Below are 65,000 nucleotides of genomic sequence, written 5' to 3'. Positions count from 1 at the left end.
CTTCCCTTATTTCTGCCAATGTCGTTTCTTCTGTCTCCTCCCCCCCCCCCCTCCTCGCCACCACTAGAGTGGTGCTCTTCTTGAATAATGGTCAACTGCATCGCCTCTAACTCCTTCAAGTCTGACGTCAGCCTCATCGACAACAAGCCCAATGGACCTCCCGATTGGAATTATCTCCTCATCACCCTCAGGGGCAGGATTATCAACGGGCTCGTCTTCGGTTGAGGGTTCGAAACCTTCGAAGTCGCATTCTGCCACAACAGCTGGCCACAGTTTCTTCCATTAGGAGTTCAAGGTGCGCCGTGAAACTTCATTCCAAGCTTTATCGATCATCTTCAGGCATTGAATGATGTCAAAATGCCCCTTCCAAAATTCACGGAGGATGAGTTGAGTGCTTTCGGTCACTTCGAAGCATCTTCTGAACAGATGCTTCGTGTAAAGCTTCTTGAAGTTGGCAATTACTTGCTGGTCCATAGGCTGGAGGAGAGGGGTGGTATTCGGTGGCAGATAGACAACCTTGATGAAGGAGAACTCAGGATGTATGTTGGCCTTGAGGCCAGGAAGGTGAGCAGGGGCATTGTCCATTACCAGGAGACATTTTAGAGGAAGATTGTTCTCTTCTAAAAAATTTCTTGACAGCAGGACCGAAGCGGATGTTTACCCACTGTACCAACCGTGTGTCACACGATCGTACATAATAACGACATTTCATTTTGTGTATATATTACGCTTGTATCTTCGCTCTCCCCTCGCACTGATAAGAACCTGAAATAACATGTCTGTTTTTCTCACCGTTAACTGTTAACCGGTGCGGTGTCGGTTGAACATGAAATTGCCTGTTATGTCTTTTGTGCCCTTTTTGCCTGGAGTTTATGTATATAAAAACGGATGTTCTGTAATAAAGTTACTCAGTTGCTTTCATCCTGCCTTTGAGTCATAACCTTCTCTCGGCTCGTCACACTGGTGACCCCGGAAGTCGACTCGCTCCTCCCGCCTTCCACACCCCCCCCCCCCCCCCCCCCCGCCCCTCCGTCATTGGTACTATGGCGGACTCCACGGAAGTTGGCGCTGCCCAATTGAAACTTTCGTCGTTCGCCAGCGGAGGAGCGCTTGCTTGGTTTAAGCGTGCAGAAGTCCAGTTCCGCATCAAGGGCGTGACTCGCTCAACCACCAAAGCAGATTATGTTCTTGCGGCGATACCCGAGGACACCTTCCCATAAATATCCGACTAGCTTTGTGAACAAGGAGACACCCCAATAGCGTATGACGCCCTCAAAACATACCTTCTGCAGCAGTACTCGCCGTCGCCAGCCGCCCGTATAGCAAAGCTTTTTTAGCCCTCTCAAAAACCATTGGGGGACCAAAGGGGTTCACTCGCCCTCAGGGCAATGACCAGTATCGCTCGCCTGCAACCTGCCGCAGACGGCTTTCCTCGTGAGGTGAACCTACTTCGAGCCCTTTGGATACGCCATTTACCCGAACCTGTACGCACTGCCATACCCAATGTCGATAGTTTACCAATAAAAGACTTGATGACCAAAGCCGACGCCCTTATGGACAGCCACTTCACGACCTTCAAGACCTCCATCAGCGCCTCCAGTCCTGACAAAGAGGACGCCTATTCAACGTCAACCGAAGCTGACGTGAATGCCGTAGGACCTACATGCCTACCCCGTGTCGAGCTGGAGCGGCGACAAAGCCACCCATCACCCACTACTCGCTCGCGCCCCAACCAACGACTTATACAGCCACTTACTACCGCAATTTTGCTACTACCACTACAGAATTGGGGCAGCTGCGAAGAAATGTGCCAAGGATTGACAGTGGCCAAAAAACGTGTAAGTAGGCCATCGCTCGTGGCGGTTGCCTCCCGTGTTTCTAATCTTTTCTTTTTACATGATGCAGGTAGGGGCATGCGATTTTTGGTAAACACGGGTGCTTGTCGTTCTCTTTTGCCAAGGGAACTCTTCAGAACACGACGTAGTCTGTCTACGTCTGCCGATGTCCACCTGGTAGCTACCAACGGATCTGCGATACCCACCTACGATTACGAGAACCTCACATTATCGTTTGGAAATGGTAAATTTAATTAGAAGTTTCTCGTTGCTGACGTCACATTGCCAATCCTCGGTATGGATTTCCTCTCTCATTTCCACATTCAGGTTGATGTCATCCACTGACGATTGGTCAACGCAGACTTGTACTTGTCGACACCTCTTGAACCCGACCCCTCCAACCTCGTTCTCCACATCAGCCCACCCACGGATGCCTACGCCCACCTCCTCACATCGTACCCGGAAGTTTTCCATCCAGAACTTCGCCAAACGCCCACGGCTCCAGCCAAGCACAGTATTTATCACCATATCAAGACGACGGGACCCCCAGTCTTCGCAAAATTCAGACGTCTGTCACCAGAACGATTGGCAGCCGCCAAACAGACGTTCACCAAAATGGAGGAAATGGGCCTTTGCCAAAAGGCCTCCAACCCATGGTCGTCATCCTTACACATCATTCTGGAGAAAGACGGCTTCCTCCGTCCGTGTGGGGATTATAGGCGCCTGAACATGCAAACAGAACCGGATCACTACCACTTCCCAAACATCGCCGATGTGACCTCCTACCTGCACAAAGCGAAGGCTTTTTCCACGCTCGACCTCCTGAAGGGATATTATCAGGTGCCTATGAACCCAGAAGACATCCCCAAGACCGCCATCACCACTCCGTTTGTTACATACACCTTCAATTACTCCGGTTTTGGCCTTCGTAATGCTGCGGCCACTTTTCAACATCTCATGGATGGCATCTTAGGGGACCTCCCCTTCTCTTTATGTTATGTGGACGACATTACTTGTGTTCTCTTCATCAAAAGAGGAACACGTCCGTCACCTGCCCATCGTGCTCGACAGCCTGCAACAAAACGACCTTATAGTCAGGTACGCCAAGTGTACTTATGGTGCCAATTAAGTGTCTTTCTTAGGGCACCGCATCACTCCTGAGAGTCCATCCCCTCCCTGAGAAGGTAGCAGCCATTTAGAACTTCCCCACGCCCTCGACCATCAAAGCTCTGCAGGAATTCTTGGGTATGATCAACTATTATCACCGTTTTCTGCCAGCCATTGCCACCACTCTTGCTCCCCTCTATGCCTCCCTCAAGGGCAAGCCAAAAGACCTGAAGTGAGGTCCCCTTCAAGAAGTGGACTTCTGCAATGCAAAGAAGGCCCTATCAACTGCTGGAGCTCTCACTTTTCCTATCCCACATGCCCCTCTACTTCTCTACACCGATGCCAGCGACGTCGCTATTGGTGCAGTACTCGAACAGGTGGTCAACGGCTCGCCCTGCTCATTGGCCTTCTTCAGCAGAAAACTGTCCAAGGCAGAATCGGGTTATTCTACCTTCGATCGCGAATTGCTGGCAGTGCACTTGGCTGTCTGTCACTTTTGCCATTTCTTAAAAGGTACGCCCTTCGTCATTTGCACAGACCACATGCCTCTGGTGCACGCCTTTACTCGACAGTCTGACGTGTGGTCCGCCCGTCAACGCCGACATCTCTCTGCCATGGCTGAATACAATTGCACCCTTCAACACGTCCCTGGGAAAATGAATCCCGTTGCCGATGCCCTGTCAAGAAACACGTTGGCTGCTGTTCAACTCGGTTTTTATTACAACGCCTTGGCTGAAGCCCAACGACAGGATACAGAGTATCAAGCATGTAGGACATCCTGCACATCCCTCCGTTGGGAAGACTTCCCCCTCTGCGACTCCAACACCACCCTCCTCTGTGACGTCAGCACTTGTAGACCGCGACCTTGGATTCCTGCTTCCATGCGCCGACAGGTGTTTGATTTCATTCACGGCCTTTCACATCCCTCGTGCCGTCTACTGTACAGCTGCTGAAGACGAAGTTCATTTGACACGGTATTTCTAAGGATGCTAAGGATTGGATCCGCGCCTGTACTTCTTGCCAAACATCCAAAGTACATCGACACACGGATTCAGGAGTGGGCACATTTCCTCAACCTCAGCGTCGTTTCGTCCACATTCACATCAACTTTGTAGGCCCCCTACTCACATCACAAGGACATCGTTACATGTTTACCGTCATCAACCGCTCCACTCATTGGCCTGAAGCCATTCCCATGGAAACTGCAACGTCCGCCTCATGTACATCTGCCTTACTCTCAGGATGGATTACAAGATTTGGTATCCCTGAGCATATTACTTCTGACTGGGGTACCACCTTCACCTCTCAATTGTGGACATCATTAGCGAATCTCCTGGGCATCACCCTGCATCAGACAACTGCCCACAACCCCGCTGCCAAAGGAATGGTTGAACGTTTTCATCACACCCTCAAAGCAGCTTTAATGTCCCGCTTCAAGGATTCCAACTGGTTTACTCAGCTTCCCTGGGTCCTCCTTGGACTAAGGACCACTCCTAAAGATGCCCTCGATGTCTCGGCAGCTGAAATGGTGTATGGCGACCTGTTGGTTGTCCCTGCCGAATTTTTTTCTTCTGCAACCTCCTCCGACGATCTCCAGCGCATACGTCATGTCGTGAGAAAATTTACTCTAAGCCGCAAGACTTACAAGCCCCCAGCGAAGCATCACATACCGACAGACTTGCACTCTGCAATGCACGTCTTCCTACGCAACGACACTAGCAAGCCACCGCTAACGCCCCCTTACACGGGCCCTTTCCTTGTGATCCAACACAATCTGAAAGCATTCCTACTAAACATTCGTGTCAAAGAAGACTGGGTCTCCAAGGATCGTCTAGAACCTGCTTATCTCCTGCTAGATGACCCGCCTACAGTTCGCCTCTCTAGATCAGGGCGCCCTATTCAACATGTACAGTATGTAATTTTTAGGGGGGGGGGGAGCCATGTACTAACCGTGTGTCACATGATCGTACATAGTAACGATGTTTCATTTTGTGTATATATTATGCTTGTATCTTCGCTCTTCCCTCGCACTGATAAGAACCTAAAATAACATGACTGATTTTCCCACCGTTAGCTGTTAACCGGTGCGGTGTCAGTTGAACATGAAATTGCCTGTTATGTCTTTTCTGCCCTTTTTGCCTGGAGTTTATGTATATAAAAACGGATGTTTTGTAATAAAGTTACTCAGTTGCTTCCATCATGCCTTTGAGGCACAACCTTCTCTCGGCTCGTCACACCACTCAATAAATATGGTTCTCGTAACCCAGGCCTTGGCATTAGACCTCCAAAATACCGAGAGCCTATCCTTCGTGATATTTTATGCCTTGAAGGCATGAGGATTCTCTGAGTGGTACACCAGTAGGGGCTTAATTTTTAAGTTCCCACTGGCATTTGCACAAAATGGAAGGGTAAGTCTGTCCTTTATCGGTTTATGGTCAGGTAGTTTCTTTTCTTTTGCTGTGATATATGTACAACGGGGCATTTTCTTCCAGACAGGCCAGTTTCATCACAGTTAAACACTTGCTGAGGAATGTAGCCTTCTCTGGAAATTTATTTCTCAAACTTCTTGAGGAATTCTTCTGCTGGTTTCTTGTCAGAACTGGCCGCCTCTCCATGCCTGATGATTGAGTGAATACCAGTCCTCTTCCTAAAGCGATCAAACCACCCATGAGAATCCTTGAACTCTTAGGGGGCTTGCTGCGACGTTCCTTCGTCTCCGCCGTCTCTCTGGGCTTCCACGAGATTGGCGAAGATGGCGCTCGTCTTGTGCGAAATTACCGATTGCGTGAGTGTATCACCAGTGATTTCCTTCTCTTTAATCCATAGTAGAAGGAGTCTCTCCATCTCGTCGTTGATTGAAGTCCTTCCACTGGCAAGGACAGTCATGCCTTTAGAAGACTTACTTGCTTTAATGGCTCCCATGTTCTTGATGATAGTACCAATCGTTGACTGGTTACGGCCATATGTACTAGCGAGGGTAACGATGCGCATACCTTCTTCGTATTTCTTTATTATCTCCAGCTTCGTTTCCATAGTAATCATCTTCTTACTTCTCCCCTTAACATCACTAGCAATCTTGGGACCCATGGCTAACGAATCAAAGTTGGAATTAAGCACTAAAATGCACAAAAAATACGATATCGCAAGCACTCACACGAGATCAAGTCTTTACGAAACACACATGAGATTCTGAACTGAGCGCGCGATTAACAAAGAGAGAGAGAGAGAGGCTGCATCTCTCTTAGGCATTGTGGGAGGGATTTCGGCCAATAGCGTATTGGCATCTTAGTGACTCCGTGACGCCGACCAATAGCAGACCAGCTTCTTAGTGACGCATGCAGTGACGTATGAGCGTGGTGTGAGCCTAGTGACTGCACAGTCGTACACGTACCAACCGCCAAGTTGGAATTTTGGAATTCAATACCATAAGGTGGGGAAAATGCCGTAACAAGGGGACGAAAAAACATCGTATTCTACACCGTAACGTGAAAAAACGTAAGCTGGGGTCATCGTACCCCAGGGGTCCACTGTATATATATAGCCCAGTGAAGAAAGGAAACAAGGAAAAATAGAATATTTTAATAACAATAACATTTAAATAAATATTTCCTATATAAACTATCCAACCTTTAACAAAACAAGATCAGGAGAAATAAGATAGAATAGCGTGCCCGAGTGTACCCTCATACAAGAGAACTTTAATCCAATGCAGTGAAAGACCATGGTACAGAGGCTATGGCACTACCCAAGACTAGATAGCTATTGTTTGATTTTAGAGTGTCCTAATCCTAGAAGAGCTGCTTACCATAACTAAAGACTCTCTTCTACCATTACCAAGAGGAAAGTAACCACTGAATATTTACAGAGCAATAGTTAACACCTCGAAAGATGAAAATTTGTTTGGTAATCTCAGTGTTGTTGGGTGTTTGAGGACAGAGGAGTAAGCTATATATAAGGGAAAGGCCAGATTATTCGGTGTATATGTAGACAAAGGGAAAGTGAACTGTAACCAGAGAGGAGGATTCAATTTAGTACTGTCTGGCCATTCAAAAGACCCCAAACCCTCTAGCGGTAGTATGTCAACTGGTGGCTGGTTCCCTGGCAAACCTACTACCTATAAATATATAAATACATACACACAAACACACACACATGTAATATATATATATATATATATATATATATATATATATATATATATATATATATATATTCAAATATAACCAATATTTGAATAGAGAAAGAAGGGTAGGACAGAAAATGAATATGAGTAAAACCAGAATAATATTAAGTGTAAATGCAGAGACAACAAATATTTTTTCTGGATCTTTGTTATGCAGTGAACTAATAACGGCTGACGAGGATGGTGAATATATATATATATATATATATATATATATATATATATATACACATATATATATATATATATATATATATTCACATATGAGTATTTTTTTAGATATGTAAATATAAACATATAATAGAATTTGTGGTAAATAATTTTTATTAGATTACACTGTCAATGCAACATTCCTGATCTTTGTGTGTCTCTTTTCATATTCATTCTAGAAATCACGATCTCTCTCTCTCTCTCTCTCTCTCTCTCTCTCTCTCTCTCTCTCTCTCTCTCTCTCTCTCTCTCTCTCTGTCAGCAATGGTATGTTTTACTCAGCTGAATTTTCTAATAGTTTTAACCAACATTTCTTCGCCCCTTTTGCCTCATCTCTAACTTATATTATATCCCTTTCACAATTCATATAAACAGTTTAAGTGTGTTTCCTTCAATGGCAAAGGAATATGCATAATAACAATAGAATCTAACAAGGTATCGAAACTGTAAACACTTAGCTCGAGTGATAAGTTATTGTAGTGATTCTCATTTCAGGAAAATCATATCCATAACTTATACGTTATGTGCCTCGTAATATCGTAAATAGACGGGATAATCTTTAATGCATCGGTTCATGTATTTCTGTAGATGATAATCAATGATAAATGTAATAGGTGAATTAATGTTATTTTTTTTTTTTTTTTTTTTTTTTCCCTTTTCGAATAACCTTGCTGAACCATTGCCAGTTTAAAGAGCATAACCAAAACCTAATGATAATTAGTGATGCTTTTCCATTCCTAAGAAATACTTCCAATTATAATTCATTTCCTATGGTTCTTATAACAGCATGTGAACTGCAATTTCACAAGAATATTCCTGAAAATGTCTTCCTAGAAGAGAAATTCTCTCCCTTTCCCGGCAGGACATAAAGCCCCGCAGATCTAAGAAATGACGTAGGGGGACATTGCCTGAATTTTCTATAAAATAACAGTGGCAAATATATTTCCATATATATGGAATGGCCTGACACGACTCGGGGCTTCAAATCGCTTCTTTTGATGCAGTCATAAATGAATAAACATGGCGAACATAACCCTTATAAATTGGAGAATCTGTAGACACAATTATACTTCCAGGATTTCATTTGCAATCAAATGCGTTGCAAAATATTAAAGGCTTTGAGGTCTTTCGTCCTCAGAAGTTGTTTACTAAACTCCAGTTTGAGGAAACTAATTTATATATCGAAACGTATCTGGAATCATTGGGAATAAAAGACTGTATGTTTTGAGTTTTCAGATGAAAGGACATCATACTGTAATGAGAATTTACAGCTGTAAATATGAATTTTATTGTGATATTTCAATGAACGTTGGCATATTTTTTTCTTTATTGGTGTTGCACATGAGACTTTTCATCTTCTTTAGTATACTTAGTTAATGCTGCTTTCCTGGTTTTCCTTATTCACAACTTTGCTTTCCCGATTTTCCTTTTATCACAACTTTTCTCATACACACTTTATCCTATGACACAAAACACTGTGACTTCATTTGAGGAAATATCTATACTTGATTATGTGAGTGAGAAGGGGCGTTATTGTAAATCCAAAGACAAATTTATGAACTCTTGGCCATATTGGAGGGTGGAATAGCTATAAAACTAAATAAAAGTAAATAGCAAAGGTTCGAGGAGAGTTAACAACCACAAAATATCAGGAATGAATAGACAAAGAATATTGATTATAAAATAAGGTAAATTTTAAGGAAAAATTAAAATTATTTATTGGTAAGATATAAGTAATGTTTTGTGTTTAGGATCCTGATTGTGCCCAAGTGTCTCTGTGCTAATATGTTCCATAAAAAAGGAATATTGTAGTTATTCCTTTACCATGTATTTATACAAACTCACACAACATTAATGAAGATGGATTCGTTGATAAAAAATGGATATAGGCGTTTACACATAGTCTGACTTAGTAGTTATATTAGTCTCTCTCTCTCTCTCTCTCTCTCTCTCTCTCTCTCTCTCTCTCTCTCTCTCTCTCTCAGAAAGCAACTGCTTTATTTGGACGCAAGCAATATAACTGTAAATTGTTAGAATGGTGTGACAGAAATGGTGTTGTTTTAATTGAGACACAAAGGTTTTTTAAGCTTGGAACAGGCGATATTGATACAAATTGCTATGAAAACTAGGATGATAAAAACTATGATTTGCTAAATAGAGTTGGTGCGGTTAGGTTGCTAGATGCAATTTCATCTATATGCACAAACGACTTTCTCTGTTATAATTGGAAAGAAATCAAGTCAAATATATGTAATCTGAAAAATAATAGCTATAGGATTAATCATGTAAAGAGTAAAAGTAGCAACCTTATGATAAATCAGGAGGTAGAAGGAAGGAATAAAAATAGGTTACATTGAAATAGCTATCAACACTCAAGGAATAATACTCATCATCGAGGTAGACTTGGTTATGGTAGAGACCAAGCGCACTTTAGTTGTACAAATGGTAGACAAGGATATGATAGAACTAACAGAGAAGTTAACGACTACTATTATTCATATACCGAAAGAAATGGGTATGGGTGTTACAAATGTGGTGAATTTAATCACCACCAATCCGACTGTAGGTTCGACCATAAGGTTAGGTGTTACTCATGCCATGAATATGGACACAAAAGCAAACAATATCAGAAAAATATCCATTACTAGGACATAGGCCAAGATTTTCTAAAAATTGTACATATAAATGCCCAATCAGTACTTGGTTATATACTTGAAATACAGTTAATGCTAGAAGAACAAAAAATCGATATTTTATGTATTAGTGAGACATGGCTGTATCCTTATATAAGTGATACTTTTATTCATATACCTGAGTATAATATATATCGGGAGGATCATGGTTGAGTTGGAAGTGTATGTTTGTTTATAAGGAATTATTTGAAAGTCACCGAGCTGAAATTTGGGGTCGAAAAATAGGAGGGAGTGGAAGATAAGTGGGTCTCCGTCCAACATCGAAAATTTCCCTCTATTATTGTCGGGTGCGTGTACCGCCATCCTAAAGCTGCTGTTACCTCTTTAACTATATTTCAGATGTCTTTAAGGAAGTAATTTTACGCAATAAGCTTATTTTCATTTACTGGGATTTTAATGTTGATCTGTTAAAAAAGGAGAACAAACTGGGTAAGCTAATTAAAAACTTAAGATTTGACCAGATTGTAGATAAACTCACACGAATCACTTCTACCTCAGCATCCCTTATCGATCTAGTCATTACAAATGCTAAATATATGATAAGAAAATCAGAGGTAACCCCTAGCTCAATGGCTACTTATGTAGAATACCCATATTTTAACTTTGCTGAACGTTCGTAAACCGAAAAGGCAAACTATTTTTTAAACTTTTAGGTGCTTGAAAAATTACTCTCAAGAAACTCTTTGCTCTCTACTTATGAATAATGTTCACATATTGAATCAAATTTTAAGTACCGATAACGTAAGTAAGCAAGTAGAAATTTTAACCAATGTTTTCACATCCTGTGTAGATATGTGCGCACCTGTGGTTACTAGAGAAGTAACTCGTCCCCCTGCCCCTTGGATTTCTGATACTATAAAAGAGACGATAATGGTAAGAGATAACGTAAAAAAAAAACAACTAAAAAATCAAAGAGAAAATATTCAGCTTAGCGAAACTCATAAGGAACTGAAGAAAAAGGTAAACTCGATGTTAACTGATAGTAGAAAGCAGTACTACAAACAAGAATTTAAAAATGCTAAAGGTGACATGGCTGCTACGTGGAAGATTACTAATAATATGCTTTTCAATGGAATAAACAGCGATGCGAATAAGCTGAATTGTGATACCAAAGATGATTTGCAACGTAAAGCTGAAGAGTTTAACGAATTCTTTGCAGAAGTGGGGAGAAAGACCTTTGAAAAAACACAGGAAGAACTGCATAACCGCATGCCTTTGGAAACAGACCCTATTATCCCTCACAGTAGAGTCGATAGTTTTAAAACAGGGCCAGTGGACTGTAACACAGTAATTTTAGTCATTAAAGATTTGAAAGAAACTAACGCCTTTGGATCTGATGGTATTTATTCACGTTTCATTAGAGATGGTTTATGTTATTGCTTTTTACATTACGATAATTATCAATACATCAATTGTTACTTATTCATATCCAGACATATGGAAAATTCCCCATGTCATTCCGCTCTTCAAAAGCGGGGATGCCGACGATATCTCTAATTACTGTCTCATTTCCTTGCTACCTATTCTATCGAAAGTACTTGAAAAAATTATTGCAAATCAGTTAACCGAATTTTTAGAGGAAAATAAACTACTATGCATTTCAGACCCCGTGTTATACTGTTTTTCGTAAATATCTTCTATACAAACAACGGGATCAATGTGACATTTTGGCACAGCTTCTTTAACACAGTCCGCTAATTTATGACACTACACTGCGATGCCAAGTGTGTTTCATTAATGAGCTTACTCTTGGCTTTCAAGCATAAGTTGGCGAGAGCCGAGTAGGCATTAGGACAATGGATCCCCATGAAGTAGGTGTGACGCGTATAACAAGCACTCTCTCTCTCTCTCTCTCTCTCTCTCTCTCTCTCTCTCTCTCTCTCTCTCTCTCTCTCTCTAACATAGAAACCTACCACTGGTGCATGCTCCATTCATAAAGTGTATATATATATATATATATATATATATATATATATATATATATATATATATATATATATATATATATATATATGCGTTATGTGGTACTGTATATGTCATTTTATATTTAAGTGACACAACGTGAAGATAAAGGCGAGGGAGGGTAATGTGGAGGGTGATAACGAGCTAACGAGCGTGAATGATGGCAAACGTAGGTATATAGTTTGGTGGTGGTGAGGGGTTCGAGGATCCTGTCATAATAAACCTCAGCAGTGATGATGAGGATGACTTATTTTTGAAAAGTGACGAAGAGTGAAATAAAATGTATGCTATTTACTTATGTTTGCATCATTTGTCAAATCATAGATACCCGCTACCTGTCAAGGTCTACATTAAACTATTAAGTAAGCATCCACTTCCCTTACTTACAGCATCCACTTCCCTTACTTATAAAGCATTTATAAGTAAATGGTAATAATAATAATAATAATAATAATAATAATGATGATAATAATAATTGTAATAATAATAATTAATGATAAATCTTGAAATGATCACACTATTCCTCTAGCACCCACTTCCAACCCTACTCTTGGTCAAGATTCCTATATGTTATGAGTATTTAACAGAAAAAAAACTTATTACACGCGCCTTATTTTTATATGGATTAAGATAGGAATTATATCCATGAGAGAGAGAGAGAGAGAGAGAGAGAGAGAGAGAGAGAGAGAGAGAGAGAGAGAGAGAGAGAGAGAGAGAGAGAGAGAGAGAGTGCTTGTTATACGCGTCACACCTACGTCACGGAGATCAATTGTCCGAATGCCTACTCGGCTCTCGCCAACTTATGCTTGAAAGCCAAGAGTAAGCTCATTAATGAAACACACTTGGCATCGCAGTGTAGTGTCATAAATTAGCGGACTGTGTCAAAGAAGCTGTGCCAAAATGTCACATTGATCCCGTTGTTTGTATAGAAGATATTTGCGAAAAACAGTATAACACGGGGTCTGAAATCCATAGTAACCTCTTTAAGCCAACATGGATTCCGACCAAAATTGTCTACTGAAACAGCCCTGTTAAAATTATCTGACAAGATTTATGAAAATATAGACAACAAAAAAGTTTCCTTACTTTTATTACTAGATTTATCTAAGGCTTTTGATAGCGTGAATCATGACATATTATTGGAGAAATGTACGTTGATGAATATTGATCAGAGCTGGTTTAAGAGCTACCTTGAGAATAGGTTTCAGTCCGTCCGACTAAATGGTACTGTATCATCGAAGAAAAATATTCAATTCGGAGTATCTCAGGGATCAATTCTCGGCCCTATACTTTTCATGGTACATGTTAATGATCTCGTGAGATCAATACCTGGCTGTTTTATAGTTCAATATGCTGATGACACGCAAATTCTAATAGAAGGTGACATTAAGGATATAGCCGACATGATTTGTAAGGCAGAAGACACTCTAAACAGAGCTAAGATTACTTTTTGAGAAATGGCTTACTTTTAAATGAGAAAAAGATACAGTTTATCATTATTGGATCCAGGCAATATGTGTCAGATATTGGAGATGAGGTACAGATACATTTTAATGGAAATATAATTAAGCCAATGACGAATGTGAAAAATTTAGGTGTTCATTTCGATCGGTACATGAACTTTGACTGTAACATAGACGAAATGTATAAAAAGGTAATGGGTACTCTTATATACTTAAATAGAGTAAAAGATCATTTTGAGTCAAGTACTCGCAAGATAGTCGTCCAGTCACTAGCTTTAAGTTTTATAAAATATTGCTTAAAAGTTTGGGGATGTACTAACAAATCACAGCTACAAAGAGTACAAAAGCTGCAGAACTTTGCAGCAAGATTGGCTGTTGGCAACGTTAGAAAGTTTGAACATGTAACTCCACGTTTAAAGGAATTGGAATGTTGAAAATAAGAGACCAGTATACTCTTGACACGTCCACTATGGTATATAAAGCTTTAAATAATAAAATTCCAGATTGGTTATACAGTTTCCCACCAGTGTTTTTATTCAGTAATGTCACTACACGCCAAATGGATGATTTGTATGTTGCAAGACATAAAACTAGTATTGGCTCACGGTAAATCAGAGTCCGAGGTCCAGTGTTGTATAATGAACAGGCACGTGAAATAAAAGAAGCTGGCTATTTGTCTATTTTCAAGTCAAAACTAAGGAATTTACTTTTAACAGAGTCTTAATTGTTCTTTTAATTATTAGTACTTTGTTTTTAGATTTTAATCTGGCTTATTTTTATATCTTTTACTAACTGATACTTCATTGTAGTTTTTAAATCCAAGTATCCTAATTCAAAATGGGTTCTGAGTCTGTACATATTTGTTGTGACTTATTTATTGAAAATTTTATGACTATCTGATTTTTACTACATATCCTATCTTTTTAGAACTGTCTTCGTTTTTTTTATTGCCTGTACGTATTTTTATATACTTATTTATTGATAAATTATGACTATTGGATTTCTGATTGAAGCTCATTTTACCTATGACTGTCTACTTTTATATATAGTTTCAAATAGTTTCCTATGGTATTTATATTGTTGCCATTTTTACTGATTTTGATATTCTTAACCTATACCAAGTTTTATGTAAGAGTTAAATTCAAAATGTTTTATACTGATATGGCTACTTATGTAGAATACCCAATGTACAATTGGAAATAAAGGATTATTATTATTATTATTATTATTATTATTATTATTATTATTATTATTATTATTATTATTATTATTATTATTATTATTATTACTCTCTCTCTCTCTCTCTCTCTCTCTCTCTCTCTCTCTCTCTCTCTCTCTCTCTCTCTCTCTCTCTGAAGACACAAATTGCTACTATCCTTTACCTAGACAGACTCTTGAAATAGCCATATGAGGTATCTATAAATAAACCGGATAGCAGTAGTATGTTTCCGATCAGACTCGACTACAGTAATTGTATGTCTGGCAACTTTGAAGTATGAACAAATATTATCTTAAGACTATCCATAATATTTATGAAGTTTTGAATGGAATATAATGATTTCTCTCTCTCTCTCTCTCTCTCTCTCTCTTCTCTCTCTCTCTCTCTCTCTCTCTCTCTCTCTCTCACTCTCTCTCTCTCTCTCTCTCTCTCTCTAATGCATTAAAAATTCACCATTCACTAACGACAATGTCTACAGTGGCAAATAAAGTGATTATTAGAATTACTAGCAGCTTATTATTCTTAGATAATGCCTTCCATAAACTGTCAAGTAAAATTAATTAGTTTTAAATCGGTTTAGATTAATGGCCTGAATCGATTGTGTTCAATTGATTATTTCATATCAATTAGTAAATCAGATCTTTCAGGCAAGTTGACAAACTTCCAATTCCTATCCTCTATCTAAGATGGATGGCGTGATAGATGTGCTAAATTCTTGAGCCTGAATGAATAAAATATACCCAATCTAAGCATACTACTAAAGTCATTTTTCTTTGGAATTTAAGCCTATGGTTATTGGTATGATGGCATATGTAATTCATGAAGGGCTTTTCTATAGTAGAAGTTTACCAATTTTATTTCAAGAAAGTTAAACAATGTTTCATGTTAAAAAATGTCAAACTATGTTTCATGTTGAAAATGTCAAACTATGTTTCATGTTAAAAAGGTCAAACTATGTTTCATGCCAAAAAGTCACACTTTTTCATGTTAAAAACTGTCAAACTTTGTTTCATGTTAAAAAAATATCAAAGTAGGTTTCATGGTACAAAATGTCAAACTATGTTTCATGTTATAAATATCAAAGTATGTTTCATGTTAAAAAAAATTCCAATTATGTTTCATGTTGAAAATGCCAAACTATGTTTCATGTTAAAAATATCTAACTGTTTCATGCTAAAAATGTCAAACTATATTACTTGTTAAAAAATGTCAAACTATATTTCATGTTAGAAAGGTTTCGAAGTATATTTCATGTTAAAAATGTCAGATTATGTTTCATGTTAAAAATGTCAAACTAGGCTTCATATTAAAAATGTCAAACTATGTTTCATGTTAAAAAAGTGTCAAAGTCTGTTTCATGATAAAATCAATGTCAAACCATGAATCTTGTTAAAAACGCCAAACTATGTTTCAAGTTAGAAAATGTCAAGCTATGTTTCATGGTCAAAAAATTTCAAAGTATGTTTCATGATAGAAAATGTCAAACTATAATTCATGTTAAAATTGTCAAACCATGTTTTATATTAAAAATGCCAAACTATGTTTCATATTAAAAATGCCAAACTATTTTTCATGTTAAAAAAATGTCAAAGTATGTTTCATGTTAAAAATGTCAAGTTATGTTTCATGTTAAAAATTTCAAACTATGTTTTATGTTAAAAAATGTCAAACTATGTTTTATGTTAAAAAAATGTCAAACTATGTTTTATGTTGAAAAATGTCAAACTATGTTTTATGTTAAAAAATGTCAAACTATGTTTCATGTTAAAAAAGTCAAACTGTTTCATGTTAAAAAATGTCAAACTGTTTCATGTTAAAAATTTCAAAGTATATATGTTTTATGTTGAAAATGTCGAATTATGTTTCTTGTTGAAAAATGTCAAATTGTGTTTTTGCTAAAGGGTCAAACTATGTTTCATGTTAAAAAATGTCAAACTATGTTTCATGTTAACCCATTACTGCCCGATTTTTTTTTCTTAATTTGTTTTATTATTTAAGTTTAATATGTGTATTTATATGGTATTATCATATATTTGATGCTTTTTTCATGATATTTGTCCATATATAGGACCTACTATATATGGTAGGTTAGGCAGATAAGGGGTACACATTTTTATTGCGGAGACTATTTTCTATAATAAAATTTTATTGGTATTTTTTCATTACAAGGAGGATGTATTAGAAACAAGACACTCAATAATAATGCGTTTATTACGTAATACAAAGAAATATTGCAGTTTACTGCTAAAATTTGTTGCATTTGTAAGCCCTATTACTTTTGCACTTGCTGACAGTATTTGAATATGTGAAATGGATAATAATTCTTACTTCTACAAGTGAAATGTTTAACAGAAAATTGTGATACTGTAGAATAAAATAGAAATAAAACTGGTTCATACTATAGAGAAACTTCATTCTTACTTAAATTTTGAGATAAATTCAGTGATATCACGCAATAAACCAGATACTATAATTAGCAGTGTTCTAAAGAGCACGACGATGATACTTAAAGTATTTCACACACAATGGAACTCCACACTTCATACACTCTTGCGAAGGACGAGATTTGCAAAAGATAAGAGCACATTTCCATGCCTATTTTCTAAGGGGTTCGACGAGGTGACTAATATTGTCATAACGTACATCTGGAATAACCCGAGATGACTGTCTTGGCCGGCCTATTCCCACACGTGAATCTGCCTGCTGAAGGTATGTCCTTGCAATGTAGCGGTTGAATGACAACAGTGGAAAGCTGCTTTCATCAACACGATGCAGAAGCCAGCAGTTTCATTCTAATGGATATACGGTAACAATTGATAGTTTTGGTCCATCCTATCAGTGCCACCCATGTGCCAGTTGTAATTTACCGATGAGATAAGGTCGACTTACACTAATTTTCTTTTTGTCCTTTGCTGACCATCGAGATACACTTTCCAGAGGATAAACAGGAGAAATATTTGATACCACTGAAACTACTGCATTATCCTTCCAGTGTACCAACAAGATCTTGTGAATACCATCCACAACAACATCCGTATCTCCTCGAGGAACCTTCTTCATTTCGTTTGTGGAGTTTATAGGACAAGTCTTCGGAATTCTGTTGTCCTTTATTGTTCCAGTTGCTCCATAGTTTATCTCTCGTAGGTGATTTACTAAAGGTAAACTTGTGAAGTAGTTGTCGAAGTAAAACCTATCTTTGATATGACTTGGTAGTTTTTCGAATAAAATCATCAAAGTGCCCCCACCTTTTCCAAACCTTTCTTCATAGTGACGATTCAACCCGAAGTCTGTCCCTTGGTATACATCAAACGTAGCTAAATATCCAAGTGGAGAATTTAGGCACCAAGCTTTAAATCCAAATCGCACAGGTTTATTCCGAATGCACTGTTTGCATCCATGCCTACCAAAATATTCTATCATTGCTTCATCATGTGATGTATGTTGATCCATAGGGTAAGTTATGGACAATTTAGTGTTCAAATGGTTCATTAGAGGTCGGATTTTTGCCAGTTTGTCATCCTTGTTTAGTGCCTGATTATCAGTGAATTGCAGAAACCGTAATGTTTCTTAAAAATCTATCACGTGACATTGCCTTAGCAACGAGTTCGACTCCAACATCAGCATCCAAAGACCAGTATAAGCGGCGACTTAGTAATGTGTGGTATCCTGAGAGTATGAGAATGCCAAAGGCCACTCGCAGTTCCGAAACAGAGATGGTAAACTGTGCATTTTTCTCGCAAGCATACCTGCAAGATTTCTTGGCAATCATGTTCATTATATCTTCATCAAAGAAATATTCAAATTTCTCCACAGGTGACTTTCCCTTCAAATCTATGGCAGGTGGCGGTGTTTCATACTGTGTTTGATTGACTGAAAATCGAATATTAATTTTTTTTTTTCAGTTATATTCTAGAGACGTCTTTTGACTTTTTTTTCCTTTTCTTTGATTCTTGCTGCTCCTCTGCACATTTGACATTACTGTTTTCCACTTCATCATCATCTTTGCCTAAGATTCTCCCATCATGAAAGACTGCTTCAGCAGAAGCTCTTAGTTGATTGGAATTTAGATTGTCAGCTAAGCCACCCTCATCTTCTTCCAACGAGTCTAAATCAGAATCCTCTCTGACTTCGGGAGGAGTAATAAAAGTGGCAACAGGATCCTTTTCTTCTTCATCTAAATTGTCCAGTATTTCCTGTAGATTCAAACTTCTGAAAAGAAAAATTAGAATTTTCAATGATAAAGTAAAATAACGAAAGAACCAGAGGAAAAGGAATAAAGAGAGAGAGAGAGAGAGAGATGAGAGAGAGAGAGAGAGAGAGAGAGAGAGAGAGAGAGAGAGAGAGAGAGAGAGAGTTTTGTCTTATATCATGTAAGCTGAAAATTCACTAGTAATATAGGACAACCGAAAAATATTTACTCATATATAATGAACTTTTTAGACACATGAAAAACAAAATAACTTACTTCTTACGTTGGTCCATTCTGCTCAGATAGTAACAGGGAACTGAAAGTTTGAAACTACCAAGGCATTGTTAGCTGGAAAGTCACTTCACCAGCGACAAGGTATGTATCCAAGGACCGGAAAATAGCGAACAAGCAGTTTATTCTAACGAAGAACAACCAATCTGCTTTAGGGAGATACTTTTCTAAGATTTTTCCTGTCCGTTCCATATTTTGGCTTCACATCTGCCTGACCTACTATATACTGTATAGTAGGTAATGAAAAATAGCCTGTAATATTTATGCTTCAATATCTATCTCAATTTCTGATATATGAATTGATTCATGGTTTTCAGTGTCATGATATGTATCAGTATAAAGATGTTTAATGAAATTGTATAACCATGAGCTCAAATCAAAACTGTGAATATATAAAAACATTCCACATATCTTTTGTATTTTGTCAAAAAGTAGAAAAATATGGATACTTCAAAGAAAAACTCCTGTGTATATTATTGATTAGATTGAAAAGAACTCAGGAATATGCAAAACAATAAGAAAAACATAAAATATTGGGGTGTAATTTGTCCTAGCAATTGTACTACTATATATAGTAGTATAGTATATAGTATAGGGGTCAGGCGTTAAGAGGTTAAAAATGTTAAGCTTTGTTTCATGTTAAAAATGTCAAATTATATTTCATGTTGAAAATTTAAAATTGTCTCACGTTAAATAATGCCAAATTTTGTTCCATGTTAAAAATGTCAAACTGTTCCATGATAAAAATATCAAGCTATGTTTTATGTTAAAAATGTCAAACTATGTTTCATGTAGAGAATGTCAAATTATGTTTCATGTTAAAAATATTAAACTATATTCCTTGAAGTCAAGAAAGAGGTGAAGAAAGGTACACTGGATTTGCCATCTACTGGGATGATCTTAATACTTTCACAGATTCCTTGTCTGGAGATGAGAGAATTTTGAGGAGATAAATTACCTGGGGGTATATTTTGGGAAATGACAAGGTAGCTCCAGTTCATATGATATTTTCACCAAAGTATTTAATGATTCCCAGGTATCGTGGTGTACCGTAATGTTGTTGTAAGAATTGTCCAAAGGCAGTAGCAACTTTGATATCAGTAAGAAGCAGCTAGAATGAGTTTACTTAGAACTCAGAGTGTCACCTAGCTTTTAACATTTTATATTAAATTCTGAACAAAACCTTAGGCTCAGATATGGAGGTCAATTTCTGGAGTGTAATCTAAAATTAAATCACAATTTGGCAGCGACACCTCCATACTTGAAGACACGCCCTATTGGTCTATTATATTTTGCTGCAGTGGTGACTTCTTTATGAGGGGAAAAACGTCATAGTCGTGTTATGAGAAAATCTACTAATTCATATGAAAAGTTATGCCTTCTTATCTGGCCAATAGAGGACAGGGTATGGGTACCTTTGGCCTGGATTTGTTGCTCTCTCTCTTTTTTTTTTTCTTGTGACAAATACTTGTTTTGTTTATAGTTTAGTTTATTTCTGATCCTAATGAAGTATCTGTTTACGTTTCTTCTATCTGTTAGCAGGTGCTTCGGGATTACATCATTAAATTATTGCCCTCGTGTTAATCGTTTGTTATCAATCTTTTTTTTTATCACCGATGTTATTTTCTATTGGTAGTTTTAGTGATTGCCTTTCATTTGTTTAATCCCGACCAAACATATGTTTATCCATATCGTCTGTGTAAATTATTCCTATGATGTTTATTGTAAGTTATAATGTCGTGTTGTCGTCAACCTGTTTCGCTTTGAGTTCAGAATATTTGCGGTTTAAGATATTCCATATTTTTTTATATAAATATCTTTTGTATTTCAAAATAATTTCTTTGAGGAAGACAGTAGCATGAGTTTTGAATATTGAATAAGGTATCATAAATATATCAAATCTCCTAGTGTCGTTATTTTCATGTAGTGCATTTATTTTGCACTTTGACTTACAATTAAGAATGTCGAAGCATAATAGAATTTACTTAAGAATGTCTGATTACTTTAATAGTGTACACTGTTGAAAATAACTTTATCTTCAGTCGGAAAGTCACCGTAAAAATGTACTGTTCGAAGTCTTATTTCAGTAAAATACAGCGACCGTAATTTTATCCTACTTTGTTATTATCTTTTACGAGTTGGTGACCGTAATATCTCTCCCCTACGTCAATATATCCGTTTTTAAAACGGTAAAAAACCTGGAATAAATGTTGCCAGGCATTTACCGTTTTTTAATGCAAATTTTTAACAAGGTACCAGTTGAGAGAGAAGCACTTTATAGCTTATCCAGCAGAAAATTTTAAGCTGATTTTATTCCTTCTTTTTATGGAATATAATTCAATATGACAATTTGGCAAAGGTGAGAGGGAACTTGAAAATTATCGTGACGAAGGACATAGAAAAGGTATCTTGTGAAAACGACTTGGTTTTATTCGTCGCATACAATTTTCTACTAAGGTTCGTGTTAGCTTGTCTTTTTGTTTCTGAGTCCATGCATTCGTAAGGGATATGACATACTATCAAAATTGAATTGTAAGGTCCGAGAAAAAAGCTCCTGTCGTTGACTTCAGGGGGTGTTGTTATTAAATTTAAATTTACCATCACGATACTTATAGTCTATTTGTTAACATTATTTATAGACAAAACCTATATCTGAGGGAGGAGTTTATGTTAGTATATAAGTTACAATTCACATTAATTAGTAATTATTTTAAAACTATGATGGTCTTCGGACAAAAATACTTCCGACCAATCAACTATTAGGAAACTTTTCATAGAGCTAAAGATGCACTCGCAGGGGTGCTCCACTCCGGCGAGTCGGTGCAAACCAACCTCATTAAAAATAATAATAATAATATAGATTGATGGATATATCTTTTTGATACGTGACTGTGTTTCACCCACAATTTCAGATTCTCTCTCTCTCTCTCTCTCTCTCTCTCTCTCTCTCTCTCTCTCTCTCTCTCTCTCTCTCTCTCTCTGAACACGAATCAGGTGGTTGTGAAAAAAAATAAAAAGAAAGAAGAAAAGTACTAACACATTTCCAGACAAGGGATTTAGAAAGGCTAGCTATAAATCCGCAAAAGCGATGAAAATACTAAATATTATCAGATAATTTTTATATATAAATATCTGGAGCCAAATAAATAGCTATATTAGATGGCTGATTGGTTTCTCTACTGCTGCCGAAGGTTCTAAAGTTTACTTCTCTTACTACTTATACCATATGTTATTGCCCTAAACCACTTTCATTCCTATCCTGAAACCTTTTTTTTTTTCATACGATTTTATGCCTTTGAGTTTAACGTAGCATGCAAAGATGTCCGAGAAAGATTTGATTAAATGATAGATTTTCTTCGTTACATTACATTAGTTGTTGCCAGGTAATAATTTTGGACGTAACACCTTCTCATTTTCTGCTTTCACCTACTTTTTATGTAGGCTATTTGACATATATCGAAAAAAAAAAAAAAATAGATAAACGGTGCACGTGGAGTATTGCTCTATAAGAGCAGTAAACTAATATGTCTTGCAACTTTAGGAAGGAAGTTTTGGCGATTGAAAGTTGGACAGTTACTATGGAAACGTTTAATAAACTGGAGCTTTCAGCATTTTGTAAAAAAAGAAAAAATATATATATCCACACTAAAAAACATGCACGTTAATGTTAAAGTTTATAGAGAGAAACAGGAAATGTAAGTAAATTAATTTATGAATTAATGCTAAGGTACATAAACTATTAACCATGCTATAAAATATTTTGTTTAAATGTTTAATATGTTTAATAAATGTAATTTTTTTCCGGAGAGAACAAAAAACATTAGTTTGCAACTACAGTATTAGACATGAATGGAAATTATTATTGAATGTTTACTATTTTTTTGGTAGGACTATCCTCTAAATTGTAAGTAGATATCCCCGATCATATAACTATTAACCTTGCGGGAAAACGGGAGAATATATTCAAGAGTAGTGATTAGAGACTCATGGCAACATTTCAGTTTTTAAATATTGAAGGTGATTGTAAACAGTAAAGCAACCAACAGGCCGGAATTCGAATGACGAAATCAAGTCAATGATATTTTATGATAATTTTATTCGAGCCAACTAAAGATATACTTTTGAGAATTACTAAGGTTTGAAAATACGTTTATTTGTACTTGCCAAATTGAGATATAACTCACACTGCTGTTTCTTGTTGCGAAAAGAACATTTTTATGGACATACTCTTTTTTAAATAACTTTAATCACAATCACATCAAAGAATATTATTACAATTATGAAGCAAATGGTTACCTTGACTATCATTTTATGCTCAAGTTAGGAGGATTTGAGAAATTATCTTCAGGCAATTATCTCTCTCTCTCTCTCTCTCTCTCTCTCTCTCTCTCTCTCTCTCTCTCTCTCTCTCTCTCTCTCTCTCTCGATTTTCTTCTGCTCTCTCTCTCTCTCTCTCTCTCTCTCTCTCTCTCTCTCTCTCTCTCTCTCTCTCTCTCTCTCTCTCTCTCTCTCTCTCTCTCTCATTATCTGGCGATTTTAGCATGTCCATATTGCTAGTCAATAAAATGTCTGCCATTTGAAATATTTTTCACAGAATGGGAAGGAGAAAATTTAATAATATAATAATTTGCGAATTTGGACATATTTTGCCTTTTATTTAATTTTTCGTTGTGTTTTATTATCTTGGGACGATTTCTTAGTTAACCAATATCATAACTAGACAACAATTTTAATACTCTCTCTGTAGTATGATTGGGTTTTCACTCCCTTATCCTTTATTTTTGTAGTTCATAAATAAAATGCTATTTTTTTGTTACTTTTCCTTGTTTATCTCTTTCCTTTTACCTCTGCGGTTCTATTTTCACTAAAGTGTTAGTTTCATGGCAATAAACTATATTCATCCATTAGTCATATATAGTTATTATTATTACTTGGTAAGCTACAACCCTAGTTAGAAGAAAAGGATGCTACAAGCCCTAGGGCTCCAACAGGGAGAAAAGCCCAATGAGGAAAGGAAATAAGGAAACTACAACTAAAAACATTTTAAGAACAGTAACTCTAAAATAAATCTTTCATATATAAACTACAAAACTTAAAAAAAAAAAAAAAAAAAAAACAAGAGGAAGAGAAATATGATAGAATAGTGCCCGAGTGTACCCTCAAGCAAGCCATTATTTGATTGTCATGCATCAGTGATAGAGAAATTAATAATATGTAGTCAATGAGTAAAATGTTTACCAGAAATGACCTAATTAAAGAAAGGTGAAATGTAAACAGGCAGTTTATGCTGGCCGATGTGGTAACGTCCCTAACTGGCGAACGCCAAAATGTGGTTCGAGTCCCGCTCAGACTCGTTGGTTCCTTTGGTCGCTGCAACCTCACCATCCTCATGAGCTAAGGTTGGGGGTTTTGGGCTCTGATCATATGTATATATGGTCAGTCTCTAGGGCATTGTCGAGCTCAATAGGGCAATGTCACTATCCCTTGCCCCTGCCATTGCCATTCATGAGTGGTCTTTAAACTGTGGCTGGTGGTTTTTGAAATAATCATGAAATTAAGATGCAAACAAAGCAAGATAGTATTTCTCAAATCACTTAATATTAGTCTTATCAGTTGCACTATGGAACTTTTGATAAGGTTAACCATCTATTTGAAACAAAATCTGTTATCATTGATTATTGATAAAAGGTGACAATATATTGGCAGGGAAATCCTTGCCAAATAATTATCGATAATATAAGTTTCCAAAGCAGTATACTGAAAGAAAATTATTTTATGTGTTGGCAGTAAAACGACGTTCCAGTTTTTCAGTTAAAATGGTGCAGAAACTCCATACCGGATAGGGAAGGGATGTATATTGAAGTTTATGGTATGCTGTTGAGAAAAATACCAAAACTAAGATTCCCCCCCCACAAAAAAAAAAAAAAGTTTAGGAACTTCTTTTATGAAATAGTATTTAGGTTTGAAGTTCTTAGATATAACCTTTCTTTTGTTTAAAATGTCTGAAAAATTAAGGATTTGTAAGAAAACTTTGAAAGACTTCATACTTCAGCATTACAAATTTATGCAAGCCTAAAGTAGACTAGCAAATGCCTCTTTTGAAATAATTTCAGTCTAGAAAATATAAATATTTGTTGGAATTCGTGAAGGTAGACCTTCAACCTTTCCTAGAAAACTTATGGCCAACTTTGGACAAATGACATAAATATTTAATGAATTCATTTTGGCGAAGCAAACTGTACTTAGTTTAAACAGAATTTTACTTCTCTTTGAAAATACTTACGCTTCAAATATTGATAGTACCTTTTTCGTTATTTACAGAACTTAAATCCAGCTTGTGCTTGAAATCAATAAAAAATATTTTTTTTTTAGGGCTTTAATTACTCGAGTATGTGAGAAATAAGTACGGTGATAACCAAGAAAAACCTCAGAAAAGTGAAAAAAATTGCAAATGTCCCTCAGAAAAGGGACAAAACCCGAAATGCCTGTCAGAATAGTGAAAAAAACTGCAAATGCCCCTCAGAATAGAGAAAAAACTGCAAATGCCTCTCATATAAGTGAAAAAACTGCAAATGCCTCTTAAGATAGTGGAAAAAAAAACTGCAAATGCGCCTCAAAAAAGTTAAAAGAAACAGCAAATGCCCCTCAGAAAAGTTAAAAACAGCAAATGCCCCTCAAATGCAAAACCCTCAGAAAATTTAAAAAAAAAATGCCCATCAGAAAAGTTAAAAAATAGCAAATGTCCCTCAGAAAAGTTAAAAAACGACAATTGTCCCTCAGAAAAGTTAAAAAACGGCAAATGCCCCTCAGAAAAGTTAAAAAACGGCAAATGCCCATCAAAAAACTTAAAAAACAGCAAATGACCCTCAGAAAAGTTAAAAAACGGCAAATGCCCCTCAGAAAAGTTAAAAACAGCAAATGCCCCTCAGAAAAGTTAAAAAACGGCAAATGCCCATCAAAAAACTTAAAAAACAGCAAATGACCCTCAGAAAAGTTAAAAAACGACAATTGTCCCTCAGAAAAGTTATAAAACGGCAAATGCCCCTCAGAAAAGTTAAAAAACAGCAAATGTGCCTCAGAAATCACCAGCTTTAGCCACTATCAACTCCGCATTACTCACGAATTCTTGGACATTGTTTACTTCCTTCATAAGCTGCCTCTCTTCTATTTATAGGATGCAGCCAGACAATTTCCTAGGGCCAAGCTCCGCCTCTTAGAGCAACGCAGACATTTTTCTGAATCCATTACCCCAGTCCCTCTGGGAATATACGTAGACATAAAGAGTGCCTGCAAATTTCGCTGCCACCCCACATCAGCAACGATCCACTAGCTCAGATCCATTAGCGGAATTATTGTTTCTGATATATGGTGCTGGGAGAAATTTTCCCAAGTTATTCTTTATGAGATGCTGCTGGCTCTCTCTCTCTCTCTCTCTCTCTCTCTCTCTCTCTCTCTCTCTCTCTCTTTTAATTATATAAAGGTAAATGAGCCGAAAGAAAATGTAATATAGATAGCTACCATTATGTAACAAAATTCGACGACTTATCTCTTATCTCAACGAAAACTAGCTTGCACTGTAGATTAATCATCAGATCGCATAATAATAGATAAAATAAGAAGTTATACCTTGCTTCAAAATTACATATTGGTAAGGGGTAAACAGAACGATTATATATCCTTGAAATTTGATGACATGAGCAAGCACGTCCGATATATATATATATATATATATATATATTGTATCTAAGATGAGCAAAAATATCAACCCTCTCTGATACCTGTAATAAATAGATAAATAAATAGTTAAGTTTACTTTTACCCTCAGAGCTGATGCATGTAGATAATTGTTAATCTCATGATTACCTCCGGCAACGAAGTTGGAAAGTTATGTTTTACCTCCTATTTATATGTGTTTGTTTGTGAACAGCTTCCTGATCACAATTTCAATCGCAGAGTAATGAAACTTGCAGGGATTAAGTGAAGACACAAATTGCTACTATCCTTTACCTAGACAGACTCTTGAAATAGCCATATGAGGTATCTATAAATAAACCGGATAGCAGTAGTATGTTTCCGATCAGACTCGACTACAGTAATTGTATGTCTGGCAACTTTGAAGTATGAACAAATATTATCTTAAGACTATCCATAATATTTATGAAGTTTTGAATGGAATATAATGACTCTCTCTCTCTCTCTCTCTCTCTCTCTCTCTCTCTCTCTCTCTCTCTCTCATGCATTAAAAATTCACCATTCACTAACGACAATGTCTACAGTGGCAAATAAAGTGATTATTAGAATTACTAGCAGCTTATTATTCTTAGATAATGCCTTCCATAAACTGTCAAGTAAAATTAATTAGTTTTAAATCGGTTTAGATTAATGGCCTGAATCGATTGTGTTCAATTGATTATTTCATATCAATTAGTAAATCAGATCTTTCAGGCAAGTTGACAAACTTCCAATTCCTATCCTCTATCTAAGATGGATGGCGTGATAGATGTGCTAAATTCTTGAGCCTGAATGAATAAAATATACCCAATCTAAGCATACTACTAAAGTCATTTTTCTTTGGAATTTAAGCCTATGGTTATTGGTATGATGGCATATGTAATTCATGAAGGGCTTTTCTATAGTAGAAGTTTACCAATTTTATTTCAAGAAAGTTAAACAATGTTTCATGTTAAAAAATGTCAAACTATGTTTCATGTTAAAAATATCTAACTGTTTCATGCTAAAAATGTCAAACTATATTACTTGTTAAAAAATGTCAAACTATATTTCATGTTAGAAAGGTTTCGAAGTATATTTCATGTTAAAAATGTCAGATTATGTTTCATGTTAAAAATGTCAAACTAGGCTTCATATTAAAAATGTCAAACTATGTTTCATGTTAAAAAAGTGTCAAAGTCTGTTTCATGATAAAATCAATGTCAAACCATGAATCTTGTTAAAAACGCCAAACTATGTTTCAAGTTAGAAAATGTCAAGCTATGTTTCATGGTCAAAAAATTTCAAAGTATGTTTCATGATAGAAAATGTCAAACTATAATTCATGTTAAAATTGTCAAACCATGTTTTATATTAAAAATGCCAAACTATGTTTCATATTAAAAATGCCAAACTATTTTTCATGTTAAAAAAATGTCAAAGTATGTTTCATGTTAAAAATGTCAAGTTATGTTTCATGTTAAAAATTTCAAACTATGTTTTATGTTAAAAAATGTCAAACTATGTTTTATGTTAAAAAATGTCAAACTATGTTTTATGTTGAAAAATGTCAAACTATGTTTTATGTTAAAAAATGTCAAACTATGTTTCATGTTAAAAAAGTCAAACTGTTTCATGTTAAAAAATGTCAAACTGTTTCATGTTAAAAATTTCAAAGTATATATGTTTTATGTTGAAAATGTCGAATTATGTTTCTTGTTGAAAAATGTCAAATTGTGTTTTTGCTAAAGGGTCAAACTATGTTTCATGTTAAAAAATGTCAAACTATGTTTCATGTTAACCCATTACTGCCCGATTTTTTTTTCTTAATTTGTTTTATTATTTAAGTTTAATATGTGTATTTATATGGTATTATCATATATTTGATGCTTTTTTCATGATATTTGTCCATATATAGGACCTACTATATATGGTAGGTTAGGCAGATAAGGGGTACACATTTTTATTGCGGAGACTATTTTCTATAATAAAATTTTATTGGTATTTTTTCATTACAAGGAGGATGTATTAGAAACAAGACACTCAATAATAATGCGTTTATTACGTAATACAAAGAAATATTGCAGTTTACTGCTAAAATTTGTTGCATTTGTAAGCCCTATTACTTTTGCACTTGCTGACAGTATTTGAATATGTGAAATGGATAATAATTCTTACTTCTACAAGTGAAATGTTTAACAGAAAATTGTGATACTGTAGAATAAAATAGAAATAAAACTGGTTCATACTATAGAGAAACTTCATTCTTACTTAAATTTTGAGATAAATTCAGTGATATCACGCAATAAACCAGATACTATAATTAGCAGTGTTCTAAAGAGCACGACGATGATACTTAAAGCATTTCACACACAATGGAACTCCACACTTCATACACTCTTGCGAAGGACGAGATTTGCAAAAGATAAGAGCACATTTCCATGCCTATTTTCTAAGGGGTTCGACGAGGTGACTAATATTGTCATAACGTACATCTGGAATAACCCGAGATGACTGTCTTGGCCGGCCTATTCCCACACGTGAATCTGCCTGCTGAAGGTATGTCCTTGCAATGTAGCGGTTGAATGACAACAGTGGAAAGCTGCTTTCATCAACACGATGCAGAAGCCAGCAGTTTCATTCTAATGGATATACGGTAACAATTGATAGTTTTGGTCCATCCTATCAGTGCCACCCATGGGCCAGTTGTAATTTACCGATGAGATAAGGTCGACTTACACTAATTTTCTTTTTGTCCTTTGCTGACCATCGAGATACACTTTCCAGAGGATAAACAGGAGAAATATTTGATACCACTGAAACTACTGCATTATCCTTCCAGTGTACCAACAAGATCTTGTGAATACCATCCACAACAACATCCGTATCTCCTCGAGGAACCTTCTTCATTTCGTTTGTGGAGTTTATAGGACAAGTCTTCGGAATTCTGTTGTCCCTTATTGTTCCAGTTGCTCCATAGTTTATCTCTCGTAGGTGATTTACTAAAGGTAAACTTGTGAAGTAGTTGTCGAAGTAAAACCTATCTTTGATATGACTTGGTAGTTTTTCGAATAAAATCATCAAAGTGCCCCCACCTTTTCCAAACCTTTCTTCATAGTGACGATTCAACCCGAAGTCTGTCCCTTGGTATACATCAAACGTAGCTAAATATCCAAGTGGAGAATTTAGGCACCAAGCTTTAAATCCAAATCGCACAGGTTTATTCCGAATGCACTGTTTGCATCCATGCCTACCAAAATATTCTATCATTGCTTCATCATGTGATGTATGTTGATCCATAGGGTAAGTTATGGACAATTTAGTGTTCAAATGGTTCATTAGAGGTCGGATTTTTGCCAGTTTGTCATCCTTGTTTAGTGCCTGATTATCAGTGAATTGCAGAAACCGTAATGTTTCTTAAAAATCTATCACGTGACATTGCCTTAGCAACGAGTTCGACTCCAACATCAGCATCCAAAGACCAGTATAAGCGGCGACTTAGTAATGTGTGGTATCCTGAGAGTATGAGAATGCCAAAGGCCACTCGCAGTTCCGAAACAGAGATGGTAAACTGTGCATTTTTCTCGCAAGCATACCTGCAAGATTTCTTGGCAATCATGTTCATTATATCTTCATCAAAGAAATATTCAAATTTCTCCACAGGTGACTTTCCCTTCAAATCTATGGCAGGTGGCGGTGTTTCATACTGTGTTTGATTGACTGAAAATCGAATATTAATTTTTTTTTTTCAGTTATATTCTAGAGACGTCTTTTGACTTTTTTTTCCTTTTCTTTGATTCTTGCTGCTCCTCTGCACATTTGACATTACTGTTTTCCACTTCATCATCATCTTTGCCTAAGATTCTCCCATCATGAAAGACTGCTTCAGCAGAAGCTCTTAGTTGATTGGAATTTAGATTGTCAGCTAAGCCACCCTCATCTTCTTCCAACGAGTCTAAATCAGAATCCTCTCTGACTTCGGGAGGAGTAATAAAAGTGGCAACAGGATCCTTTTCTTCTTCATCTAAATTGTCCAGTATTTCCTGTAGATTCAAACTTCTGAAAAGAAAAATTAGAATTTTCAATGATAAAGTAAAATAACGAAAGAACCAGAGGAAAAGGAATAGAGAGAGAGAGAGAGAGAGAGAGAGAGAGAGAGAGAGAGAGAGAGAGAGAGAGAGAGAGTTTTGTCTTATATCATGTAAGCTGAAAATTCACTAGTAATATAGGACAACCGAAAAATATTTACTCATATATAATGAACTTTTTAGACACATGAAAAACAAAATAACTTACTTCTTACGTTGGTCCATTCTGCTCAGATAGTAACAGGGAACTGAAAGTTTGAAACTACCAAGGCATTGTTAGCTGGAAAGTCACTTCACCAGCGACAAGGTATGTATCCAAGGACCGGAAAATAGCGAACAAGCAGTTTATTCTAACGAAGAACAACCAATCTGCTTTAGGGAGATACTTTTCTAAGATTTTTCCTGTCCGTTCCATATTTTGGCTTCACATCTGCCTGACCTACTATATACTGTATAGTAGGTAATGAAAAATAGCCTGTAATATTTATGCTTCAATATCTATCTCAATTTCTGATATATGAATTGATTCATGGTTTTCAGTGTCATGATATGTATCAGTATAAAGATGTTTAATGAAATTGTATAACCATGAGCTCAAATCAAAACTGTGAATATATAAAAACATTCCACATATCTTTTGTATTTTGTCAAAAAGTAGAAAAATATGGATACTTCAAAGAAAAACTCCTGTGTATATTATTGATTAGATTGGAAAGAACTCAGGAATATGCAAAACAATAAGAAAAACATAAAATATTGGGGTGTAATTTGTCCTAGCAATTGTACTACTATATATAGTAGTATAGTATATAGTATAGGGGTCAGGCGTTAAGAGGTTAAAAATGTTAAGCTTTGTTTCATGTTAAAAATGTCAAATTATATTTCATGTTGAAAATTTAAAATTGTCTCACGTTAAATAATGCCAAATTTTGTTCCATGTTAAAAATGTCAAAATGTTCCATGATAAAAATATCAAGCTATGTTTTATGTTAAAAATGTCAAACTATGTTTCATGTAGAGAATGTCAAATTATGTTTCATGTTAAAAATATTAAACTATATTCCTTGAAGTCAAGAAAGAGGTGAAGAAAGGTACACTGGATTTGCCATCTACTGGGATGATCTTAATACTTTCACAGATTCCTTGTCTGGAGATGAGAGAATTTTGAGGAGATAAATTACCTGGGGGTATATTTTGGGAAATGACAAGGTAGCTCCAGTTCATATGATATTTTCACCAAAGTATTTAATGATTCCCAGGTATCGTGGTGTACCGTAATGTTGTTGTAAGAATTGTCCAAAGGCAGTAGCAACTTTGATATCAGTAAGAAGCAGCTAGAATGAGTTTACTTAGAACTCAGAGTGTCACCTAGCTTTTAACATTTTATATTAAATTCTGAACAAAACCTTAGGCTCAGATATGGAGGTCAATTTCTGGAGTGTAATCTAAAATTAAATCACAATTTGGCAGCGACACCTCCATACTTGAAGACACGCCCTATTGGTCTATTATATTTTGCTGCAGTGGTGACTTCTTTATGAGGGGAAAAACGTCATAGTCGTGTTATGAGAAAATCTACTAATTCATATGAAAAGTTATGCCTTCTTATCTGGCCAATAGAGGACAGGGTATGGGTACCTTTGGCCTGGATTTGTTGCTCTCTCTCTTTTTTTTTTTCTTGTGACAAATACTTGTTTTGTTTATAGTTTAGTTTATTTCTGATCCTAATGAAGTATCTGTTTACGTTTCTTCTATCTGTTAGCAGGTGCTTCGGGATTACATCATTAAATTATTGCCCTCGTGTTAATCGTTTGTTATCAATCTTTTTTTTTATCACCGATGTTATTTTCTATTGGTAGTTTTAGTGATTGCCTTTCATTTGTTTAATCCCGACCAAACATATGTTTATCCATATCGTCTGTGTAAATTATTCCTATGATGTTTATTGTAAGTTATAATGTCGTGTTGTCGTCAACCTGTTTCGCTTTGAGTTCAGAATATTTGCGGTTTAAGATATTCCATATTTTTTTATATAAATATCTTTTGTATTTCAAAATAATTTCTTTGAGGAAGACAGTAGCATGAGTTTTGAATATTGAATAAGGTATCATAAATATATCAAATCTCCTAGTGTCGTTATTTTCATGTAGTGCATTTATTTTGCACTTTGACTTACAATTAAGAATGTCGAAGCATAATAGAATTTACTTAAGAATGTCTGATTACTTTAATAGTGTACACTGTTGAAAATAACTTTATCTTCAGTCGGAAAGTCACCGTAAAAATGTACTGTTCGAAGTCTTATTTCAGTAAAATACAGCGACCGTAATTTTATCCTACTTTGTTATTATCTTTTACGAGTTGGTGACCGTAATATCTCTCCCCTACGTCAATATATCCGTTTTTAAAACGGTAAAAAACCTGGAATAAATGTTGCCAGGCATTTACCGTTTTTTAATGCAAATTTTTAACAAGGTACCAGTTGAGAGAGAAGCACTTTATAGCTTATCCAGCAGAAAATTTTAAGCTGATTTTATTCCTTCTTTTTATGGAATATAATTCAATATGACAATTTGGCAAAGGTGAGAGGGAACTTGAAAATTATCGTGACGAAGGACATAGAAAAGGTATCTTGTGAAAACGACTTGGTTTTATTCGTCGCATACAATTTTCTACTAAGGTTCGTGTTAGCTTGTCTTTTTGTTTCTGAGTCCATGCATTCGTAAGGGATATGACATACTATCAAAATTGAATTGTAAGGTCCGAGAAAAAAGCTCCTGTCGTTGACTTCAGGGGGTGTTGTTATTAAATTTAAATTTACCATCACGATACTTATAGTCTATTTGTTAACATTATTTATAGACAAAACCTATATCTGAGGGAGGAGTTTATGTTAGTATATAAGTTACAATTCACATTAATTAGTAATTATTTTAAAACTATGATGGTCTTCGGACAAAAATACTTCCGACCAATCAACTATTAGGAAACTTTTCATAGAGCTAAAGATGCACTCGCAGGGGTGCTCCACTCCGGCGAGTCGGTGCAAACCAACCTCATTAAAAATAATAATAATAATATAGATTGATGGATATATCTTTTTGATACGTGACTGTGTTTCACCCACAATTTCAGATTCTCTCTCTCTCTCTCTCTCTCTCTCTCTCTCTCTCTCTCTCTCTCTCTGAACACGAATCAGGTGGTTGTGAAAAAAAATAAAAAGAAAGAAGAAAAGTACTAACACATTTCCAGACAAGGGATTTAGAAAGGCTAGCTATAAATCCGCAAAAGCGATGAAAATACTAAATATTATCAGATAATTTTTATATATAAATATCTGGAGCCAAATAAATAGCTATATTAGATGGCTGATTGGTTTCTCTACTGCTGCCGAAGGTTCTAAAGTTTACTTCTCTTACTACTTATACCATATGTTATTGCCCTAAACCACTTTCATTCCTATCCTGAAACCTTTTTTTTTTTCATACGATTTTATGCCTTTGAGTTTAACGTAGCATGCAAAGATGTCCGAGAAAGATTTGATTAAATGATAGATTTTCTTCGTTACATTACATTAGTTGTTGCCAGGTAATAATTTTGGACGTAACACCTTCTCATTTTCTGCTTTCACCTACTTTTTATGTAGGCTATTTGACATATATCGAAAAAAAAAAAAAAATAGATAAACGGTGCACGTGGAGTATTGCTCTATAAGAGCAGTAAACTAATATGTCTTGCAACTTTAGGAAGGAAGTTTTGGCGATTGAAAGTTGGACAGTTACTATGGAAACGTTTAATAAACTGGAGCTTTCAGCATTTTGTAAAAAAAGAAAAATATATATATATCCACACTAAAAAACATGCACGTTAATGTTAAAGTTTATAGAGAGAAACAGGAAATGTAAGTAAATTAATTTATGAATTAATGCTAAGGTACATAAACTATTAACCATGCTATAAAATATTTTGTTTAAATGTTTAATATGTTTAATAAATGTAATTTTTTTCCGGAGAGAACAAAAAACATTAGTTTGCAACTACAGTATTAGACATGAATGGAAATTATTATTGAATGTTTACTATTTTTTTGGTAGGACTATCCTCTAAATTGTAAGTAGATATCCCCGATCATATAACTATTAACCTTGCGGGAAAACGGGAGAATATATTCAAGAGTAGTGATTAGAGACTCATGGCAACATTTCAGTTTTTAAATATTGAAGGTGATTGTAAACAGTAAAGCAACCAACAGGCCGGAATTCGAATGACGAAATCAAGTCAATGATATTTTATGATAATTTTATTCGAGCCAACTAAAGATATACTTTTGAGAATTACTAAGGTTTGAAAATACGTTTATTTGTACTTGCCAAATTGAGATATAACTCACACTGCTGTTTCTTGTTGCGAAAAGAACATTTTTATGGACATACTCTTTTTTAAATAACTTTAATCACAATCACATCAAAGAATATTATTACAATTATGAAGCAAATGGTTACCTTGACTATCATTTTATGCTCAAGTTAGGAGGATTTGAGAAATTATCTTCAGGCAATTATCTCTCTCTCTCTCTCTCTCTCTCTCTCTCTCTCTCTCTCTCTCTCTCTCGATTTTCTTCTGCTCTCTCTCTCTCTCTCTCTCTCTCTCTCTCTCTCTCTCTCTCTCTCTCTCTCTCTCTCTCTCTCTCTCTCTCTCATTATTTGGCGATTTTAGCATGTCCATATTGCTAGTCAATAAAATGTCTGCCATTTGAAATATTTTTCACAGAATGGGAAGGAGAAAATTTAATAATATAATAATTTGCGAATTTGGACATATTTTGCCTTTTATTTAATTTTTCGTTGTGTTTTATTATCTTGGGACGATTTCTTAGTTAACCAATATCATAACTAGACAACAATTTTAATACTCTCTCTGTAGTATGATTGGGTTTTCACTCCCTTATCCTTTATTTTTGTAGTTCATAAATAAAATGCTATTTTTTTGTTACTTTTCCTTGTTTATCTCTTTCCTTTTACCTCTGCGGTTCTATTTTCACTAAAGTGTTAGTTTCATGGCAATAAACTATATTCATCCATTAGTCATGTATAGTTATTATTATTACTTGGTAAGCTACAACCCTAGTTAGAAGAAAAGGATGCTACAAGCCCTAGGGCTCCAACAGGGAGAAAAGCCCAATGAGGAAAGGAAATAAGGAAACTACAACTAAAAACATTTTAAGAACAGTAACTCTAAAATAAATCTTTCATATATAAACTACAAAACTTAAAAAAAAAAAAAAAAAAAAACAAGAGGAAGAGAAATATGATAGAATAGTGCCCGAGTGTACCCTCAAGCAAGCCATTATTTGATTGTCATGCATCAGTGATAGAGAAATTAATAATATGTAGTCAATGAGTAAAATGTTTACCAGAAATTACCTAATTAAAGAAAGGTGAAATGTAAACAGGCAGTTTATGCTGGCCGATGTGGTAACGTCCCTAACTGGCGAACGCCAAAATGTGGTTCGAGTCCCGCTCAGACTCGTTGGTTCCTTTGGTCGCTGCAACCTCACCATCCTCATGAGCTAAGGTTGGGGGTTTTGGGCTCTGATCATATGTATATATGGTCAGTCTCTAGGGCATTGTCGAGCTCAATAGGGCAATGTCACTATCCCTTGCCCCTGCCATTGCCATTCATGAGTGGTCTTTAAACTGTGGCTGGTGGTTTTTGAAATAATCATGAAATTAAGATGCAAACAAAGCAAGATAGTATTTCTCAAATCACTTAATATTAGTCTTATCAGTTGCACTATGGAACTTTTGATAAGGTTAACCATCTATTTGAAACAAAATCTGTTATCATTGATTATTGATAAAAGGTGACAATATATTGACAGGGAAATCCTTGCCAAATAATTATCGATAATATAAGTTTCCAAAGCAGTATACTGAAAGAAAATTATTTTATGTGTTGGCAGTAAAACGACGTTCCAGTTTTTCAGTTAAAATGGTGCAGAAACTCCATACCGGATAGGGAAGGGATGTATATTGAAGTTTATGGTATGCTGTTGAGAAAAATACCAAAACTAAGATTCCCCCCCCACAAAAAAAAAAAAAAGTTTAGGAACTTCTTTTATGAAATAGTATTTAGGTTTGAAGTTCTTAGATATAACCTTTCTTTTGTTTAAAATGTCTGAAAAATTAAGGATTTGTAAGAAAACTTTGAAAGACTTCATACTTCAGCATTACAAATTTATGCAAGCCTAAAGTAGACTAGCAAATGCCTCTTTTGAAATAATTTCAGTCTAGAAAATCTAAATATTTGTTGGAATTCGTGAAGGTAGACCTTCAACCTTTCCTAGAAAACTTATGGCCAACTTTGGACAAATGACATAAATATTTAATGAATTCATTTTGGCGAAGCAAACTGTACTTAGTTTAAACAGAATTTTACTTCTCTTTGAAAATACTTACGCTTCAAATATTGATAGTACCTTTTTCGTTATTTACAGAACTTAAATCCAGCTTGTGCTTGAAATCAATAAAAAATATTTTTTTTTTAGGGCTTTAATTACTCGAGTATGTGAGAAATAAGTACGGTGATAACCAAGAAAAACCTCAGAAAAGTGAAAAAAATTGCAAATGTCCCTCAGAAAAGGGACAAAACCCGAAATGCCTGTCAGAATAGTGAAAAAAACTGCAAATGCCCCTCAGAATAGAGAAAAAACTGCAAATGCCTCTCATATAAGTGAAAAAACTGCAAATGCCTCTTAAGATAGTGGAAAAAAAAACTGCAAATGCGCCTCAAAAAAGTTAAAAGAAACAGCAAATGCCCCTCAGAAAAGTTAAAAACAGCAAATGCCCCTCAGAAAATTTGAAAAAACGAAAAATGCCCATCAGAAAAGTTAAAAAATAGCAAATGTCCCTCAGAAAAGTTAAAAAACGACAATTGTCCCTCAGAAAAGTTAAAAAACGGCAAATGCCCCTCAGAAAAGTTAAAAAACGGCAAATGCCCATCAAAAAACTTAAAAAACAGCAAATGACCCTCAGAAAAGTTAAAAAACGGCAAATGCCCCTCAGAAAAGTTAAAAACAGCAAATGCCCCTCAGAAAAGTTAAAAAACGGCAAATGCCCATCAAAAAACTTAAAAAACAGCAAATGACCCTCAGAAAAGTTAAAAAACGACAATTGTCCCTCAGAAAAGTTATAAAACGGCAAATGCCCCTCAGAAAAGTTAAAAAACAGCAAATGTGCCTCAGAAATCACCAGCTTTAGCCACTATCAACTCCGCATTACTCACGAATTCTTGGACATTGTTTACTTCCTTCATAAGCTGCCTCTCTTCTATTTATAGGATGCAGCCAGACAATTTCCTAGGGCCAAGCTCCGCCTCTTAGAGCAACGCAGACATTTTTCTGAATCCATTACCCCAGTCCCTCTGGGAATATACGTAGACATAAAGAGTGCCTGCAAATTTCGCTGCCACCCCACATCAGCAACGATCCACTAGCTCAGATCCATTAGCGGAATTATTGTTTCTGATATATGGTGCTGGGAGAAATTTTCCCAAGTTATTCTTTATGAGATGCTGCTGGCTCTCTCTCTCTCTCTCTCTCTCTCTCTCTCTCTCTCTCTCTCTCTCTCTCTTTTAATTATATAAAGGTAAATGAGCCGAAAGAAAATGTAATATAGATAGCTACCATTATGTAACAAAATTCGACGACTTATCTCTTATCTCAACGAAAACTAGCTTGCACTGTAGATTAATCATCAGATCGCATAATAATAGATAAAATAAGAAGTTATACCTTGCTTCAAAATTACATATTGGTAAGGGGTAAACAGAACGATTATATATCCTTGAAATTTGATGACATGAGCAAGCACGTCCGATATATATATATATATATATATATATATTGTATCTAAGATGAGCAAAAATATCAACCCTCTCTGATACCTGTAATAAATAGATAAATAAATAGTTAAGTTTACTTTTACCCTCAGAGCTGATGCATGTAGATAATTGTTAATCTCATGATTACCTCCGGCAACGAAGTTGGAAAGTTATGTTTTACCTCCTATTTATATGTGTTTGTTTGTGAACAGCTTCCTGATCACAATTTCAATCGCAGAGTAATGAAACTTGCAGGGATTAAGTGAAGACACAAATTGCTACTATCCTTTACCTAGACAGACTCTTGAAATAGCCATATGAGGTATCTATAAATAAACCGGATAGCAGTAGTATGTTTCCGATCAGACTCGACTACAGTAATTGTATGTCTGGCAACTTTGAAGTATGAACAAATATTATCTTAAGACTATCCATAATATTTATGAAGTTTTGAATGGAATATAATGATCTCTCTCTCTCTCTCTCTCTCTCTCTCTCTCTCTCTCTCTCTCTCTCTCTCTCTCTCTCTCTCTCTCTCATGCATTAAAAATTCACCATTCACTAACGACAATGTCTACAGTGGCAAATAAAGTGATTATTAGAATTACTAGCAGCTTATTATTCTTAGATAATGCCTTCCATAAACTGTCAAGTAAAATTAATTAGTTTTAAATCGGTTTAGATTAATGGCCTGAATCGATTGTGTTCAATTGATTATTTCATATCAATTAGTAAATCAGATCTTTCAGGCAAGTTGACAAACTTCCAATTCCTATCCTCTATCTAAGATGGATGGCGTGATAGATGTGCTAAATTCTTGAGCCTGAATGAATAAAATATACCCAATCTAAGCATACTACTAAAGTCATTTTTCTTTGGAATTTAAGCCTATGGTTATTGGTATGATGGCATATGTAATTCATGAAGGGCTTTTCTATAGTAGAAGTTTACCAATTTTATTTCAAGAAAGTTAAACAATGTTTCATGTTAAAAAATGTCAAACTATGTTTCATGTTAAAAATATCTAACTGTTTCATGCTAAAAATGTCAAACTATATTACTTGTTAAAAAATGTCAAACTATATTTCATGTTAGAAAGGTTTCGAAGTATATTTCATGTTAAAAATGTCAGATTATGTTTCATGTTAAAAATGTCAAACTAGGCTTCATATTAAAAATGTCAAACTATGTTTCATGTTAAAAAAGTGTCAAAGTCTGTTTCATGATAAAATCAATGTCAAACCATGAATCTTGTTAAAAACGCCAAACTATGTTTCAAGTTAGAAAATGTCAAGCTATGTTTCATGGTCAAAAAATTTCAAAGTATGTTTCATGATAGAAAATGTCAAACTATAATTCATGTTAAAATTGTCAAACCATGTTTTATATTAAAAATGCCAAACTATGTTTCATATTAAAAATGCCAAACTATTTTTCATGTTAAAAAAATGTCAAAGTATGTTTCATGTTAAAAATGTCAAGTTATGTTTCATGTTAAAAATTTCAAACTATGTTTTATGTTAAAAAATGTCAAACTATGTTTTATGTTAAAAAATGTCAAACTATGTTTTATGTTGAAAAATGTCAAACTATGTTTTATGTTAAAAAATGTCAAACTATGTTTCATGTTAAAAAAGTCAAACTGTTTCATGTTAAAAAATGTCAAACTGTTTCATGTTAAAAATTTCAAAGTATATATGTTTTATGTTGAAAATGTCGAATTATGTTTCTTGTTGAAAAATGTCAAATTGTGTTTTTGCTAAAGGGTCAAACTATGTTTCATGTTAAAAAATGTCAAACTATGTTTCATGTTAACCCATTACTGCCCGATTTTTTTTTCTTAATTTGTTTTATTATTTAAGTTTAATATGTGTATTTATATGGTATTATCATATATTTGATGCTTTTTTCATGATATTTGTCCATATATAGGACCTACTATATATGGTAGGTTAGGCAGATAAGGGGTACACATTTTTATTGCGGAGACTATTTTCTATAATAAAATTTTATTGGTATTTTTTCATTACAAGGAGGATGTATTAGAAACAAGACACTCAATAATAATGCGTTTATTACGTAATACAAAGAAATATTGCAGTTTACTGCTAAAATTTGTTGCATTTGTAAGCCCTATTACTTTTGCACTTGCTGACAGTATTTGAATATGTGAAATGGATAATAATTCTTACTTCTACAAGTGAAATGTTTAACAGAAAATTGTGATACTGTAGAATAAAATAGAAATAAAACTGGTTCATACTATAGAGAAACTTCATTCTTACTTAAATTTTGAGATAAATTCAGTGATATCACGCAATAAACCAGATACTATAATTAGCAGTGTTCTAAAGAGCACGACGATGATACTTAAAGCATTTCACACACAATGGAACTCCACACTTCATACACTCTTGCGAAGGACGAGATTTGCAAAAGATAAGAGCACATTTCCATGCCTATTTTCTAAGGGGTTCGACGAGGTGACTAATATTGTCATAACGTACATCTGGAATAACCCGAGATGACTGTCTTGGCCGGCCTATTCCCACACGTGAATCTGCCTGCTGAAGGTATGTCCTTGCAATGTAGCGGTTGAATGACAACAGTGGAAAGCTGCTTTCATCAACACGATGCAGAAGCCAGCAGTTTCATTCTAATGGATATACGGTAACAATTGATAGTTTTGGTCCATCCTATCAGTGCCACCCATGGGCCAGTTGTAATTTACCGATGAGATAAGGTCGACTTACACTAATTTTCTTTTTGTCCTTTGCTGACCATCGAGATACACTTTCCAGAGGATAAACAGGAGAAATATTTGATACCACTGAAACTACTGCATTATCCTTCCAGTGTACCAACAAGATCTTGTGAATACCATCCACAACAACATCCGTATCTCCTCGAGGAACCTTCTTCATTTCGTTTGTGGAGTTTATAGGACAAGTCTTCGGAATTCTGTTGTCCCTTATTGTTCCAGTTGCTCCATAGTTTATCTCTCGTAGGTGATTTACTAAAGGTAAACTTGTGAAGTAGTTGTCGAAGTAAAACCTATCTTTGATATGACTTGGTAGTTTTTCGAATAAAATCATCAAAGTGCCCCCACCTTTTCCAAACCTTTCTTCATAGTGACGATTCAACCCGAAGTCTGTCCCTTGGTATACATCAAACGTAGCTAAATATCCAAGTGGAGAATTTAGGCACCAAGCTTTAAATCCAAATCGCACAGGTTTATTCCGAATGCACTGTTTGCATCCATGCCTACCAAAATATTCTATCATTGCTTCATCATGTGATGTATGTTGATCCATAGGGTAAGTTATGGACAATTTAGTGTTCAAATGGTTCATTAGAGGTCGGATTTTTGCCAGTTTGTCATCCTTGTTTAGTGCCTGATTATCAGTGAATTGCAGAAACCGTAATGTTTCTTAAAAATCTATCACGTGACATTGCCTTAGCAACGAGTTCGACTCCAACATCAGCATCCAAAGACCAGTATAAGCGGCGACTTAGTAATGTGTGGTATCCTGAGAGTATGAGAATGCCAAAGGCCACTCGCAGTTCCGAAACAGAGATGGTAAACTGTGCATTTTTCTCGCAAGCATACCTGCAAGATTTCTTGGCAATCATGTTCATTATATCTTCATCAAAGAAATATTCAAATTTCTCCACAGGTGACTTTCCCTTCAAATCTATGGCAGGTGGCGGTGTTTCATACTGTGTTTGATTGACTGAAAATCGAATATTAATTTTTTTTTTTCAGTTATATTCTAGAGACGTCTTTTGACTTTTTTTTCCTTTTCTTTGATTCTTGCTGCTCCTCTGCACATTTGACATTACTGTTTTCCACTTCATCATCATCTTTGCCTAAGATTCTCCCATCATGAAAGACTGCTTCAGCAGAAGCTCTTAGTTGATTGGAATTTAGATTGTCAGCTAAGCCACCCTCATCTTCTTCCAACGAGTCTAAATCAGAATCCTCTCTGACTTCGGGAGGAGTAATAAAAGTGGCAACAGGATCCTTTTCTTCTTCATCTAAATTGTCCAGTATTTCCTGTAGATTCAAACTTCTGAAAAGAAAAATTAGAATTTTCAATGATAAAGTAAAATAACGAAAGAACCAGAGGAAAAGGAATAGAGAGAGAGAGAGAGAGAGAGAGAGAGAGAGAGAGAGAGAGAGAGAGAGAGAGAGAGAGAGAGAGAGAGAGAGAGTTTTGTCTTATATCATGTAAGCTGAAAATTCACTAGTAATATAGGACAACCGAAAAATATTTACTCATATATAATGAACTTTTTAGACACATGAAAAACAAAATAACTTACTTCTTACGTTGGTCCATTCTGCTCAGATAGTAACAGGGAACTGAAAGTTTGAAACTACCAAGGCATTGTTAGCTGGAAAGTCACTTCACCAGCGACAAGGTATGTATCCAAGGACCGGAAAATAGCGAACAAGCAGTTTATTCTAACGAAGAACAACCAATCTGCTTTAGGGAGATACTTTTCTAAGATTTTTCCTGTCCGTTCCATATTTTGGCTTCACATCTGCCTGACCTACTATATACTGTATAGTAGGTAATGAAAAATAGCCTGTAATATTTATGCTTCAATATCTATCTCAATTTCTGATATATGAATTGATTCATGGTTTTCAGTGTCATGATATGTATCAGTATAAAGATGTTTAATGAAATTGTATAACCATGAGCTCAAATCAAAACTGTGAATATATAAAAACATTCCACATATCTTTTGTATTTTGTCAAAAAGTAGAAAAATATGGATACTTCAAAGAAAAACTCCTGTGTATATTATTGATTAGATTGGAAAGAACTCAGGAATATGCAAAACAATAAGAAAAACATAAAATATTGGGGTGTAATTTGTCCTAGCAATTGTACTACTATATATAGTAGTATAGTATATAGTATAGGGGTCAGGCGTTAAGAGGTTAAAAATGTTAAGCTTTGTTTCATGTTAAAAATGTCAAATTATATTTCATGTTGAAAATTTAAAATTGTCTCACGTTAAATAATGCCAAATTTTGTTCCATGTTAAAAATGTCAAAATGTTCCATGATAAAAATATCAAGCTATGTTTTATGTTAAAAATGTCAAACTATGTTTCATGTAGAGAATGTCAAATTATGTTTCATGTTAAAAATATTAAACTATATTCCTTGAAGTCAAGAAAGAGGTGAAGAAAGGTACACTGGATTTGCCATCTACTGGGATGATCTTAATACTTTCACAGATTCCTTGTCTGGAGATGAGAGAATTTTGAGGAGATAAATTACCTGGGGGTATATTTTGGGAAATGACAAGGTAGCTCCAGTTCATATGATATTTTCACCAAAGTATTTAATGATTCCCAGGTATCGTGGTGTACCGTAATGTTGTTGTAAGAATTGTCCAAAGGCAGTAGCAACTTTGATATCAGTAAGAAGCAGCTAGAATGAGTTTACTTAGAACTCAGAGTGTCACCTAGCTTTTAACATTTTATATTAAATTCTGAACAAAACCTTAGGCTCAGATATGGAGGTCAATTTCTGGAGTGTAATCTAAAATTAAATCACAATTTGGCAGCGACACCTCCATACTTGAAGACACGCCCTATTGGTCTATTATATTTTGCTGCAGTGGTGACTTCTTTATGAGGGGAAAAACGTCATAGTCGTGTTATGAGAAAATCTACTAATTCATATGAAAAGTTATGCCTTCTTATCTGGCCAATAGAGGACAGGGTATGGGTACCTTTGGCCTGGATTTGTTGCTCTCTCTCTTTTTTTTTTTCTTGTGACAAATACTTGTTTTGTTTATAGTTTAGTTTATTTCTGATCCTAATGAAGTATCTGTTTACGTTTCTTCTATCTGTTAGCAGGTGCTTCGGGATTACATCATTAAATTATTGCCCTCGTGTTAATCGTTTGTTATCAATCTTTTTTTTTATCACCGATGTTATTTTCTATTGGTAGTTTTAGTGATTGCCTTTCATTTGTTTAATCCCGACCAAACATATGTTTATCCATATCGTCTGTGTAAATTATTCCTATGATGTTTATTGTAAGTTATAATGTCGTGTTGTCGTCAACCTGTTTCGCTTTGAGTTCAGAATATTTGCGGTTTAAGATATTCCATATTTTTTTATATAAATATCTTTTGTATTTCAAAATAATTTCTTTGAGGAAGACAGTAGCATGAGTTTTGAATATTGAATAAGGTATCATAAATATATCAAATCTCCTAGTGTCGTTATTTTCATGTAGTGCATTTATTTTGCACTTTGACTTACAATTAAGAATGTCGAAGCATAATAGAATTTACTTAAGAATGTCTGATTACTTTAATAGTGTACACTGTTGAAAATAACTTTATCTTCAGTCGGAAAGTCACCGTAAAAATGTACTGTTCGAAGTCTTATTTCAGTAAAATACAGCGACCGTAATTTTATCCTACTTTGTTATTATCTTTTACGAGTTGGTGACCGTAATATCTCTCCCCTACGTCAATATATCCGTTTTTAAAACGGTAAAAAACCTGGAATAAATGTTGCCAGGCATTTACCGTTTTTTAATGCAAATTTTTAACAAGGTACCAGTTGAGAGAGAAGCACTTTATAGCTTATCCAGCAGAAATTTTAAGCTGATTTTATTCCTTCTTTTTATGGAATATAATTCAATATGACAATTTGGCAAAGGTGAGAGGGAACTTGAAAATTATCGTGACGAAGGACATAGAAAAGGTATCTTGTGAAAACGACTTGGTTTTATTCGTCGCATACAATTTTCTACTAAGGTTCGTGTTAGCTTGTCTTTTTGTTTCTGAGTCCATGCATTCGTAAGGGATATGACATACTATCAAAATTGAATTGTAAGGTCCGAGAAAAAAGCTCCTGTCGTTGACTTCAGGGGGTGTTGTTATTAAATTTAAATTTACCATCACGATACTTATAGTCTATTTGTTAACATTATTTATAGACAAAACCTATATCTGAGGGAGGAGTTTATGTTAGTATATAAGTTACAATTCACATTAATTAGTAATTATTTTAAAACTATGATGGTCTTCGGACAAAAATACTTCCGACCAATCAACTATTAGGAAACTTTTCATAGAGCTAAAGATGCACTCGCAGGGGTGCTCCACTCCGGCGAGTCGGTGCAAACCAACCTCATTAAAAATAATAATAATAATATAGATTGATGGATATATCTTTTTGATACGTGACTGTGTTTCACCCACAATTTCAGATCTCTCTCTCTCTCTCTCTCTCTCTCTCTCTCTCTCTCTCTCTCTCTGAACACGAATCAGGTGGTTGTGAAAAAAAATAAAAAGAAAGAAGAAAAGTACTAACACATTTCCAGACAAGGGATTTAGAAAGGCTAGCTATAAATCCGCAAAAGCGATGAAAATACTAAATATTATCAGATAATTTTTATATATAAATATCTGGAGCCAAATAAATAGCTATATTAGATGGCTGATTGGTTTCTCTACTGCTGCCGAAGGTTCTAAAGTTTACTTCTCTTACTACTTATACCATATGTTATTGCCCTAAACCACTTTCATTCCTATCCTGAAACCTTTTTTTTTTTCATACGATTTTATGCCTTTGAGTTTAACGTAGCATGCAAAGATGTCCGAGAAAGATTTGATTAAATGATAGATTTTCTTCGTTACATTACATTAGTTGTTGCCAGGTAATAATTTTGGACGTAACACCTTCTCATTTTCTGCTTTCACCTACTTTTTATGTAGGCTATTTGACATATATCGAAAAAAAAAAAAAAATAGATAAACGGTGCACGTGGAGTATTGCTCTATAAGAGCAGTAAACTAATATGTCTTGCAACTTTAGGAAGGAAGTTTTGGCGATTGAAAGTTGGACAGTTACTATGGAAACGTTTAATAAACTGGAGCTTTCAGCATTTTGTAAAAAAAGAAAAAATATATATATCCACACTAAAAAACATGCACGTTAATGTTAAAGTTTATAGAGAGAAACAGGAAATGTAAGTAAATTAATTTATGAATTAATGCTAAGGTACATAAACTATTAACCATGCTATAAAATATTTTGTTTAAATGTTTAATATGTTTAATAAATGTAATTTTTTTCCGGAGAGAACAAAAAACATTAGTTTGCAACTACAGTATTAGACATGAATGGAAATTATTATTGAATGTTTACTATTTTTTTGGTAGGACTATCCTCTAAATTGTAAGTAGATATCCCCGATCATATAACTATTAACCTTGCGGGAAAACGGGAGAATATATTCAAGAGTAGTGATTAGAGACTCATGGCAACATTTCAGTTTTTAAATATTGAAGGTGATTGTAAACAGTAAAGCAACCAACAGGCCGGAATTCGAATGACGAAATCAAGTCAATGATATTTTATGATAATTTTATTCGAGCCAACTAAAGATATACTTTTGAGAATTACTAAGGTTTGAAAATACGTTTATTTGTACTTGCCAAATTGAGATATAACTCACACTGCTGTTTCTTGTTGCGAAAAGAACATTTTTATGGACATACTCTTTTTTAAATAACTTTAATCACAATCACATCAAAGAATATTATTACAATTATGAAGCAAATGGTTACCTTGACTATCATTTTATGCTCAAGTTAGGAGGATTTGAGAAATTATCTTCAGGCAATTATCTCTCTCTCTCTCTCTCTCTCTCTCTCTCTCTCTCTCTCTCTCTCGATTTTCTTCTGCTCTCTCTCTCTCTCTCTCTCTCTCTCTCTCTCTCTCTCTCTCTCTCTCTCTCTCTCTCTCTCTCTCTCTCTCATTATCTGGCGATTTTAGCATGTCCATATTGCTAGTCAATAAAATGTCTGCCATTTGAAATATTTTTCACAGAATGGGAAGGAGAAAATTTAATAATATAATAATTTGCGAATTTGGACATATTTTGCCTTTTATTTAATTTTTCGTTGTGTTTTATTATCTTGGGACGATTTCTTAGTTAACCAATATCATAACTAGACAACAATTTTAATACTCTCTCTGTAGTATGATTGGGTTTTCACTCCCTTATCCTTTATTTTTGTAGTTCATAAATAAAATGCTATTTTTTTGTTACTTTTCCTTGTTTATCTCTTTCCTTTTACCTCTGCGGTTCTATTTTCACTAAAGTGTTAGTTTCATGGCAATAAACTATATTCATCCATTAGTCATATATAGTTATTATTATTACTTGGTAAGCTACAACCCTAGTTAGAAGAAAAGGATGCTACAAGCCCTAGGGCTCCAACAGGGAGAAAAGCCCAATGAGGAAAGGAAATAAGGAAACTACAACTAAAAACATTTTAAGAACAGTAACTCTAAAATAAATCTTTCATATATAAACTACAAAACTTAAAAAAAAAAAAAAAAAAAAACAAGAGGAAGAGAAATATGATAGAATAGTGCCCGAGTGTACCCTCAAGCAAGCCATTATTTGATTGTCATGCATCAGTGATAGAGAAATTAATAATATGTAGTCAATGAGTAAAATGTTTACCAGAAATGACCTAATTAAAGAAAGGTGAAATGTAAACAGGCAGTTTATGCTGGCCGATGTGGTAACGTCCCTAACTGGCGAACGCCAAAATGTGGTTCGAGTCCCGCTCAGACTCGTTGGTTCCTTTGGTCGCTGCAACCTCACCATCCTCATGAGCTAAGGTTGGGGGTTTTGGGCTCTGATCATATGTATATATGGTCAGTCTCTAGGGCATTGTCGAGCTCAATAGGGCAATGTCACTATCCCTTGCCCCTGCCATTGCCATTCATGAGTGGTCTTTAAACTGTGGCTGGTGGTTTTTGAAATAATCATGAAATTAAGATGCAAACAAAGCAAGATAGTATTTCTCAAATCACTTAATATTAGTCTTATCAGTTGCACTATGGAACTTTTGATAAGGTTAACCATCTATTTGAAACAAAATCTGTTATCATTGATTATTGATAAAAGGTGACAATATATTGACAGGGAAATCCTTGCCAAATAATTATCGATAATATAAGTTTCCAAAGCAGTATACTGAAAGAAAATTATTTTATGTGTTGGCAGTAAAACGACGTTCCAGTTTTTCAGTTAAAATGGTGCAGAAACTCCATACCGGATAGGGAAGGGATGTATATTGAAGTTTATGGTATGCTGTTGAGAAAAATACCAAAACTAAGATTCCCCCCCCACAAAAAAAAAAAAAAGTTTAGGAACTTCTTTTATGAAATAGTATTTAGGTTTGAAGTTCTTAGATATAACCTTTCTTTTGTTTAAAATGTCTGAAAAATTAAGGATTTGTAAGAAAACTTTGAAAGACTTCATACTTCAGCATTACAAATTTATGCAAGCCTAAAGTAGACTAGCAAATGCCTCTTTTGAAATAATTTCAGTCTAGAAAATATAAATATTTGTTGGAATTCGTGAAGGTAGACCTTCAACCTTTCCTAGAAAACTTATGGCCAACTTTGGACAAATGACATAAATATTTAATGAATTCATTTTGGCGAAGCAAACTGTACTTAGTTTAAACAGAATTTTACTTCTCTTTGAAAATACTTACGCTTCAAATATTGATAGTACCTTTTTCGTTATTTACAGAACTTAAATCCAGCTTGTGCTTGAAATCAATAAAAAATATTTTTTTTTTAGGGCTTTAATTACTCGAGTATGTGAGAAATAAGTACGGTGATAACCAAGAAAAACCTCAGAAAAGTGAAAAAAATTGCAAATGTCCCTCAGAAAAGGGACAAAACCCGAAATGCCTGTCAGAATAGTGAAAAAAACTGCAAATGCCCCTCAGAATAGAGAAAAAACTGCAAATGCCTCTCATATAAGTGAAAAAACTGCAAATGCCTCTTAAGATAGTGGAAAAAAAAAACTGCAAATGCGCCTCAAAAAAGTTAAAAGAAACAGCAAATGCCCCTCAGAAAAGTTAAAAACAGCAAATGCCCCTCAGAAAATTTGAAAAACGAAAAATGCCCATCAGAAAAGTTAAAAAATAGCAAATGTCCCTCAGAAAAGTTAAAAAACGACAATTGTCCCTCAGAAAAGTTAAAAAACGGCAAATGCCCCTCAGAAAAGTTAAAAAACGGCAAATGCCCATCAAAAAACTTAAAAAACAGCAAATGACCCTCAGAAAAGTTAAAAAACGGCAAATGCCCCTCAGAAAAGTTAAAAACAGCAAATGCCCCTCAGAAAAGTTAAAAAACGGCAAATGCCCATCAAAAAACTTAAAAAACAGCAAATGACCCTCAGAAAAGTTAAAAAACGACAATTGTCCCTCAGAAAAGTTATAAAACGGCAAATGCCCCTCAGAAAAGTTAAAAAACAGCAAATGTGCCTCAGAAATCACCAGCTTTAGCCACTATCAACTCCGCATTACTCACGAATTCTTGGACATTGTTTACTTCCTTCATAAGCTGCCTCTCTTCTATTTATAGGATGCAGCCAGACAATTTCCTAGGGCCAAGCTCCGCCTCTTAGAGCAACGCAGACATTTTTCTGAATCCATTACCCCAGTCCCTCTGGGAATATACGTAGACATAAAGAGTGCCTGCAAATTTCGCTGCCACCCCACATCAGCAACGATCCACTAGCTCAGATCCATTAGCGGAATTATTGTTTCTGATATATGGTGCTGGGAGAAATTTTCCCAAGTTATTCTTTATGAGATGCTGCTGGCTCTCTCTCTCTCTCTCTCTCTCTCTCTCTCTCTCTCTCTCTCTCTCTCTTTTAATTATATAAAGGTAAATGAGCCGAAAGAAAATGTAATATAGATAGCTACCATTATGTAACAAAATTCGACGACTTATCTCTTATCTCAACGAAAACTAGCTTGCACTGTAGATTAATCATCAGATCGCATAATAATAGATAAAATAAGAAGTTATACCTTGCTTCAAAATTACATATTGGTAAGGGGTAAACAGAACGATTATATATCCTTGAAATTTGATGACATGAGCAAGCACGTCCGATATATATATATATATATATATATATATATTGTATCTAAGATGAGCAAAAATATCAACCCTCTCTGATACCTGTAATAAATAGATAAATAAATAGTTAAGTTTACTTTTACCCTCAGAGCTGATGCATGTAGATAATTGTTAATCTCATGATTACCTCCGGCAACGAAGTTGGAAAGTTATGTTTTACCTCCTATTTATATGTGTTTGTTTGTGAACAGCTTCCTGATCACAATTTCAATCGCAGAGTAATGAAACTTGCAGGGATTAAGTGAAGACACAAATTGCTACTATCCTTTACCTAGACAGACTCTTGAAATAGCCATATGAGGTATCTATAAATAAACCGGATAGCAGTAGTATGTTTCCGATCAGACTCGACTACAGTAATTGTATGTCTGGCAACTTTGAAGTATGAACAAATATTATCTTAAGACTATCCATAATATTTATGAAGTTTTGAATGGAATATAATGATCTCTCTCTCTCTCTCTCTCTCTCTCTCTCTCTCTCTCTCTCTCTCTCTCTCTCTCTCTCTCTCTCTCATGCATTAAAAATTCACCATTCACTAACGACAATGTCTACAGTGGCAAATAAAGTGATTATTAGAATTACTAGCAGCTTATTATTCTTAGATAATGCCTTCCATAAACTGTCAAGTAAAATTAATTAGTTTTAAATCGGTTTAGATTAATGGCCTGAATCGATTGTGTTCAATTGATTATTTCATATCAATTAGTAAATCAGATCTTTCAGGCAAGTTGACAAACTTCCAATTCCTATCCTCTATCTAAGATGGATGGCGTGATAGATGTGCTAAATTCTTGAGCCTGAATGAATAAAATATACCCAATCTAAGCATACTACTAAAGTCATTTTTCTTTGGAATTTAAGCCTATGGTTATTGGTATGATGGCATATGTAATTCATGAAGGGCTTTTCTATAGTAGAAGTTTACCAATTTTATTTCAAGAAAGTTAAACAATGTTTCATGTTAAAAAATGTCAAACTATGTTTCATGTTAAAAATATCTAACTGTTTCATGCTAAAAATGTCAAACTATATTACTTGTTAAAAAATGTCAAACTATATTTCATGTTAGAAAGGTTTCGAAGTATATTTCATGTTAAAAATGTCAGATTATGTTTCATGTTAAAAATGTCAAACTAGGCTTCATATTAAAAATGTCAAACTATGTTTCATGTTAAAAAAGTGTCAAAGTCTGTTTCATGATAAAATCAATGTCAAACCATGAATCTTGTTAAAAACGCCAAACTATGTTTCAAGTTAGAAAATGTCAAGCTATGTTTCATGGTCAAAAAATTTCAAAGTATGTTTCATGATAGAAAATGTCAAACTATAATTCATGTTAAAATTGTCAAACCATGTTTTATATTAAAAATGCCAAACTATGTTTCATATTAAAAATGCCAAACTATTTTTCATGTTAAAAAAATGTCAAAGTATGTTTCATGTTAAAAATGTCAAGTTATGTTTCATGTTAAAAATTTCAAACTATGTTTTATGTTAAAAAATGTCAAACTATGTTTTATGTTAAAAAATGTCAAACTATGTTTTATGTTGAAAAATGTCAAACTATGTTTTATGTTAAAAAATGTCAAACTATGTTTCATGTTAAAAAAGTCAAACTGTTTCATGTTAAAAAATGTCAAACTGTTTCATGTTAAAAATTTCAAAGTATATATGTTTTATGTTGAAAATGTCGAATTATGTTTCTTGTTGAAAAATGTCAAATTGTGTTTTTGCTAAAGGGTCAAACTATGTTTCATGTTAAAAAATGTCAAACTATGTTTCATGTTAACCCATTACTGCCCGATTTTTTTTTCTTAATTTGTTTTATTATTTAAGTTTAATATGTGTATTTATATGGTATTATCATATATTTGATGCTTTTTTCATGATATTTGTCCATATATAGGACCTACTATATATGGTAGGTTAGGCAGATAAGGGGTACACATTTTTATTGCGGAGACTATTTTCTATAATAAAATTTTATTGGTATTTTTTCATTACAAGGAGGATGTATTAGAAACAAGACACTCAATAATAATGCGTTTATTACGTAATACAAAGAAATATTGCAGTTTACTGCTAAAATTTGTTGCATTTGTAAGCCCTATTACTTTTGCACTTGCTGACAGTATTTGAATATGTGAAATGGATAATAATTCTTACTTCTACAAGTGAAATGTTTAACAGAAAATTGTGATACTGTAGAATAAAATAGAAATAAAACTGGTTCATACTATAGAGAAACTTCATTCTTACTTAAATTTTGAGATAAATTCAGTGATATCACGCAATAAACCAGATACTATAATTAGCAGTGTTCTAAAGAGCACGACGATGATACTTAAAGCATTTCACACACAATGGAACTCCACACTTCATACACTCTTGCGAAGGACGAGATTTGCAAAAGATAAGAGCACATTTCCATGCCTATTTTCTAAGGGGTTCGACGAGGTGACTAATATTGTCATAACGTACATCTGGAATAACCCGAGATGACTGTCTTGGCCGGCCTATTCCCACACGTGAATCTGCCTGCTGAAGGTATGTCCTTGCAATGTAGCGGTTGAATGACAACAGTGGAAAGCTGCTTTCATCAACACGATGCAGAAGCCAGCAGTTTCATTCTAATGGATATACGGTAACAATTGATAGTTTTGGTCCATCCTATCAGTGCCACCCATGGGCCAGTTGTAATTTACCGATGAGATAAGGTCGACTTACACTAATTTTCTTTTTGTCCTTTGCTGACCATCGAGATACACTTTCCAGAGGATAAACAGGAGAAATATTTGATACCACTGAAACTACTGCATTATCCTTCCAGTGTACCAACAAGATCTTGTGAATACCATCCACAACAACATCCGTATCTCCTCGAGGAACCTTCTTCATTTCGTTTGTGGAGTTTATAGGACAAGTCTTCGGAATTCTGTTGTCCCTTATTGTTCCAGTTGCTCCATAGTTTATCTCTCGTAGGTGATTTACTAAAGGTAAACTTGTGAAGTAGTTGTCGAAGTAAAACCTATCTTTGATATGACTTGGTAGTTTTTCGAATAAAATCATCAAAGTGCCCCCACCTTTTCCAAACCTTTCTTCATAGTGACGATTCAACCCGAAGTCTGTCCCTTGGTATACATCAAACGTAGCTAAATATCCAAGTGGAGAATTTAGGCACCAAGCTTTAAATCCAAATCGCACAGGTTTATTCCGAATGCACTGTTTGCATCCATGCCTACCAAAATATTCTATCATTGCTTCATCATGTGATGTATGTTGATCCATAGGGTAAGTTATGGACAATTTAGTGTTCAAATGGTTCATTAGAGGTCGGATTTTTGCCAGTTTGTCATCCTTGTTTAGTGCCTGATTATCAGTGAATTGCAGAAACCGTAATGTTTCTTAAAAATCTATCACGTGACATTGCCTTAGCAACGAGTTCGACTCCAACATCAGCATCCAAAGACCAGTATAAGCGGCGACTTAGTAATGTGTGGTATCCTGAGAGTATGAGAATGCCAAAGGCCACTCGCAGTTCCGAAACAGAGATGGTAAACTGTGCATTTTTCTCGCAAGCATACCTGCAAGATTTCTTGGCAATCATGTTCATTATATCTTCATCAAAGAAATATTCAAATTTCTCCACAGGTGACTTTCCCTTCAAATCTATGGCAGGTGGCGGTGTTTCATACTGTGTTTGATTGACTGAAAATCGAATATTAATTTTTTTTTTTCAGTTATATTCTAGAGACGTCTTTTGACTTTTTTTTCCTTTTCTTTGATTCTTGCTGCTCCTCTGCACATTTGACATTACTGTTTTCCACTTCATCATCATCTTTGCCTAAGATTCTCCCATCATGAAAGACTGCTTCAGCAGAAGCTCTTAGTTGATTGGAATTTAGATTGTCAGCTAAGCCACCCTCATCTTCTTCCAACGAGTCTAAATCAGAATCCTCTCTGACTTCGGGAGGAGTAATAAAAGTGGCAACAGGATCCTTTTCTTCTTCATCTAAATTGTCCAGTATTTCCTGTAGATTCAAACTTCTGAAAAGAAAAATTAGAATTTTCAATGATAAAGTAAAATAACGAAAGAACCAGAGGAAAAGGAATAGAGAGAGAGAGAGAGAGAGAGAGAGAGAGAGAGAGAGAGAGAGAGAGAGAGAGAGAGAGAGAGAGAGAGAGAGTTTTGTCTTATATCATGTAAGCTGAAAATTCACTAGTAATATAGGACAACCGAAAAATATTTACTCATATATAATGAACTTTTTAGACACATGAAAAACAAAATAACTTACTTCTTACGTTGGTCCATTCTGCTCAGATAGTAACAGGGAACTGAAAGTTTGAAACTACCAAGGCATTGTTAGCTGGAAAGTCACTTCACCAGCGACAAGGTATGTATCCAAGGACCGGAAAATAGCGAACAAGCAGTTTATTCTAACGAAGAACAACCAATCTGCTTTAGGGAGATACTTTTCTAAGATTTTTCCTGTCCGTTCCATATTTTGGCTTCACATCTGCCTGACCTACTATATACTGTATAGTAGGTAATGAAAAATAGCCTGTAATATTTATGCTTCAATATCTATCTCAATTTCTGATATATGAATTGATTCATGGTTTTCAGTGTCATGATATGTATCAGTATAAAGATGTTTAATGAAATTGTATAACCATGAGCTCAAATCAAAACTGTGAATATATAAAAACATTCCACATATCTTTTGTATTTTGTCAAAAAGTAGAAAAATATGGATACTTCAAAGAAAAACTCCTGTGTATATTATTGATTAGATTGGAAAGAACTCAGGAATATGCAAAACAATAAGAAAAACATAAAATATTGGGGTGTAATTTGTCCTAGCAATTGTACTACTATATATAGTAGTATAGTATATAGTATAGGGGTCAGGCGTTAAGAGGTTAAAAATGTTAAGCTTTGTTTCATGTTAAAAATGTCAAATTATATTTCATGTTGAAAATTTAAAATTGTCTCACGTTAAATAATGCCAAATTTTGTTCCATGTTAAAAATGTCAAAATGTTCCATGATAAAAATATCAAGCTATGTTTTATGTTAAAAATGTCAAACTATGTTTCATGTAGAGAATGTCAAATTATGTTTCATGTTAAAAATATTAAACTATATTCCTTGAAGTCAAGAAAGAGGTGAAGAAAGGTACACTGGATTTGCCATCTACTGGGATGATCTTAATACTTTCACAGATTCCTTGTCTGGAGATGAGAGAATTTTGAGGAGATAAATTACCTGGGGGTATATTTTGGGAAATGACAAGGTAGCTCCAGTTCATATGATATTTTCACCAAAGTATTTAATGATTCCCAGGTATCGTGGTGTACCGTAATGTTGTTGTAAGAATTGTCCAAAGGCAGTAGCAACTTTGATATCAGTAAGAAGCAGCTAGAATGAGTTTACTTAGAACTCAGAGTGTCACCTAGCTTTTAACATTTTATATTAAATTCTGAACAAAACCTTAGGCTCAGATATGGAGGTCAATTTCTGGAGTGTAATCTAAAATTAAATCACAATTTGGCAGCGACACCTCCATACTTGAAGACACGCCCTATTGGTCTATTATATTTTGCTGCAGTGGTGACTTCTTTATGAGGGGAAAAACGTCATAGTCGTGTTATGAGAAAATCTACTAATTCATATGAAAAGTTATGCCTTCTTATCTGGCCAATAGAGGACAGGGTATGGGTACCTTTGGCCTGGATTTGTTGCTCTCTCTCTTTTTTTTTTTCTTGTGACAAATACTTGTTTTGTTTATAGTTTAGTTTATTTCTGATCCTAATGAAGTATCTGTTTACGTTTCTTCTATCTGTTAGCAGGTGCTTCGGGATTACATCATTAAATTATTGCCCTCGTGTTAATCGTTTGTTATCAATCTTTTTTTTTATCACCGATGTTATTTTCTATTGGTAGTTTTAGTGATTGCCTTTCATTTGTTTAATCCCGACCAAACATATGTTTATCCATATCGTCTGTGTAAATTATTCCTATGATGTTTATTGTAAGTTATAATGTCGTGTTGTCGTCAACCTGTTTCGCTTTGAGTTCAGAATATTTGCGGTTTAAGATATTCCATATTTTTTTATATAAATATCTTTTGTATTTCAAAATAATTTCTTTGAGGAAGACAGTAGCATGAGTTTTGAATATTGAATAAGGTATCATAAATATATCAAATCTCCTAGTGTCGTTATTTTCATGTAGTGCATTTATTTTGCACTTTGACTTACAATTAAGAATGTCGAAGCATAATAGAATTTACTTAAGAATGTCTGATTACTTTAATAGTGTACACTGTTGAAAATAACTTTATCTTCAGTCGGAAAGTCACCGTAAAAATGTACTGTTCGAAGTCTTATTTCAGTAAAATACAGCGACCGTAATTTTATCCTACTTTGTTATTATCTTTTACGAGTTGGTGACCGTAATATCTCTCCCCTACGTCAATATATCCGTTTTTAAAACGGTAAAAAACCTGGAATAAATGTTGCCAGGCATTTACCGTTTTTTAATGCAAATTTTTAACAAGGTACCAGTTGAGAGAGAAGCACTTTATAGCTTATCCAGCAGAAACTTTTAAGCTGATTTTATTCCTTCTTTTTATGGAATATAATTCAATATGACAATTTGGCAAAGGTGAGAGGGAACTTGAAAATTATCGTGACGAAGGACATAGAAAAGGTATCTTGTGAAAACGACTTGGTTTTATTCGTCGCATACAATTTTCTACTAAGGTTCGTGTTAGCTTGTCTTTTTGTTTCTGAGTCCATGCATTCGTAAGGGATATGACATACTATCAAAATTGAATTGTAAGGTCCGAGAAAAAAGCTCCTGTCGTTGACTTCAGGGGGTGTTGTTATTAAATTTAAATTTACCATCACGATACTTATAGTCTATTTGTTAACATTATTTATAGACAAAACCTATATCTGAGGGAGGAGTTTATGTTAGTATATAAGTTACAATTCACATTAATTAGTAATTATTTTAAAACTATGATGGTCTTCGGACAAAAATACTTCCGACCAATCAACTATTAGGAAACTTTTCATAGAGCTAAAGATGCACTCGCAGGGGTGCTCCACTCCGGCGAGTCGGTGCAAACCAACCTCATTAAAAATAATAATAATAATATAGATTGATGGATATATCTTTTTGATACGTGACTGTGTTTCACCCACAATTTCAGATCTCTCTCTCTCTCTCTCTCTCTCTCTCTCTCTCTCTCTCTCTCTCTCTGAACACGAATCAGGTGGTTGTGAAAAAAAATAAAAAGAAAGAAGAAAAGTACTAACACATTTCCAGACAAGGGATTTAGAAAGGCTAGCTATAAATCCGCAAAAGCGATGAAAATACTAAATATTATCAGATAATTTTTATATATAAATATCTGGAGCCAAATAAATAGCTATATTAGATGGCTGATTGGTTTCTCTACTGCTGCCGAAGGTTCTAAAGTTTACTTCTCTTACTACTTATACCATATGTTATTGCCCTAAACCACTTTCATTCCTATCCTGAAACCTTTTTTTTTTTCATACGATTTTATGCCTTTGAGTTTAACGTAGCATGCAAAGATGTCCGAGAAAGATTTGATTAAATGATAGATTTTCTTCGTTACATTACATTAGTTGTTGCCAGGTAATAATTTTGGACGTAACACCTTCTCATTTTCTGCTTTCACCTACTTTTTATGTAGGCTATTTGACATATATCGAAAAAAAAAAAAAATAGATAAACGGTGCACGTGGAGTATTGCTCTATAAGAGCAGTAAACTAATATGTCTTGCAACTTTAGGAAGGAAGTTTTGGCGATTGAAAGTTGGACAGTTACTATGGAAACGTTTAATAAACTGGAGCTTTCAGCATTTTGTAAAAAAAGAAAAATATATATATATCCACACTAAAAAACATGCACGTTAATGTTAAAGTTTATAGAGAGAAACAGGAAATGTAAGTAAATTAATTTATGAATTAATGCTAAGGTACATAAACTATTAACCATGCTATAAAATATTTTGTTTAAATGTTTAATATGTTTAATAAATGTAATTTTTTTCCGGAGAGAACAAAAAACATTAGTTTGCAACTACAGTATTAGACATGAATGGAAATTATTATTGAATGTTTACTATTTTTTTGGTAGGACTATCCTCTAAATTGTAAGTAGATATCCCCGATCATATAACTATTAACCTTGCGGGAAAACGGGAGAATATATTCAAGAGTAGTGATTAGAGACTCATGGCAACATTTCAGTTTTTAAATATTGAAGGTGATTGTAAACAGTAAAGCAACCAACAGGCCGGAATTCGAATGACGAAATCAAGTCAATGATATTTTATGATAATTTTATTCGAGCCAACTAAAGATATACTTTTGAGAATTACTAAGGTTTGAAAATACGTTTATTTGTACTTGCCAAATTGAGATATAACTCACACTGCTGTTTCTTGTTGCGAAAAGAACATTTTTATGGACATACTCTTTTTTAAATAACTTTAATCACAATCACATCAAAGAATATTATTACAATTATGAAGCAAATGGTTACCTTGACTATCATTTTATGCTCAAGTTAGGAGGATTTGAGAAATTATCTTCAGGCAATTATCTCTCTCTCTCTCTCTCTCTCTCTCTCTCTCTCTCTCTCGATTTTCTTCTGCTCTCTCTCTCTCTCTCTCTCTCTCTCTCTCTCTCTCTCTCTCTCTCTCTCTCTCTCTCTCATTATTTGGCGATTTTAGCATGTCCATATTGCTAGTCAATAAAATGTCTGCCATTTGAAATATTTTTCACAGAATGGGAAGGAGAAAATTTAATAATATAATAATTTGCGAATTTGGACATATTTTGCCTTTTATTTAATTTTTCGTTGTGTTTTATTATCTTGGGACGATTTCTTAGTTAACCAATATCATAACTAGACAACAATTTTAATACTCTCTCTGTAGTATGATTGGGTTTTCACTCCCTTATCCTTTATTTTTGTAGTTCATAAATAAAATGCTATTTTTTTGTTACTTTTCCTTGTTTATCTCTTTCCTTTTACCTCTGCGGTTCTATTTTCACTAAAGTGTTAGTTTCATGGCAATAAACTATATTCATCCATTAGTCATGTATAGTTATTATTATTACTTGGTAAGCTACAACCCTAGTTAGAAGAAAAGGATGCTACAAGCCCTAGGGCTCCAACAGGGAGAAAAGCCCAATGAGGAAAGGAAATAAGGAAACTACAACTAAAAACATTTTAAGAACAGTAACTCTAAAATAAATCTTTCATATATAAACTACAAAACTTAAAAAAAAAAAAAAAAAAAAAAACAAGAGGAAGAGAAATATGATAGAATAGTGCCCGAGTGTACCCTCAAGCAAGCCATTATTTGATTGTCATGCATCAGTGATAGAGAAATTAATAATATGTAGTCAATGAGTAAAATGTTTACCAGAAATTACCTAATTAAAGAAAGGTGAAATGTAAACAGGCAGTTTATGCTGGCCGATGTGGTAACGTCCCTAACTGGCGAACGCCAAAATGTGGTTCGAGTCCCGCTCAGACTCGTTGGTTCCTTTGGTCGCTGCAACCTCACCATCCTCATGAGCTAAGGTTGGGGGTTTTGGGCTCTGATCATATGTATATATGGTCAGTCTCTAGGGCATTGTCGAGCTCAATAGGGCAATGTCACTATCCCTTGCCCCTGCCATTGCCATTCATGAGTGGTCTTTAAACTGTGGCTGGTGGTTTTTGAAATAATCATGAAATTAAGATGCAAACAAAGCAAGATAGTATTTCTCAAATCACTTAATATTAGTCTTATCAGTTGCACTATGGAACTTTTGATAAGGTTAACCATCTATTTGAAACAAAATCTGTTATCATTGATTATTGATAAAAGGTGACAATATATTGACAGGGAAATCCTTGCCAAATAATTATCGATAATATAAGTTTCCAAAGCAGTATACTGAAAGAAAATTATTTTATGTGTTGGCAGTAAAACGACGTTCCAGTTTTTCAGTTAAAATGGTGCAGAAACTCCATACCGGATAGGGAAGGGATGTATATTGAAGTTTATGGTATGCTGTTGAGAAAAATACCAAAACTAAGATTCCCCCCCCCCCCACAAAAAAAAAAAAAGTTTAGGAACTTCTTTTATGAAATAGTATTTAGGTTTGAAGTTCTTAGATATAACCTTTCTTTTGTTTAAAATGTCTGAAAAATTAAGGATTTGTAAGAAAACTTTGAAAGACTTCATACTTCAGCATTACAAATTTATGCAAGCCTAAAGTAGACTAGCAAATGCCTCTTTTGAAATAATTTCAGTCTAGAAAATATAAATATTTGTTGGAATTCGTGAAGGTAGACCTTCAACCTTTCCTAGAAAACTTATGGCCAACTTTGGACAAATGACATAAATATTTAATGAATTCATTTTGGCGAAGCAAACTGTACTTAGTTTAAACAGAATTTTACTTCTCTTTGAAAATACTTACGCTTCAAATATTGATAGTACCTTTTTCGTTATTTACAGAACTTAAATCCAGCTTGTGTTTGAAATCAATAAAAAATATTTTTTTTTTAGGGCTTTAATTACTCGAGTATGTGAGAAATAAGTACGGTGATAACCAAGAAAAAACCTCAGAAAAGTGAAAAAAATTGCAAATGTCCCTCAGAAAAGGGACAAAACCCGAAATGCCTGTCAGAATAGTGAAAAAAAACTGCAAATGCCCCTCAGAATAGAGAAAAAAACTGCAAATGCCTCTCATATAAGTGAAAAAACTGCAAATGCCTCTTAAGATAGTGGAAAAAAAAAACTGCAAATGCGCCTCAAAAAAGTTAAAAGAAACAGCAAATGCCCCTCAGAAAAGTTAAAAACAGCAAATGCCCCTCAGAAAATTTGAAAAACGAAAAATGCCCATCAGAAAAGTTAAAAAATAGCAAATGTCCCTCAGAAAAGTTAAAAAACGACAATTGTCCCTCAGAAAAGTTAAAAAACGGCAAATGCCCCTCAGAAAAGTTAAAAAAAACGGCAAATGCCCATCAAAAAACTTAAAAAACAGCAAATGACCCTCAGAAAAGTTAAAAAACGGCAAATGCCCCTCAGAAAAGTTAAAAACAGCAAATGCCCCTCAGAAAAGTTAAAAAACGGCAAATGCCCATCAAAAAACTTAAAAAAACAGCAAATGACCCTCAGAAAAGTTAAAAAACGACAATTGTCCCTCAGAAAAGTTATAAAACGGCAAATGCCCCTCAGAAAAGTTAAAAAACAGCAAATGTGCCTCAGAAATCACCAGCTTTAGCCACTATCAACTCCGCATTACTCACGAATTCTTGGACATTGTTTACTTCCTTCATAAGCTGCCTCTCTTCTATTTATAGGATGCAGCCAGACAATTTCCTAGGGCCAAGCTCCGCCTCTTAGAGCAACGCAGACATTTTTCTGAATCCATTACCCCAGTCCCTCTGGGAATATACGTAGACATAAAGAGTGCCTGCAAATTTCGCTGCCACCCCACATCAGCAACGATCCACTAGCTCAGATCCATTAGCGGAATTATTGTTTCTGATATATGGTGCTGGGAGAAATTTTCCCAAGTTATTCTTTATGAGATGCTGCTGGCTCTCTCTCTCTCTCTCTCTCTCTCTCTCTCTCTCTCTCTCTCTCTCTCTCTCTCTCTCTCTCTCTCTCTTTTAATTATATAAAGGTAAATGAGCCGAAAGAAAATGTAATATAGGATAGCTACCATTATGTAACAAAATTCGACGACTTATCTCTTATCTCAACGAAAACTAGCTTGCACTGTAGATTAATCATCAGATCGCATAATAATAGATAAAATAAGAAGTTATACCTTGCTTCAAAATTACATATTGGTAAGGGGTAAACAGAACGATTATATATCCTTGAAATTTGATGACATGAGCAAGCACGTCCGATATATATATATATATATATATATATATATATATATATATATATATATATATATATATATATATATATATATATTGTATCTAAGATGAGCAAAAATATCAACCCTCTCAGATACCTGTAATAAATAGATAAATAAATAGTTAAGTTTACTTTTACCCTCAGAGCTGATGCATGTAGATAATTGTTAATCTCATGATTACCTCCGGCAACGAAGTTGGAAAGTTATGTTTTACCTCCTATTTATATGTGTTTGTTTGTGAACAGCTTCCTGATCACAATTTCCATCGCAGAGTAATGAAACTTGCAGGGATTAAGTGTTAGGTAAAAAGCAGGAAATTATTAAATTTTCGAAGGTCAAGGTCAAGGTTATGGTCAAGCAAAGGATCCAGAAATAAGCTGACATGGCGGAGATCTGCGCTCTACTGAGTGCCCATCTAGTTTTAATTGTGGCTTTAATGATTTCCATTACTAGCATTAGATGGCTATGGCTATTGGAATTTTCCAAGAACTATTGAACTTGTTCATGTAGTTATTTCTGAACTGGTTTCCATGGTTCAGCGAATACTTGACACTTTGTTGGAACGACGGTTAAAACTTCATACCTGAGGAGGGTTAAGACAGATAATATTATAATCTTCATTCAGCGAAGTGTCTTTATCAAGTTTCTTCACCTCTCTCTCTCTCTCTCAAGTGCGTTCGAATATGTTCAGGAATTCCTTGTAGATACGGTTCTAGTACTATCAATTCTAGTAAATCAGCCATCTTCCTCACGTTAGCAGCCTCCGTTCATCTCTCAAAACATCGTCGTACCTTATAAGCGTAATCCAGGAAAGTAATTTTCTCGTACCTCCTCAAACTTTGGGACCTTTCACTATAATATTCAGGGGTCATCTGATATACTTGCAGCACACTCCTCTTCACATTCTTGATACTCCTTCCTCTGGTCCTGAGATTAAGAAAGGTATGCACTGTGGCCTTTCCCAATCAATACACTTTGCAACAACACACACCATATATCTTCGGGCCATTGCATCGTCGATGCGACAGTTTCAAAATGATCGAAGAATTCATGAGGAACCTCTTCTGTGAACCTTGGAATTACCCTCTGGGCATTTGTCACATTAAACACAGATCGGGCATAGCAGGGGTCACCTCTGTCTGCGTTGTCGACTGTGCACAAGCATTCAACAGCTCCAACTCCCTATCATGTCATGCTGTTTCCCTTGCCTCATCCTTCTCTTTTTCTTCTCGTTCTCTCTCTTTTTCCTCCATTTTCCTTGCATGTCTTGTGACCTCTCTGGCTTCTGCCTCTCTTTCCCTTGCACGTCGGGCTTCTGCCCCCTCTTGTTCTCGTCTTGCTTCCATTTCCTTCTCTCTTGCCATTATCTTCACCTTGATCAAATTCTCCCCCTCTGCAATTATTCGAATCTCAGCCTCAACATACCTTTCTGCCATGCCATCAGTTTGTGGGTCAATTATCCTTGCTTCGCTACAGATTCTTCTTTAGCCTCCTCCAATAGTTTACAAGCTGCTACAATATCTTATTCTGACAATTTCCCCGAGTTTATCAACTCTTCTAAGGCTAGGCAATTGATTTGGGCTTTAATCATTCCACTCGTTGCATGGCCACTACATGCCATTAAAATAGAGAGCCACTGATCTTTAGTTACATTAGCTTCTGATAATTTCTGAACATTTGGGTTATTCAAAAACTCCTGGATATTAAACTGTGCTATCTTGTACCTTTACAAAAAAAAAGAAAATTTCCTCTCCCCAAAAATTATATCCTGACAATACACAGAATCTCAACAACATTAAATTTTTACACACCCTTAATCAAACATAGCCCTATTATCCCCAATTTTTAAAACAGACTCGCTGGATCCCAAGGATTGGGGCACCAAAAATATATTATATTATGGTCCCCTGGTCTGGAAACCAAAATGTAATATTATGAATATTATAGCTGGCAATCTACACAACCTCTTGAGTTCCAAACTCAGTTGTTTGATTTTACATTAAATCTGTTACACTTGAAAATATTAGTACCCGAGCTCTGAGACAGTTATACAACTGAATATCCAAAGGTCTTTTTAGTACACTCAAACAAAACTGGATAATTATTCTAAAGAATTATTTAAAACCACCTTTTACTTCGATTCTTTAACAGGGGTACGAGCAGATACTC

At 34.9% G+C, this 65,000-nt stretch overlaps 8 protein-coding genes across 8 annotated transcripts; all 8 read right to left on the bottom strand.

Annotated features, from left to right (window-relative positions):
- Positions 1-17,507: 17,507 nt before the first annotated feature.
- Positions 17,508-18,122, bottom strand: LOC137631311 (piggyBac transposable element-derived protein 3-like). The gene has a single exon (XM_068363089.1). It carries the CDS (start codon positions 18,120-18,122, stop codon positions 17,508-17,510), a length of 615 nt encoding a protein of 204 aa, XP_068219190.1.
- Positions 18,123-18,286: 164 nt separating this feature from the next.
- LOC137630829 (uncharacterized) lies at positions 18,287-19,182 on the bottom strand. Its single transcript, XM_068362377.1, has 2 exons — positions 19,138-19,182; positions 18,287-18,881 (listed from the first exon to the last, which is right to left on the bottom strand). Exons 1-2 carry the CDS (start codon positions 19,152-19,154, stop codon positions 18,575-18,577), a joined length of 324 nt encoding a protein of 107 aa, XP_068218478.1. The 5' UTR covers positions 19,155-19,182; the 3' UTR covers positions 18,287-18,574.
- Positions 19,183-29,547: 10,365 nt separating this feature from the next.
- On the bottom strand, positions 29,548-30,162 carry LOC137631310 (piggyBac transposable element-derived protein 3-like). The gene has a single exon (XM_068363088.1). The coding sequence runs from the start codon at positions 30,160-30,162 to the stop codon at positions 29,548-29,550; it is 615 nt and encodes a 204-aa protein (XP_068219189.1).
- A 164-nt stretch (positions 30,163-30,326) lies between these two features.
- LOC137630828 (uncharacterized) lies at positions 30,327-31,203 on the bottom strand. The gene is made up of 2 exons (XM_068362375.1): positions 31,159-31,203; positions 30,327-30,921 (listed from the first exon to the last, which is right to left on the bottom strand). Exons 1-2 carry the CDS (start codon positions 31,173-31,175, stop codon positions 30,615-30,617), a joined length of 324 nt encoding a protein of 107 aa, XP_068218476.1. The 5' UTR covers positions 31,176-31,203; the 3' UTR covers positions 30,327-30,614.
- Positions 31,204-41,530: 10,327 nt separating this feature from the next.
- On the bottom strand, positions 41,531-42,145 carry LOC137631309 (piggyBac transposable element-derived protein 3-like). The gene has a single exon (XM_068363087.1). The coding sequence runs from the start codon at positions 42,143-42,145 to the stop codon at positions 41,531-41,533; it is 615 nt and encodes a 204-aa protein (XP_068219188.1).
- A 164-nt stretch (positions 42,146-42,309) lies between these two features.
- LOC137630827 (uncharacterized) lies at positions 42,310-43,202 on the bottom strand. The gene is made up of 2 exons (XM_068362374.1): positions 43,158-43,202; positions 42,310-42,904 (listed from the first exon to the last, which is right to left on the bottom strand). The coding sequence occupies exons 1-2, from the start codon at positions 43,172-43,174 to the stop codon at positions 42,598-42,600; spliced, it is 324 nt and encodes a 107-aa protein (XP_068218475.1). The 5' UTR covers positions 43,175-43,202; the 3' UTR covers positions 42,310-42,597.
- A 10,314-nt stretch (positions 43,203-53,516) lies between these two features.
- On the bottom strand, positions 53,517-54,131 carry LOC137631308 (piggyBac transposable element-derived protein 3-like). The gene has a single exon (XM_068363086.1). It carries the CDS (start codon positions 54,129-54,131, stop codon positions 53,517-53,519), a length of 615 nt encoding a protein of 204 aa, XP_068219187.1.
- Positions 54,132-54,297: 166 nt separating this feature from the next.
- Positions 54,298-55,186, bottom strand: LOC137630826 (uncharacterized). Its single transcript, XM_068362373.1, has 2 exons — positions 55,142-55,186; positions 54,298-54,890 (listed from the first exon to the last, which is right to left on the bottom strand). Exons 1-2 carry the CDS (start codon positions 55,156-55,158, stop codon positions 54,584-54,586), a joined length of 324 nt encoding a protein of 107 aa, XP_068218474.1. The 5' UTR covers positions 55,159-55,186; the 3' UTR covers positions 54,298-54,583.
- Between the last annotated feature and the right edge of the window lie 9,814 nt (positions 55,187-65,000).

Source organism: Palaemon carinicauda, chromosome 39 (genome assembly GCF_036898095.1).
Source record: "Palaemon carinicauda isolate YSFRI2023 chromosome 39, ASM3689809v2, whole genome shotgun sequence".
NCBI classification, from domain to species: domain Eukaryota; kingdom Metazoa; phylum Arthropoda; class Malacostraca; order Decapoda; family Palaemonidae; genus Palaemon; species Palaemon carinicauda.
Note: the sequence above shows the minus strand (reverse complement) of the source record. Positions and strands in the feature narration are given on the sequence as shown.

Bases quoted from the DNA above. Each gene is read 5' to 3' on its own strand.
- LOC137631311 (XM_068363089.1), bottom strand. From the start codon at position 18,122: ATGGATCAACATACATCACATGATGAAGCAATGATAGAATATTTTGGT.
- LOC137631310 (XM_068363088.1), bottom strand. From the start codon at position 30,162: ATGGATCAACATACATCACATGATGAAGCAATGATAGAATATTTTGGT.
- LOC137631309 (XM_068363087.1), bottom strand. From the start codon at position 42,145: ATGGATCAACATACATCACATGATGAAGCAATGATAGAATATTTTGGT.
- LOC137631308 (XM_068363086.1), bottom strand. From the start codon at position 54,131: ATGGATCAACATACATCACATGATGAAGCAATGATAGAATATTTTGGT.